The 72,089-nt window shown below is 35.5% G+C and overlaps 1 protein-coding gene and 1 pseudogene across 1 annotated transcript; both read right to left on the reverse strand.

Moving 5' to 3' along the window:
• Positions 1-19,842: 19,842 nt before the first annotated feature.
• LOC145013287 (limonoid 7-O-acetyltransferse-like) lies at positions 19,843-30,644 on the reverse strand (annotated as a pseudogene).
• Positions 30,645-35,587: 4,943 nt separating this feature from the next.
• On the reverse strand, positions 35,588-37,370 carry LOC145013297 (epi-neemfruitin B 7-O-acetyltransferse L7AT-like). The gene is made up of 2 exons (XM_078972102.1): positions 37,123-37,370; positions 35,588-36,953 (listed from the first exon to the last, which is right to left on the reverse strand). The coding sequence occupies exons 1-2, from the start codon at positions 37,368-37,370 to the stop codon at positions 35,588-35,590; spliced, it is 1,614 nt and encodes a 537-aa protein (XP_078828228.1).
• Between the last annotated feature and the right edge of the window lie 34,719 nt (positions 37,371-72,089).

Consider the following 72,089-nt stretch of genomic DNA (forward strand, 5'->3'; position numbering starts at 1 on the left):
CCTGGATATCAACATGCACGCCCCTATCATGGCCACCATCTCGATACGGAATGCAACCAATCTCTCATCCAAAAGCTCCAAAATCATAGGAGTCTAGTCTAAAATAGTGTGCGTAATCTCAGTTGAAATAAACTCTCTCATCTGCTCATCGAGCTGCCCGACTCCGGAACCCGAGCCTGATCAGTCATCGGCTCCTGAACCGCAAATTGGTCTAGCACGTAGCATCACCACACTACAGCATAACACAACAACCATCAGAATACTAATCACTATCCAAGAATCAAACACGCACTACAAGTTTAATGGTTTTATCTCAGCCTCCTTGACTCGAGTACAAATCCTCTACTTTCAGTAGTATGGGCTCATACTACCTTCCACATCTATCCATACTTTTCTCAAAAGTTTTCGTGACTCCACCAAGTCCCTTTTCCACTACTACTACTCCCAACACTAATCACATCCTAGGCTTTCCTTAGGGCTTAGGGTAATCTCTGCCCCACCCAGTCCTCAGTTGCTAAAGGTTTTCCCATCAATGTCAACTAGCTACCTCATGAATATAGCCACATGCATCTTAGATCAGATAATCCTTCGAGTAAAAGACTCAACCTAGAACGGTTGAACTCAGATGACAACTGCGTAATATTGTCAAATCCATCACTTTGAGATTATCTAGTCTGTGTCACATGTTGCTTAGCATATTCACTTAGTAGCCAACTCACATTGCTAAGAGTCCTAAAAAGGACAAAGAAAGTAGCATTCAGACAATGGAAAATCTAACCACATGCTCCAATCAAACCATTATATCGTCTAATAAGGAATCTATACTAGCATGCAATTCTAAAGCTCATACAATCAGGCAAAACCTAAACAAGCTATCCTGCCAGTCGCTGGTCAATTCTAGCATGCAAATCTACAAGCTCGTACACAAATAACATGCACATAAGGCATCCTTCCTAGATCATTATCCCTAATCTAGCATGAAGTTCTCATAAACATATCATAGCATAACTTGTATGGGTAATTTGGGAGTATTTACTTGATCTCAGTTGATTGCAAGCACCACACCCTTATCTCTTTTCAAAATTTTGCTCTCTCTTCAAACCACTTTTATAAAAATGATTTTCTTTTGAAAATTATCATACCAAGCCCTTCATTTGAGTTCAGACACACACAAGAGTCTACCTGAATTCTTCAAACCAAGGCTTTGATACCAAGTTGAAACATCCCAAAGATATGGTCCAAAAATTTCATATTTAATCATTAAACAAACCATAAATAATAACTATTCGTATAAAAATCATAAGTCACGTATCTCGAAATATCATAAACATCTGTCAAAACATATCAGAGTAAAAACATACCATGCTAAAACAATGTTATGTGCACTACAGTTATCCCGAGCGCCTCCCCTTGCTACCGAAAGTACCTTAAACCAAACTGAAAATTGTAAGCACGAATCTTAGTGAGTCTCCCCAAGCTACGATATACCATACACATACCACATACTAAAATAAACTGGGCCCTGCCCTTTCCTCGGTCCCCGCCCAACATCGGACAGCGTCCTTCATCACGCCCTGCCTGGCATCGAGCCTCGCTCGGTATACAAATCTGTTTCTACTAGGACCTGCCTTTCCTTGTGCCCGACCTAATAAACACATATAGAAAATAACATATAATCATACTAGCACATAAAGAATCAAACTCAATACTGTATAATCTCTTCTTAAGGCATCACCTATCATGGGCCCCGACCCTACTCTGCTGATAATGAAATATGGAAGCCCATCCACTCTCAGCTAATGGTGAGGTATGGGACCCCACCCACACTCACCTCCCTATCTGGAAGGTACAAGTATCACAAAGACAACAAGTATAACTAAACATGCATTCCTTTATCAGGTACCACCCATTATCGAACCATAGTTCGGAAACATACATATAACCTTCCTCAAACCCTACCTGGTGTCAGAATTTAGTCCGGAACATAGTGATACCATAATCTACCCATTCATAACATACTCAGATAATACTAAGATACGGAACCATCCTACACTTAACTACTAATCATAAACAAGTATAAGATACAGGTTCCATCCCACACTAAGCAACTCAACATGGGTCAGCATTGCTACCTTAAACCCGTTCCTACAGGAGAAAACTCACCTCACAAACTAATTGTATAATTCCGCGAATAAACCTCTTACTGCTAGCTAGCAGGTCTCCGAACTGCTAATCACTCAACTCCCCGAGCTATCATTACCAACATAATACTTAGTCACAATCCAATAATCCCCTAGATATCATTGTTTTCTCAAGACCCCTTCACATGTAAAACTTGGTTAAAGTCAAAGTCTAGGTCAAAGTTAACGCCTGGTAAAAGTCAAAGTCAACACTCCAAGTTGACTAAACTGTTCGAGTTATCCCCCTGACTCGCCGAGTTCCTTTGGTACTCATAGTCGTGACAAAACAAGTCAACTCATCGAGTCCCTCCTCGGACTCATCGAGTTCTAACTGGTAGAACTTCAGGACAAATCGACTCAACTCGTTGAGTTCCTCTATGGACTCGAGGATTTCCTTAGTCTGTTTGGACCATATTAATATATTAAGCCCCTACTCTTTAGATCTAATCTCAATACCTCTCGTATACACTGAGAATGTCCTTTTAAGGTAAAGTTTCCAACTTTACCCGTTAATAGCCTTATATAATGGGTTAAGGTCAAACCTTAGTTCCATAAGACCTAGATCTTGGTCCCAACACCATCTATACTCTAAACCAAGGCATATAAACTTAGCTCTGGACTCTAGATACTCCAAAACACTTAAATCTTCCACCTTGTCCCTTCATGCATGACCTTTTGGAGCTTAAAAGGCCAAAATAACAACCTAAAGCTTACATGCAGGCTTCAATGTCCATAAAGTTTGCACCTTTATGCCATGAGAACCCTTATAGGTTCTCGATCTGAGGGTATACTCATTTGGGACGTCCATTTCCCAAGAAACATGGTACTTGGACCAAAATCCCCATAAATATGAAAGAGAAGAGATCTAAGAGGTTATTAAGCAAGTTTAACACTTTCTTACCAGAAAATGAAGAGGATGGAATGAAGTTTTTTGATGTATAATTTTCTTCTTTAGTCCTTAAGCCTATTCTTCTTCAAAAAGAGTAAATACACAAGATTTCCCTCACAAATGGCTCACGAGCGTTAGGGTTTCAAGATCTAGTGTTTCGACAATAGAGGCTGGAAATGAGGCCAAACCCTAACTCATAAAGTGTTTAAATAGGGTGCAAAATCCCCGATCTAGTGTTTCCCAAACCCTGTTCAACTCGTTGAGTAGGTCCCCTCCAACCCGCCGAGTTGGTCTTCCAAATACGCGCGTGACAACGTTCCTACTTGTCGTGTTCTTATACTTGAACTCGACGAGTTGCCTTCCTACATGGAGATTTTCCTTCCGCATTTTCCCTTCTAGTTTCCGGGTGTTGCATCAAAGGTGAGTAAAAAGATACAAAAATTCAAGTTCAATCAAATTGGAAGCAATCTCAAAGACAAATTCACAAGTGAAGACCTGTAGGATATGCTATTTTTATTTTCTAGACAAATAGAAACTCTAGGGCTCTGACCTCTATGGGTGGGTTAACTGCTTTGGGGAAAGCTGATTTGGCCCTGTCGGGTTCTTAAGGATGCATCAAACCTAGTTCTTAACTATCTAGTCTTGTGGATATGAAATTCTAAAGTATGTTATTTTCGCTTGAAATGCTAATTAAAATATATAGTTTAAATAAAATCTATGATTGGATATTGGGTTTGATCGTCGAGAGTTTCCAGGCTTCGGGAGCCTGTGATACATGGAGGGCGTTAAAATAAGCGTCTAGATAGTGATTCCATTACATCTTCGTCGATGTAATGTTTGATCATGAAAAAAAGTGTAAAAGAAAAAAGAAGTGAAGTGGTTTTTATTAAATTTCATGTTTTTAGTTTCCTTGATATTTTTTAAATTTTATTTATTCTAAGTTCTCTTTAGGTCATCTATGTCTTTCCATTTTGTTTATAATGTTTAATAGTTTTATTATATGAGGGAAAGTAAGGTTCAAGCTTTGAGAGATTTTCCAGACGTTATTTTATGCATCCTTTAGGATAGTTTTTATTAGCCTTTTGCGTCATATTTTATGCTTTTTCAAGTGCATTCATCCAATTAATGTTCAACTCAAGTTTGTCGCCATAATGCCCGTACTATTCACTTTTGTTATGATTTTCATGGCAAATTGGAGCAAAAAGAGAATACGAAACCTTGAGTTTGTGTTCTAGGCAGCCTTTGAGCAAATTGGAGTTAGAGCCGGAGAAGGATGTTGAGGAATGACTGGAAGATGCTTGAATGGAAAATAATGACCAAACCGTGAAAAAAATGTAAAATGGGATCACATTTCTCCAAAAATGCAATCACATTTCTAAAAAATGTAATCACATTTCTCTAAAACTACAATCACATTTCTCTAAACATGTGATCATATAAATGTAGCGAAGATTATTATACTCTAAAATCAAAGTGAAGAAAACAAAATCCAAAAATATGATCGTGGATCCTTAAAAATGTGACCGCATTTTCTCTTTGATGTCCTAAAAAGTTGGAAAATACAATGTACTTCTTTAAACGGGGCTTTTGAAGAACTTGACAAAAAAAAAACATGATCGTATTTTTGTGAGAATATTGCAATTTTTAAGAGAAAATTATAATTTTTAGTTATATTTTTTGTTTTCCTTTTTGCGTTTTATTTTTACATTGCATTAGCATATAAAAATTTGGGAAAAATCCAAAAATATATTTTGTTTATGTTTTTATTTCTGCATTATATATAAAAATATCCAAAAAGATTTTATTTTTAGTTACTTTAATGTTTATTTTGTCATAAAAAAATGAAAAAAAAAATGATAATGTTTTAGAAAAAGTTACATGATATGAGGATATTCTTTGGATTTGGATCGCTCTACAAAAGTGAAAAATGAAAGTGTGAGATGACAAGATCAAATATTGGAAGTGTAGAAGTAGCTTTCACAAATAGGACACGCAAAACAAGATGATCTGACACGTCAAATAGGATACTTGTAACATTTGATATGATTTCATGTTCTTACCATAATGCCCGTACTTATAACATTTATTTTGCTCCAAAGAAGGATGCATTCTAGGAAGCATAAAAGCTTAACTGGAGTTGGAGCCAATGAAGGATGCTGAGACATGGCTGGAACCAGCTTGAATGGAAGAATAATGATCAAACCGTGAAAAAGGCAAAACATGAGCACAGTTCTAAAAAACTGTGATCAAATTTCTCCTAAAATGCGATCGCATTTCTCCAAAAGTGAGACCACATTTCTCTAAAATGTGATCGCATTAATGTATCGAAGATTGTTGGATTCAAAAAATCAAACTAAATAAAAATCCAAAAATGTGATCACGGAACCTTAAAATGCGATTGCATTTACTCTTAAATGTCCTAAAATGTTTTAAAATACAATGTACTTCATTAAACGAGGTTTCTGTGGAATTTGGCTAAAAACACTATTGCATTTTTGTGAGAACTTTACATTTTTTTTACGAAATTTTAAAATTTTATGTTATATTTTTCGTTTTCCTTTTGGCATTTTATTTTCTACATTGTATAATATTTTCTATTTATGTTTTTATTTTTCTACATTATATATAAAAACCCAAAAAATATTTTATTTTTACTTATTTTAGGGTTTCTTTTCTATATAAAATTTGTGAAAACAAAAAAAAAATGAAAAAGTTTTAGAAAAAGTTAAATGAGCTGAGTATATTCTTTTCAATCGATAGCTCTATGAATGTGGAATTTGAAATTTTCAAGTGCCAGGATTAATATTGGAAGTGTAGAAGCAACTCTCATTGTTAGGTGATGCAAAACACCAACATTGGAAAATAAAAAATAACTCAAGTTGAATCAAATCACAAGCCATGTCAAAGAAAAATTCTACAAGTGAAGACCTATATGGTATGATAGTTGTTGTTCTAAGAAAAAGTGAAAACATGTGGCTCTAACCCTGCAGGAGGATTGACTGCTTTGGAGAAGGTTGATTTGGCCGTGTTGGGTTCTTAAAGATGCATCGAGGCTAGTTCTTAACTATCTAGTCTTGAGGATATGAAATTCTAAGATATGTTATTTTCTCATGAAATGCTAATTAAGGTATGATGTTTATATAACAGTTATGATTGAATATTAGGTTACACCGTCACAAGTCTTTCAGAATTCGGGAGTTTGTGATACATGGAAGGTGTTGAAATGGATGTTTAAATAGTAATTCCAATGGAGTTTCTTCTATGTAAGGTCCTATCATGAAAGAAAGAGAAGAAAAGTAAAAGAAAAAAACAAGTGAAGTTCTTTTATTAAAGTTCAAGTTTTTAGTTTCCTTGTTTTTTATTTAGGTTTTTTATTCTGAGTTCACTTTGGTCATCTATGTCTTTTCATTTTGTTTATAATGTTTAATGTTTTTATTACTTGAGGGCAAATAAGTTCAAGCTTTGGGAGATCTGATAGATGCTATTTTATGCATCTTTTAGCAATATATTTATTAACCTTTTGCATTATAGTTTATGTTTTTCATATGCATTAGTCCAATTAATGTCAAGTTTTGTTTCCATAATGCCCATACTACTCCCTTTTGTTATGAATTTTAGGGAATACTAGAGTACAACGAGAGTACGATACCTTGAGGATGTGTTCTAGGAATTATTGGAGCTAAATTGGAGTTTGATCCGAAGAAGGATGCTAAGAAATCACTGGAAGCTGCTTGAATGGAAATGTAATGAACAAAACGCGACAAAGAGGAAAAATGTGATCTCATCTCCAAAAAGGTGATCGCATAAATGTGGATTCAAAAATCAAATTAAAGAAAAAATCAAAAAAACGATCATAGATCCTCAAAAATGAAATCTCATTTTCTCTTCGATGTCTAAAAATGTTTGAAAATAAAATATACTTCATTAAACAGGGTTTCTGAGGAATTTGACAAAAAACAGATCACATTTTTGTGAGAATTTGACATTTTTGTTAAAAATTTAAAAAATTTCAGTTTTTAAGTTAAATTTTTCGTTTTCTTTTTTGTATTTTTTTTCCGCATTACATTTGCATATACAAATTTGAGAAAAGTCCAAAAATATTTTTCGTTTATGTTTTTTTTTCTGCCTTATATATAAAAAACCCAAAAAGATTTTATTTTTATTAATTTTAATGTTTATTTTTCGTATAAAATTTGAAAAATGAAAAAGAAAATTTAGAAACAGTTATATGAGATGAGGATATTTTTTGCATTCGACAGTTCTACGAAACTGCAAAATGAATGTCCGAAATGACAGGATCGATATTGGAAGTGTAGAACCAACTTTTATAGCTAGGGTACGCAAAACCCCGTGATCTAAAACGTTGGCTGTAGAAAATACAAAGAATAACATACCAAAACATTGCATGGGCAGTAATAATAGTTTCAAAATTATTTGCTTTTGATTGTTTAAAAAGAAGCTTGATCGACAAGTCTAGACCCACAGAACATGTCCCTATTCATTGACATGCGTTACACTTACGGTAACAAATAACCTTACATTAGATTTACACAGCCAACAAAGAAATGAAGAAGCAAGCAAATCTATCATATCCAAGCTCGTCATAGGTACAAACTATCAAATCCGGCAACCAAGTAATTTTCTATTTCATAAAAATACAAAAACTCAATTTCAATCAAATCAGAAGCCATCTTAAAGACAAATCTAACAAGCAAAGACCTTTGTAATATGATATTTTTTGTTTTTTAGAAAAAAGTGAGGTGGTGGCTACCACCTTCTATCGTCCTTTTGCCGCCATTAGCCACCATCACTGGTGGTTGTGTGCATATGTGTTTGATTGAATTGAAGTTGGAATGCTTTTAATATTGTTTTGGGCCTAAAAATATAACCATCACTGTAAGGTTTCGGCTTTCGCTGTGGACCATCATTGAACACCACCGCCCGAAGTGGTAATGGGTGGTGTCTGGCTTATTATACACTAATTACCCTAAAAGCCTAACTTAGAACCTATTTGTCATGTATTTAGGTTGAAACCCTAATTAGGGTGTAGAAAACCCTAATGTCAAGAAACCCTAATTTTGGAGTTGATTGGACCCATGTTAAAGCGATTGATTAAATTGTAAATAATACTTAATAATATCCCTACAACTAACTTAATGCAATTTTGGGCTTAATGGATTAAGTCCTTAATGGGTTAAGTGTTCTTACTAAACCCTAATCGTCATTTTATGTGAAAACCCTAACCATGTTTGGGCTTCGAGTTGGGCCTTTCTTTTTGGCTTAGGTGTACGGGTTATTGCTTGGTCGTCTGAGAACAAGTGTATGGATTAGGAAATATTGGACGGCCTTTAGTATAAGGCACATGAAGGGGTTGGGCCCACTTTGGAAAATTAGGCCATAATTGGGCCATAGTTAATTATTTGTCTTTTGGGCCTCTAGAGTTTGAGTTTGGGCTTGGTCTTGGACCAAGCTAGGTTAGGGGTAAAATAGTATTTTTTTAACCCCAAGTATGGATTTATGGTTATGCATTGGTACCCAATTGTTAATTGGGTGTTGTATTGATGTTTGAAAGTTGGGGGACTTGTAAGGCAGCAGTCGGGGTTCTTCTGTGAGATTCGGTAGTGTGAGGTGAGTTTCCTCACTACATCCATGGGTTGAAGGCACCAATGCCGACCCATTACTTGTTATGTAGATTATTAGTTGTCTATGTGATACTTGCATGAAAAACCATGGGGGGGAGTCCATTGCATTTGGTTATAAGGTCATGGGCGGAGCCCATGGCAGTTGGATATAAGGCCATGTGGGAAGCCCATGACAGTTGGATATAAGACCATGTGGGGTGCCCCTCGCATTAGGATATAACACCATGAGGGAGCCCATGACATTCCTGGTAAACACCATGGGGGGAGCCCATGGCAACTAAATGTATGTTGCATTATATATTGTAAATGATATTTTGTGGATGATATTTTATGAAAGATATTTTATGCTTGTATGTTATGTGGTATTTTAGGGAAACTCACGAAGCTTTGTGCTTACGGTTTTCAGTTTATGTTCCAGGTACTCTGGTTTTCAAATGTAAGGGCTCGAGGTGATTGCAGAGCACACACCACATGTTTTTGTTTTATGTCAAGATTTATGGTGCGTTACATCGAGCCTGGTTCTTAACTATCTAGTCTCGAAGACATGAAATTCTTAAATATGTTATTTTTCTGGCAAGGTTAACTAAGGGGTCATGTTTAAATAAAAGCTATGATTAGATGTTGGGTTACATCACCGTGAGTCTTCCTGACTTCGGGAGTGGGAGTCTGTGCCACATGGAAGGCAGTGAAATGGTTGTCTAGGTAATGATTCCATTTGAGTTTCCTCAATGTATGGTCTGATCATTGAAAAAAGGAAGAAAAAAGCATAATAGAAAAAAAGTGAAGTGCTTTTATTAAAGTTCAAGTTCTTACTTTCCTTAATTTATTTAAGTTTTTTTTTTTCATTTTACGATCTTTTAGGTAATCTACATCTTTCCATTTTGTTTATAATATATAATATTTTTTTTACTTGAGGGCAAGTAAGCTTCAAGCTTGGGTAGATTTGATAGATGTCATTTTATGCATCATTTATGATAGTTTTTATTAGTATTTTACATCATATTTTACGCTTTTTCATATGCATTTGTTAAATTGATGTCCAACTCGAGTTTGTCGACAGAATGCCCGTACGACTCACTTTTGTTATGATTTTCAGGACAAATTGGAGCAAAATGAGAATGTCACCTTGAGGATGCGTTTTGGGAAGCATTGGAGTTGGATCAGAATGATGCTGAGGAATGACTAGAAGTTGCTTAAATTGAATAATAATGAAAAAATCGCGACAAAAAGAAAAAATGTGATCATATTTCTCCAAAAATGTGATCGCATAAATGTATCGAAGATTGCTTGACTCAAAAAATCAAATTGAAGAAAAACCCCAATATATACGATCGTGGATCCTCAAAAAATATGATCATATTTTCTGTTCAATGTCCTCAAAAGTTTGAAAATATCAACGCACTTCATTAAACAGGGTTTCTAAGGAATTACACCAAAAGTACAATCGCATTTTTGTAATATGCGATCAAATTATTGAAAAATGTGATTGTGTTTTATGTTTCTTGCTTTGAAAGTTGTTGGCTTGCATATAAATTTGACCTCGCTAATTAGTTTAAGCCCTAGACGTTCCAGGACGATGAAAATGACCTCTAAATGCATTATTCACTTTTTAATCACTTTCTAAAAGATCCGAAGGATGTAGATCATCTGATATATATAGTTTAGTAAGATTTAGCTATTTAGTGTTTCGTTTTACTGTTCTAGACTAGATTTTAGCCATGTCTCATTAAATCCTAGATTTTAGTTATGCGTAGATTAATATTTTTCACGTAATCAATCTTTAGACTTGATTTTCATAGTGTGATTCTATCTAGATATTCAGTTTTGTGCTTAATAAATGTTTGATTTTGAATTTCTTTAGCATGATCACCTAATTAGGGTTTAATCATTATATTTAATCAGTTGTTGAAATCCTTAATTGTTTTAATAAACTGGTAATAAGTAACAAATATCAGATTGGTTCCGTGCTGAGATTTAACTTAGATATAAATTGAAATTTCATATTTTTATGATTCGGAGCTTGTAAGAAGTATTGAATATTGCTCAGAATTTTACATAGATCTTAAATGATCCTTTTCTAGATTTAATTAAGACCTCGTTTAATTAGATCAGCAAAAATTTATGATTAATTAAAGAGCTTGTTTTTTTTACTTAATTATGTAAAAGAGATTGTAATAGAGCTTATTAGTTCTTCTCAATATTAGCTTAGATATAACACATGTAGAATAATCAAGTTTATGTTGATTGGATGATTACGAAAGTTGTAGTAGAACTGAATTTTCTTTTAACTTTTCATTTAGTTTATTTCATTTTTAGTTTTAATTTATAATCAAAATCCCCATTTCTATATTTATTCGCTTTGACTAATGTGTGCCTAACACAAAGAGGCATTAACCAATAGGTTATGTTCCTAAGGATTCGACCCTGCTTCCCTGTGCTATCCTTTTACTACATTTGAGCAGCGAAATTATTATTCCCTTAAGACGGCCGCGACAACATTTTAACAAGTTTCATGCAATCCTTGGGAAGAAGGAAAATGACATTTAGTCTTTAAAGAAGATTGTAAACATGGTTTCTATATCAAAAGATGTTATGTTTGAGAATCTCCTTCAGAACTATCGATACTAGGTTATAAGAGCAGATCACAATGTATGTGAGTTCACCATCGCAGACTTCCATTTGATGAATTTTAATGATCTTATCACTATATCATATGTTATTAAATCTCTTGATGATAAGCAAGAGACTGACAAAAGATCTAATGTTGTGGGATATGCTTATATAAAGAACTTAAGTGATTGATATCTTGCACACCTTGGGCTAAGTGACATAGAGATTTCTGAAACATTCAACAAGCCTTGGAAGAATCGAAAATCAACAATTAATGGTGTAGATCTGGAATAGTTTGATGATGACGAGATCATATTGAAACCCTTAGGAGTTGTTTTCCATTGGAAGAAAGTGAAGGGAAAGCAAAGGAAGCATTTCTTTTATGTTGATGTAAAAAATATGTATCCTATAGAAAACTTGACAAACATTCTTCTTAGAATAGCAAACTGCAATGAAAATTCGGATGTTGGTAGACAGAAAATAAGAAAGATTTTTGTGTTGTTATAGAGAGATATGGAAGACGTTGATGGAAGCAGTGAAGAAACCACCTTCTGTTTGAAGACTTGAATATTATTCATAAAGGGAGAGATTTTAAAGGACAATTTGTTGTGAAAATATTTCGTATCAAAGTGTTAAGGTTGAAGTGTCGAAATAGTGTCTGTTGTCTATATCGAAGGTTTCACACTTCGATATATTTATGTATTTTAGAGAGTAGAGGTATCGAAGGTTACACACTTCAGTTTGTCTGTTATTGAGAGTATTATATACAAAACTATAGTAGAGTTTATATGTAACGCTTTTCAGAATATTCTTTATACTTATGTAATCTTTTCTATTTCCAGACAATCAAAACTTAAACACATTTTATTTACATTATGTGTTTATTTACTTTCTGAAATCATTACTTGATTGAATTCTTGATTCATCAAATTGTGTTTTATTTATTATCGATTTTCATTTTCCAATTTTTTTGTTTGTATTAGTTATGTTAAATTAAATTTTTTTTTTATGTTTTTATGTTTTACCTGTTGGAATAGTGTCTAAGGCTGCAACTATATTTCACCCGATTGAGCATGGTCCTTTTGGGTTGCCTTCACCATAGCAACTTGATAGGATGATTTATAATGAGAGAAGAAATATTATTAATATATTATATGGATAATATAAGGAATAATAATATTGTTATTTGATTAATATAAGTCAGAAATTAATTAGGAATTAATTTGGTGACTTAAAGAGATTAATTGAATAAAGGGGCATAAACTGTCAATTGTATGATAGCTGTACTTTGGGCTATAATCTCTTATGGATAAGGGGTGGATGGATTTTAGGGTCTAAATGAGGCTAGAAATCATCCAAAGGCTTATCATTAAGGAGATTGGATTGCTTAGGACTAAGTTATCCAATTAGGGTTTAAGGGTGAAACCCTAGGAGGCTCATTAGTACAAATAGACCCATGGGGTCAAGGAAATCGTTACCTTCACCCTAGAGGTAACCCTAGCCAATTTCTTGCCCTTCCCCATCTCTCTCAAATCATCCTCTTGCTAAGTTGGTGTTTGTAAGCCATTAGAGGAGTGACATTTGTGACTCTAAGCTTCAAGGACAAGAAGATTCAAGCAAGCAATTCAAGGTAATCTTTTTGATCTGATTTCATGTGCTACTAGATGAATGTTTTCATTAGATCTATCAATCAAAGACTTGGATACATTGCATGTTCAGTTAGAGAAACCTAGATCCAAGCATTAGGGTTTGTATCTGTACATAGGAATGTTCTTATGCCTAAAACCCAACAGTGGTATCAGAGCTAGATTGGTTTCTATTGAATTGATGCTTTAGTTGCTTGATTGTTAATTGCAAAATTCGATTTTTGTCCATTTGCATGATGAACTCAGCGAGTTCCATAGTGGACTCGGCGAGTCCATTGTGGTACTCGGCGAGTTCGAGCGTCAGGAAGGGCTAATTTTTGGATTTCTTACTATTTATCTTATGGAAACTTGCCTTTATCTTAATGGGTCAATATAAATCCGATTTTAATATATATTTGAGTATATTCTTGACCTAATTAAAGATAATCACCAATTAATTGAATAATAATTTCCTTATGTGATAATTGAACAATTATTTTAATTAAATTGGTAAATTGTTTTGCAAGAAATATCATATATGGATAATTGTGAAATTAAATGGTTAATTTAAATTGTTTGTTGTTTGATCCCTTGTGTTTTGAAAAGTTAAAACTAATCCTCAAGTTTTGAAATTTAGTTTTGTGATTAAAAGTTTAATTTGGACAATTTAAATTTCAAACCCTAGAATTTTACAAGTTTAATATTCAACCCTATACTTTATATGATTATAAGTTTAATATATATACGTATAATTAAAATGCTAGTCTTACCGTTAGTAGGCCTCATTCACGAAGTCGGTCTATAAGGTGGGTATAAGGTTGCGGTCTATAAAATGGCGCTTAATGGGTGTACACTCACACCCACCGCTTGCTTGATCGGCGGAGGGTTGTTAGCCGAACGGGTAGGATAGGGCGACTCTATCTCATCGTTAAAAGTATAATATTAAATACAAAGTAACTACATGTTTTTCCAAAATTCCCAATCCTAGTTACTTTAGGAAAAGTGAATTGATGCAATCCCATGAAACTACACTTTGCACCATTGCTAAGAAGTTAGCGGAGCGTATGTGGTTTACCGGCACACTAATTGGTTCTAAGAAAAGGTAGCAAAGGGTGATTCATTGTTTATCATAGTTCGGTGGAGCGTGTGTGGTTTACCGGCACATCGAATAGGTGATTGTTACAATGAAGGCACCGTGTAGATTTCCATGGTTATTCACACCCACTTTGTGATCCTCGGTATCCCAGTTACAAACGAGAGGGGCATATAGAGATTTAAACATGCCATTGAAAAGTTCAATAAATATCATCGAAACCTAGGAGTTCTCAATGCGTTGAAAAGTCCCAAGATGGTTCCTCTTCTAGTGGGACCAAAGTTGATCCCGCTAAACCCAACTCTAATCCAAAGGAGGCAGAGTGTCACCATTGTCACAAAATAGGGCATTGGAAGAGAAGCTGCCCAGAATACCTGCAAGCTATCAAGGTAGGAAAGATCAAGCCATCTTTCGCAGGTATTTACACAATTAAATCTAATGATTCATCTCATGTTATTTATTGGGTCCTCGATACCGGGTGTGGTTATCACATTTGTTCTGAATTGCAGGGACTAACAAGAAATAGGGATGTAGAGCATGGAAGAATAAATCTAATCATGGGGAACAGAAGATCGTCGCCCTGTGACCAAGATTGGAGTGTATTCTTTAGTGCTTAGTAATGGATTATTTTTAGATTTGGATAATTGTCGCTACTCGCCAGAAATGGAAAGAAACATCATTTCGTTTCATGGTTTGTTTAGACAAGGATTTAGATTTTCTTTTCATAATGAGAATGGTTGTATTTATGCTTATCTAAATGGTGTCTTATATTTTGAAGCAATGCCATGTAATGGAATTTATGAAACTGTTATGCTTGTAGATAACCTAGGAAATGATGTTTTATGCATGGATTCTTCCAATAGTATGGATAGAGCATCCTTGTGGCATTATCGTCTTGGACATGCCAACAAGAAGCGCATAGCCCAACTCCAAAAGGATGGAGTGTTGGAGTCATTTGACCTTATGGAAGATGACACATGAGAATCTTCATTTACTTGGAAAGATGACCAAGTCACCCTTCACTAGTACATGTGAAAGGGGTGATGGTTTATTGGACCTCATACATACCGATGTGTGTGGACCCTTTAGATCAACCACAAAGGATGGGAACCGCTTCTATGTGACTTTTACCGATGACTATAGTAGATATGGGTATATTTACTTAATCAAACAAAATTCAGAAACGTTTGAAAAGTTTAAAGACTTCAAAAATGAAGTGGAGAATCAATTTGGTAGGAAAATCAAGATGCTTCGATCTGATCGAGGAGGAGAGTACCTAATTCTTGAATTCCACGACTATCTCAAAGAATGTGGAATACTTTCGCAATTGACGCCACCTAGGACACCGCAGTTGAATGGTGTGGCAGAAAGGCGTAATCGAACCTTGTTATACATGGTTCGTTCTATGATTAGTCGTGCTTCACTATCTATCTCATTCTGGGGGTATGCCTTAGAGACTGCCGCCCATATTCTTAACCGAGTCCCTACGAAGAAGGTTGCCAAAACACCTCACGAGATGTGGACAGGGAAAGCTCCCTCGTTAGCACATATCAAGGTTTGGGGTTGCGAGGCTTTCATAAGACGAGACACTCACGACAAGCTCGAACCTCGTAGTGAGCGATGTATTTTCATCGGCTACCCGTAGAAATCCTTTGGATATCTCTTCTATAGACCGACTGACAATCTTGTATTTGTTGTGAGGAGAGGGGTTTTCCAAGAGCGAGAACTCATAAGCCAAGGAGACAGTGGGAGGCAAATTGAGCTTGAAGAGATTCAAGAATCGATTGATGAAGGAACCTCTACCGCTGGCAATCAACCCGAGGAGGAAACTCCGGTTGAACCTATTAACCAGTCCTTACCTCTTAGACGTACCGAAAGAGTTAGAGTTCAATCCCAGTTTTACGGTTTTCATATTACTACCGAAGGGGACACGTATATTAGTGATGGTACAATAATACATCTAGATGAACCTAATAGATTTAAGGAAGCCATGGCAGGCCCGGAGTCTGCAAAATGGAAAGAGGCAATGGATAGTGAGATCCAATCCATGTATGACAACCAAGTTTAGAGTTTGGTTGATAATGTGCCTGGACGTAAGACAGTTGGGTGCAAATGGATCTTCAAGAAGAAGACCGACGTGGATGGAAACGTACACACATATAAGGTGCGATTGGTTGCGAAGGGCTTTACTCAAACTCCCAGAGTTGACTATGATGAGACCTTCTCACCAGTTGCGAAGAAAAAGTCTATTAGAGTGATGCTAGCTATTGCTGCATTTCATGATTATGAGATTTGGCAAATGGATGTCAAGACCGTTTTCCTTAATGGGAAGTTGTCTGAGGATGTTTACATGGCTCAGCCAGAGGGTTTTGTTGATCCGAAACATCCAAATAGAGTGTGTAAGCTTGAGAAGTCCATTTATGGACTTAAGCAAGCGTCTCGCAGATGGAATATTTGCTTCGATGAGAAATTCAAAGAGTTTGGATTTGTACGAAGCGACGATGAATCATGTGTATATGTCAAAGCTAGTAGGAGCATAGTTAGCTTTCTCGTTTTGTATGTCGATAACATACTACTCATAGGAAACGACATCCCGACACTGCAAGAGGTTAAATCTTGGCTCGGGAAGTGCTTCGCTATGATGGACCTCGGAGAGGCTTCCTATATTTTGGAAATAAGGATAGTGAGAGAAAGAAGTAAAATACTAATAGGACTTAGTCAGAACACTTACTTAGATAAAGTACTAAAACGTTTTAGTATGGAAAATTCGAAGAAGGGAGAATTACCGATTCAAAGTAACGCCAAGTTGAGTAAGACTCAAAGTCCGAGTACCGAAGCCGAGATAGCAGAGATGAGCCGAGTACGATACGCTTCCACAGTCGGCTCAATCATGTATGTTATGACTTATACTCGCCCTGATGTAGCCTTTACTTTGAGCATGGTTAGTAGATATCAAGGGAACCCTGGCAAAGCACATTGGATTGCGATCAAGAATATCCTTAAGTACCTTCGGAGGACCAAGGAATGGTCTTTAGTCCTCGGGGGGAGTGATGACTTAAAGGTGCGAGGGTATAGTGATGCAAGTTTTCAAACCGACAGGAACAACTACCGTTCGCAGTCGGGCTGGATCTTTACTCTTAATGGAGGAGCAGTAACTTGGAAGATTTCCAAGCAGGAAACCGTAGTTGATTCAACGTGCGAATCAGAGTACATTGCAGCGAGCAAAGCGTTGAAGGAGGCAATATGGTTAAAGAACTTCATTGGTCATTTTGGAGTTGTGCCTGCCATAAAAGAGCCTATGGAAATTTTCTGTGATAATGAATAAGCGGTTTCCTTGACCAAGGAATCGAGGGATCATGGTAGATCTCGTCATATCGACATAAAATATCCTTTCATTAGACATCGAGTAGAAGAAGGACACCTCGTGGTGAGGAGGATATCATTAGAAGATAACTCAGCAGATCCGCTTATGAAGGGACTGAGTAGGGTTAAACATTTGCAGCATGCTAGAAGCATTGGGCTGAGAGATGATATTAGATTAGATTAAATAGTTTTTGAAACTTATTATAGATAAATGTAATTCAACATTTGATGAATAAATAAAAGAGTATTATTTATAAGTAAGGTTACTGTCTTATGTTAAATGTTTAACTATTGTTTCACTTTGCATGTTTTGACTTCCTGAATAATTAAGTTTATTTGGAATAATCGAATTATTCAAACGATCCACAATCGTTCATATGTTGGATGTAGGTATGAATGAAGATTGTCATGAATTGGTGTGTAGATTGTCTAAATGGTATTAGACATAGCAAAAGTTTGCTACAACATTCATGAGTGCTTATGAACTAGTTTTGAGCATTGGAACAAACCCACACTTGCTGGAATCGCCTTATGGAATTTGACGAAAAGGTTGATCGCAAGACGATAATATCATATGGTCTTAAAACCTACATATATGGTTTGTTATTTGTTAGTTGGTTGTACGTTGATAATGCGAAACCGCATCAGTAAATTGATGTTATAAAACGTATTGTTGTGTATAATTGGTTAATGAATAAGTAAATGCATATAAGTCAAAGTTTATCTATTACTTTTATCCTAAGAGGACAAAAAGCAATATCTCGGCCGCTCGATGATTTGATTTGACTTATGTGCCGGGCCCGGTCAGAACTAAATTGATGTGTTTGATTAAGTTCTATGTCGAATAAATCTGATATCGAGAAACCAAATGCTGGATAATTGGTTCCATAGAATTGATAGCATGATATCTAAACAGAGGACTGTACGATCCCTTATCTAAAGGACAAAATTGATAAGATCAGAGTTTGACAGCGTCTTTGAGAGATACGATTGCTAATCGGTATATATAGTTACTAGACTTATCCAAGTGAGAGACTGTTGGAATAGTGTCTAAGGCTACAACTATATTTCACCCGATTGAGCATGGTCCTTTTGGGTTGCCTTCACCATAGCAACTTGATAGGATGATTTATAATGAGCGAAGAAATATTATTAACATATTATATGGATAATATAAGGAATAATAATATTGTTATTTGATTAATATAAGTCAGAAATTAATTAGGAATTAATTTGGTGACTTAAAGAGATTAATTGAACAAAGGGGCATAAACTGTCAATTGTATGATAGTTGTACTTTGGGCTATAATCTCTTATGGATAAGGGGTGGATGGATTTTAGGGTCTGGATGAGGCTAGAAATCGTCCAAAGGCTTGTCATTAAGAAATTGGATTTCTTAAGGACTAAGTTATCCAATTAGGGTTTACGGGTGAAACCCTATGAGGCTCATTAGTATAAATAGACCCATGGGGTCAAGGAAATCGTGACCTTCACCCTAGAGGTAACCCTTGCCGATTTCTAGCCCTTCCCCATCTCTCTCAAATCTTCCTCTTGCTAAGTTGGTGTTTGTAAACCATTAGAGGAGTGATATTTGTGACTCTAAGCTTCAAGGACAAGAAGATTCAAGCAAGCAATTCAAGGTAATCTTTTTGATCTGATTTCATGCGCTATTAGATGAATGTTTTCATTAGATCTATCAAACAAAGACTTGGATACATTGCATGTTCAATTAGAATAACCTAGATCTAAGAAATAGGGTTTGTATGTGCACATACGAATGTTCTTATGCCTAAAACCCAACATTACCTCTCTAATTTAATGATATAAAAAATGTGATATGACAAATGGTTTAATTGAGATAGGAAATATACTACTTTTATTGTGGGTTACAAAGTTGGAAAAGGGATATATATATATATATATATATATATATATATATATATATATATATATATATATATATATATAGAGAGAGAGAGAGAGAGAGAGAGAGAGAGAGAGAGAGATTGTACTTGTTTATGTTTTCTTGTTTGTCTTATTCATATTTTTGTCCGTGAACCGTTGATGTGTATATGGCATGCAGTGCAAGTTATAAGTACGATATAAGTCACCGAAAACTCTATGGTTAGATATAGCTAGCCATATGTGATATGTTATCTTTAATTGTGTTCACACACGTCAATACAGCTGTTCATATGAAAACCATTGGCAGTTAAACTTGGTCCAAGAAACAATCTGTGCATGTGTGGAAGATCAGATATGAGAATTTGTCTATGTGAAACACCACGTATATTTAAAGTTGATAAAATCTTCATTGAAAAATCTAGTTATGAGAGAGAGAGTGGGGCATCAAAGCGAAGAAAGTTTCATCGTCCGTTTATAAACACGCACTAAAAGTACACATATTATATAATATGAATCAAACATGACATATCTCTTGGAATTTTATTTCAATCATGCATGCACCTTAACAAGAAGTGGTAATTATTTCTCAATACAAACAAATGAATACATAAATCAACCTTTAAGCTATAGACAGAGGACTAGGATCCACCGAAGCAAACGCAAGAAGTTCGGAATTGAACCTAACGACATCCATTACTTGTTTCTCCAGAGTCACCCAGACTTCAATTCCGTCACCTGAGCACAAATCCACCATTATCATCATGTTCATAAAAATAGCAATATCTTCATTCAAGTTCCCTGTACATGCCCACACAGGCTTTCCGAATCCAAAACCGGCTTATTTAGTTCCTGAATTACACATACTCGTTGTCAAGTAATACTCGCTTTTGAAATCCGGAAATCTTTCCATGGACATTCTCAGGCTTTCTACGAACTTTATATGCGCGTTTTCTCCTTTTAGTTCATTAATCGCTTCACTATTTACATTTGCAACCGCAGCCTGTAGTTGAGCAGCCGTTGAAGGTACTTCAAGATCACTTGTATGTGGATCAAACTCCACACACGTACCCAAAAGACTATTGCCGACCGAATCTTCAGGCATTGGCGGGGAACTTCGTGGATGGATGCTCATCGGAAGATGTAAAACCGATGGCTTAGATGTTGTTTCAGTGGTGATGCATTTCCAAAGCAAAGCCAGTACAGCCACAACTCGACTGAATGGCTCTTGTTTCGATGCTCTGGCTTTGAACTCCCTCAAAGCCCGAGCATCAAAAACAAATCTTTTATTGCACATTGTCAATGCTTTAAATAAGCTGGAGAAATCCTTAAACACCATATTGGAACATATGGTGCATATAGCAACGGAGGATTTTGCGGGAACATCGACGAGGATACAAAACTAGGGTTTATAAGATTCAGATCTTTTCGAGCACTCGAAGCCCATGCTTTCAAGAATGTTATGTAGCTAGCTCCGTCTACAAGCTTATGGTTAATGTGAAACTTATGTAACAATGGATTGAATTGATTGAAAGATATCCACTAATACATTTGAAAGATGAAAAAATGGAAAATTGAAGTGAAACTTATTTGACAATGGATTGAATTTGTTGAGAGAGATCCACTAATACTCTATCTCTTTATATATATATATATATATATATATATATATATATATATATATATATATATATATATATATATATATATATATATACACACTAGTGGTGGACCCGCGCGATGCGGAGGCAACGAATAATTTTTTTCAAAAAATGATTTTCAATCGACAGTTTTGGTTTATGAGTTCTTTTGGTTTCTATCACGTTCGGGTCGGTTCTTCTTTTGGTACCGAATACATGTAATAGATAGTGTATGTTATAGTTGAATCGAACCGGAAGCGATTAATTGTATTTGGTCTAGCTCTCGGTTCACCGTTCATTCTTTTATCTTTTATCGGTTTTCAGTTATATCTGTTTTGATATTTTTTAACCGGTTAAATTACAAAGAACATGTAATGTATTGAAAGAAAAGTTTTTTGTAGTTTTGTGTTAAAAATATACGTACATTGTAGTTTTTTGTTAAAAACAAAAATATTTTTCTATTTTGAATTAAAAAATTAACAATAAAAATGTTATTTTGTTGCTTTAAATACATTAGTACATGTTTTTTTCTAAATAAATGTATGTATTTTTTACTTTGTTTAAAAATATAATTATGCTTATGATTTATGCTTACAGTTAACGTTTTTTTTTGTTGCACTTGTAGGAGTTGAGGTTTATGAAATGGTATACATGTCAACTAATACTCGGGCGACTACTTGTTTCACAAGTAGAACAGACTCATCGTGGATGAATCTATGTAGTCACAAAGGGGTTTTTGATCCTCCCGAGATACAAACACAAGATCTCCAGGAATTTCATCATATTTGAGGAGGTCTTCTAACAAACTCGACACCACCTTTGTTAAAACTTTTGCAAGTTATTTTTATAAATAAACTATTACAAAGAAAGATATCTAATTGTAGTTGATGTGATGTTAGAGATCTCTGTAAGATTTTTTTGGTTCACAATTTAGTTTAGAAAATATTGAAATATTTTTAAAAAAATGAATAAAAAAGAAAATCATCATGTATTTTATTAACAGATGATATAATGAAGTTCAATTCTTGTAATTTATTACTGTTTTGTTTCTAGTTCTCTCCGTTAAAATGTAAATACACATTTCATTTATCAGCTTGTCCGTTAAAATCTTTTTTCTACAACTTACTAAAATATTTAAACTATTTTATTAATAATTTAGCATTCATAACAAATCGTTTTAAAAAATTTACATAAAAATGAGCTAGACATCATAATATATTATTATGTACACAAAACAACAAACCTAAATAAATATTACAAATTTTAGTAGTAAAAAATGCAAACGTTTATTTTTATTCTATAACAGTAACTCATAAATTGAAAGATATACTTTGTTGCTTTGATGAAACTATGTTCCTATCTATGATTCAAGAGACTCTTGAACAATAAAACTAATGGCCAATGATCTAACATTTCTAGTAGGAAGGAGTAACAGATTCCAAGATATAAGTTACTCTTATAGAATAAGAAATAATACCAAATTGATCTAATAGGTTTATGGGTTTAAAGAAGGTTTTAATTATAAAAAATCACAATTAACATGTGATTAATGATTAACATTGTCTTTATCACATTTAGCTATTCAATAATAATGTACACAATCCAGAAGCCAATAATGCTAATTCCATTTCAAGCACTTAACATAGATGTCATAATGCCCTATATTTTCTATAAACTACAATGTTATTTCTATAAACCAACAATGACATAATGTATCTAATTCAATATACACGTGTTTATAATCCTTCAGTTACATGGTAACCTGCCATTTCGAAAAGACAAAAAAAGTTTTTAAACTAAAACTTTCATTCACATAACTATTCATACACACATAAAAATATGATAATTGCACTTACAATCATTGAGCTATTTTGAAATAAACGAACGTCTATACCTTTTGATACAAAATAAGTATTACAACAACAATAAACATATGTTATCTATAGTGAATGAGATCTACAAAATTCGAAATCATACAAAGGTGATAATATAGTGACTTGATTGGGATGAGATGAGAAGATTTGTAAGTTTAAAGCCACACAAATCTGACATGAGATTTTGTGTGATGGAAACAAACTCCAACTTTATTTGATATATGGTTATACTTTCACCTTGAAAAGTAATAAAATAACATATATATATATATATATATATATATATATATATATATATATATATATATATATATGTATGTATTGTCATTTATTCACTCAGGATCTGCCATAAAAGGTTATAAACAAATCTCTGGTAGCACGAAAGACATACTTGATGTTTATGTCAAGAGAACATGGCCATATTTCATACATCTGGTTCAAACCATCAATTTTAAGATATTGATGGGTTTTGAGCAAAACATCATTCCTATGGTGTACATGCAAACCCTAATAGCTTTTGGATCTAGTTTGTCTAATGAACATGCAATTGAATATCCAAAGCAATAAACCCTAGATCTAGCATACAATTAATCATACTAACATAAGATAGGGGTTTAGATCTTACCTTTATTGTTATGTAGCAATAACAATCTCAAATCCTCCTTTGTAATGCCTTTAGAAAGCTTAGAGTCACAAGTGTCACTCCTCTAATGGCTCACAAACACCAAGAGCAAGAGGATGAAGAATGATAAGAGAGGCGGCGCTTAAAACGTGTAGAACCCCAAAGGAATTAGTTGGCCACGTTTTTGGTGCCCTAGGTGTCCTTAAATAGTGAGGCTATTAGGGTTATCTAACAAGGAAACCCTAATTTGACTGCTTAGGCCCTAAGCAACCCATGGACTCCCTCCTTAGAGGCCTTGGACGATTTCTAATGGGTTTCCCCATAGAATTCGTCCACTCCATCCTCTATGGAGTCCATTAGCCCAATATTTAACTTATCACACAATTGACAGTTCTAGTCCCCTTTATTTAATTAATGTCTTTTAGCCACAAAATTAATTCTTATTAATTCTTGACTAATATTAATTAAACAATATGATTTCCCCTTTAATATATTATTCTCATAATATATTAATAAATCATAATTAATCATCTATATATATATATATATATATATATATATATATATATATATATATATATATATATATATATATATATATAAAATTCATCCAATCAAGTTGCTTTGGTGAAGGCAACCCAAAAGGACCATGCACCATCGGGTCAAATACATACCAAAATAGTTATGGACTTAGACACTAATACAACAGTCTCCCACTTGGATAAATCTAATAACTATTATGCGTATGATTTTAGATCCTAACCTGCAATCGTAGCATTCAAAAGTCGTTGTCAACTCTGATCTTATTAGAAGAGTCCTTTAGATAAGGGATCATATATTCCTCCATTGTAGATATCGTATAGACTGAGACATGGATTTAAATCATTCTCTCTGTCTATGTGTTGTTTCCCGATTTCCGATTTATGACGACTGACGACATACTACAATTGAACACATCAAATTAGTCCCGGCTTGGCCAAGCGCTTATGTGTCATCACTAAATCATCGAGGGTCCCACAGATATCGCTTTCATCCCACTTTGGATAAAAGAAACGGATAAACTTTGATTCAATGCTTGCTTGCACTCACTTACCGAATCACACACAACAATATGTTTTATGACACCAAGTTACTGGTGCGTTTACATATTATCAATGTGTAACCGACTCGCAAGATACAACTCACACATCTCAGTTTCAAGAATATAAGATATTATCGTCTCACCAATCACTCGTGATAAAATCCATGAAGTGATCCAAGTGAGCGTGGGTTTAATCTAATTCTCAAATCATATTCATAAGCACTCATGAACGTTGCAGAAAACATTTGCTTATGTCTAATACACTTTAGACAGTCCACACACCAATTCACGAAAGTCTTCATTCATACCTACTTCCAACATATGAACGACTGTGGTCCATTCGAATAATTTTGATTGTTTAGAACCAATTTAATTATTCAGGAAGTCAAAACATGCAAAGTGAAACACAAGAATAATACTAATCCCATATGTCCCCAAACTCTGGGTATAAATAAAACATTTTTTTAATCACCATATTGATTACTCATTATTTGTTGTTTTCGGTAATCAACTTCTTACTTGTATTGTTACTACACTTGTCGCATGCTCTCAGCATGCACACAATGTTTGCCTATGGTCCTTACTTTGTGAAATAGATAAAATGAACACATTCCAATCATACTCATTTCACAACCCCCAATCCTTATCATAAGTATAAGAATATCAAATTCTTGTTACTTATGCTAGATTCTAACATTTTATGCAATGATTCTTTCGTAATGTTATAGCTCAAAATCATCAAGACTTGGCCAATCTCTATCTGAAACAATTCTATAGATATGATGTCTCTCACTCAAAGTACATTCCTTTGAACATCCTTCTTGCATTAAAGTTTCTAATCTAGATATAGATTTTTAATATCCAACTCCCAATATGGAAACATTTCCATATTTGTCAATTCATTCTTAATAGAATATTATCTATTCATAATAATGCCATCCAATACCATACTCCCAACTACTCACAAGCGACCAATCCTCAGCGAGCTTTGGATCGTCCTTTGATAGTTGTTTAATTATTTTAGTCAAAACCGATTCTAGTCCTTTTTCCATCTAAATGCGCTAGATATTTGGAAAATTTTAGAATGGTCAAATATAATAGCACTGGCGATCAATCCTATACCCAAAGAATATAGGACACGATGCATAATGTCTTACTATATGATACTTTATCAATCTTCTACCATAATATTTTATGTGTCTCGTTCTTACAATTCGAACTATGAAGATGGATACCGTAATCATAATTGAAATTTAGGAACACACTATGTATCCTTTGACTAAATTTATTAAAATTTCTCAATCTAAGCTTTAGCTTTTGAAACAAAGTACAATATTCTCTCCCTTAATTATAGAAAAACAACTTTTCAACCCTTACGAACTTGCAAAGTACAACTCTTGTTTTCTATAATTAATATTGCGAACTTGCAATAATTGCCTTAATAATCATACAAGCACAACATTTATGCTCCCACTATCATGAGGATTACTATCATATAAGCATAACATTTATGCTCCCACTAGCTTTGACATGTTTTAGAAAACAACTGAACTTCCAGAAAACAATACTTATTGAATTTTTGAAGTTCATATTTCTAATACCTAATGCTTTGATAATCCTTTATCTAAGATTCTTAAACTTATACACCTTTGCCTTAGATAGCTCATATGTGTGTCTAAACAATTCAAACTAATTGCCAAATCTCACAATTCGAATTATGGAAAAGGATACCATTACCATAATCGAATTCGAGAATACAATTTCCACAATCACTATCTTCTTAAAATCTCTCTTAGTGAAAGCATTTCCTCACAGTCATTTTCATGAAGGAGGGAATCTTATTTAGATTTTATGGTGTATGTGTTCCTATCCATGTGAATTTGTCAAAACCAAAGTTTACGACAAATCCAAACTCATATGGACTGAAATGTCTCAATCTTGATTTCTTGCCTTATGGTAACACGAGTGGCCACCATGTCTTCCAAGTAGTTAAGTAGCTCACCCTTTCATATCAATGTACTTTTCATTGATCAAGGCGCTTGCCTTTTATGCGTTCAAATAAGAACTCATAGAACTCACATGCATAATTAACTCAATTGGAATGGCACAAAAACAAAATAATGTCAACACGATAGGTCATAAACCTCAAGTCGTGTGCTAGTAATGATTGATAAGGTTTATTCTTGAGTTGTTCTTGAAACCTTTCAAGACCATTGAGACTCCCACTGACTCCTTGACATATAAGATTCTCTTCTCAATAAACATTTCTAGACAAACAAATATTCAAGAGTTAGTGTAGCTTTTATCAAGACAAAACACTTCACAAAATTGGGCCTAGTTGGTCTTTGTCTTATCCAAGACATCACAACTTTCCAATTTCAAATGTGCAAGAATAAGAAAACATTTTCCAAATTCCACATTTGATGAATATTATAAACCTTCTTGAGACTTGTCACTCAATTCACAATCTTAACTCCGAGACTTGTTTTTAGAATGAAGTATGATTAACTTTTTGATTTAACCATTTCTTCAATTTTTTTTTTTATTTCTCTTCTTAGACATACATTTGTACTAAGACTCACTTAGAGGATCAATTGAGATGTGGTTCTTGATCATTAAGACCTATCATAAAACATAATAAAAGGTATTATCCCTTCTTCATAGAATAGAAAAACTTTTATCTTTCTACCTACTTGATTCTTCTTTATTCGTTCTGCTATTTATTGAAACTCTTTCAATCAACTGAGAATTACACTTAATCTCATAAGTATAATCATATTTACTTAACTTTAGTAAATCATGAAGAATATCTCTGTTACTCTTGTGGTGGACTTGATCAACACACAACCTTGTGTACTGGATCTCCTAGTCCTTCACTTGACACTTTGTCAACAAATTAGTCTAATTTCCAAATATGAAATTTCTCATTCATCATGCGACCAAGTTGTATGATTCCCATATTTGGTAAATTCTTGACCTTTCCACAAATAACATAATTAAGAATCAAATCCATTATTGCTAATAATATGTGACAACCAGATATTTCAACTCTTTGTAGTGACCTAAAAAGTCAAGTATTGTAACCACTTTTGAGTTAATAAAATTAACTTGGACAATAAAATGTCAAAAAAGTTTTTATTTAAATTCTTCTATGTTTAAATGTCATCAAACCATGATCGTACGTAAAAAGAACGCCCAAATCCGACTTCGTATATTAAAGTTATGATTTTTCCAAGTTCAGCTTAGCAACAGACAACTAAAAACTAGAATCGGAGATCGAGCGACATTTGGCCGGAATGACCTAAATGAGAATCGAAGGTCTCGACAATGGTATTTCAACGGTAAAAAGTCTGGCAAAAAAAAAAACCGATGTCAGATAAAGAAGTTATGAATTTTTAAAGAAATTCCTTAATCACGTCATTTTAATAAATAAATAATAAAAATAATTTCTGAATTTGCCAACGGAATCCAAACGAAAGTTGTAGATCGTAGTCTCACCTTAGTGGGGGTATAAAGAACGTCGAAAATGGAGTTCTTCTGAAGGAGATATGAATTATTCAAGTTTGATAAATAATTTATATATAATTTTTATTAAAAATTTGGTATTATCCGAAGGGGAGTCAGCCTAGGGCCGTAGTACGCGCCGCGTACCCTCGTACGCCCCGCGTACTCGAGGCCACGGCCTCGGATCGTCCACGTCGCCTTATGCGAAGCTACCCCACTGTCCCATCTGAAACACGCTGCAGCCGAGGATGCGGTCAGTAGTGACGTCCCGTACACGCCACGTACGGGAGTACGCCCCGCGTACATATGCCTCTCAGCCCCCTATAAAAGGGATGCGAGCCTTTCCGAAAAATTTGTTCATTTTCTCTCTTTCTCTCACGATCTTGCCTCGATTTCCGTGCCCGTTCAAACTCGAAGCTTTGTTCTTTTTGCTCAAGTCCCGAGAGTCGATTTTACTCCCGAGATTCCCGAGAATCCTGAGAAAAGATCCGTTTCCCGAGACGAAACTCTGCCCGGTTTTCGATCTCGCCATCTTCAAGCTTCCAAGTGAGTTCATACCCCTTTATTCAACCTTTGAAATGCTTTTAAATGTTTTAAATAATTTATGGGGGGGGGGGGGGAATACAAGTTAAACACTTACAGTTATTACATCAATCACATGTGATTGATTTAATCACATGTGATTAATAACTAGGAAACTAATGATTATATCACTGTTCAAACTGTTTTACTTCAAAATATTTTACAAACTCTTTGACTTATCAAATGCTTTTATTGAAACTTTGTTTTACTACTTATAAATTTCATGCCCATATATGTATAGATATATAAGTAATGTTTAAAGGGCTTAGGAAGGCCATCCGCCCTATTTCCTTTTCGCGCACTAAGATGTGGTCTGGTGGGATTTCGGGTGACCATCCGAGGGTTGTTTCAATATTAGTTTTATATCATATATACATGTATAGACATAAAAGTACTTCCATATTCATACTTATCAATACATCAATAGCTAGTTACCATCGGGATAACATAGAACATATACAACTATACTAGAAACAGTACATATACAACTATACTAGAAACAGAACATATAAAACTATACTAGAAACAGAACATATAAAACTATACTAGAAACAGAACATATACAACTATACTAGAACGAGAAACATTACATATACATGAACACGTGAACAATTGTGATCCACTGTATCGGAGCATGCCTTAAATGTCATGGCCCAAGTTGTAGCTAGAATTCTCTTGGAGGAAGAGCGTTGAGTTTGCGTATAGATTTATACTGGATTGACAATCCTACACCTTGCTGCTAGCTACAGCCGGACCTGCAGGTCTGCAGGTGCCAAACGTCATTCCGTTATTACGACCGTTCTTTATGTCGTTGTTATCAGTCGATAGTATGGTGCAATTATCACATTATACCTTAATATAAATCCGGTTTAAGGTAGTTAGTACAGTAGTAGTTCCTATAAAACAAAACTACAGTACTACAATGATTTATCCATTACATTTTAGTGATAACCTCACTTAAACTTAAATGTACAAACTATATTTTGTTAAATAATAGTTACACTTGGGAAATTACACACTTTTACAACAAACGAGCATACAAAACAGTTAAGCCCTAGTAGAAGGCTACTTTAATAGAAAATATAGGTTTTTCTGAGAGATTCAAACTTTTACAAACAGTTACATACAGTTTACAACTTATACTTACCACAGGTTCAAACGTTTTGAAAACGAACATCGACACTAAAATACTTATGAACTCGCCAGCTTAATGCTGACAAACTCTTTCAAAATAACTTGTATTCTCAGGTCATCAGTAGACAGATACCGATGCCAACTTTTGAGAAGATGGAGCGCATTTCAAGACTCATCATATTATTTTGATTCGCATTATATTATTGGTGTCTAAAACTGTAAAGCACACGCTTGTATTAAAATTATATATTTAATGCAATGGATGATGTTGTTTGCTTATTTACATTTACTGTGTTGTGATACTTTACATGACGTCCTCTGCCCCAGAATGTTTCCGCTGTTCTTGGTTTTGGGGTGTGACATAATAGAAACTTACAAACATCAATTTTTCATACACGCCATTGCAAGGATAAATAAATAATATAAAATCAAAATTTATTTTATTGCGGAAAAATTTGTCCTTACAATAAAATTCAATTGAAAAACTATGCTGTTACATATTCCTAAGCAATCTATTCTAACTCCAAGTAGTAGCTTAAGAATCTAATCTTCAAGCAATGTGATCGAAATCCATTTCTTCATGATTAGATTCAGCTCACTTCTTCCCTTAAGCTTCCTTTCTTTTCTTCGATCCTACAAAACATCAAAATGTAATCTTATCACATCATGTATCAAGAATCTAGAATAGGAACTTAAAAGAGTTAGATAATGTATTTTACCTAAGGTAGAGCCATACGTTTTGACTCTCCCATCTCTTAGATCTCTTAGGTAAATAGGGCAGCTTCGTCTCCAATGCCCCTTCTCTTGGTAATAGAAGCAAGTGGAATCTTTTGGAATGGCACAAGGAACTATATTAGAATTTACCTTTTCTGGATCTCCAGTGTTACCGTTTTCAATATCCATTGAAGTTTGGGAGTTTGATTTACTAGACAAATTTGCTCGACCAACTCGCCAAATCATTGTTGATTCAGCAGCTATAAGCATATAGGTCAAATCAATAAGGGTCACGTCATGGTCCATAATACAGTACTCTTTAACGAACTCACTATTCAGGAAGCGACTGAAGAACCCAGTCAACAGCCAACTAACCTGAAATCTCGACACCTAACATCCTTAACCTATCAATGTGTGACTTTATCTCTAAGACGTGTACACACACTGATTTTCCATGTTTACTTACGAAAAGGGCTTGAGTGAGCTTGAACTTTTCAAGCCTTCGAACTTGTGGGTTAGGGAGAATAATTGGAGGAGGTGGAGGAAGTGAAGCATGATATCTTGTTCCTCGATCATATCGTGGAACATCATCTTCATTTGGAAAGCTTGTTCCATGGGATTTGGGAAGACCATAGTTGTCATACTTTGACATCTACAAAATGGGAGAAAATTCAAGTTAAATTGATTATAATCCTCGATGTGACACCCAAATGAAAAATCGAGGCTAGGATCCAACACAATAAGAGGGATGTCGTAATCCAGTTGCAGAATATTTGAAGGTAGGTAAATGATGATTTACCAATTTCCACCATGAAAAACGAAAAAGAAATTTAAGTTTTAAATCTATTGAAAATTCCTAGATCTTTTGAGATTCATTGAAATTTTCAATGGCATGTTTAAATCTCGACATGCCTCTCGATTTGTGACTGGGATGCCGAGGATCACAAAATAGGGTATGAATAACCATGCAAACTTACATGGTGCCACCAATATTACAATCACCTATTCGATGTGCCGGTTAACCACACACGCTCCACTGAACTATGACAAACAATGAGTCACCCTTTGCTACCTTTGCTTAGAAACATTTAGTGTGCCGGTTAACCACACACGCCCCACTAACGTCTTTGCAAGGGCACAATGTGTAATTTCATGGAATTGCATCAATTTACTTCTGCCTAAAGTAACTAAGATTGGGAATTTTGTAAAAGCCTTTAGTTATTTTTGTACTTCATTATACTTATAATGGAAGGTTTCTGTCCTATCCTACCCGTTCGGCTAACGACCTTCCACTAGTCAAGAGTGCGGTGGGTAAGAGTGCATACCCATTCAATCAACCATTTTATAGGCAATTTCCTTAAACACCTTTATAGACTAGCTTCGTGAATGATGCCTACTAACGGTAAGACTGACTGTTTACTCATACATATATAATACTAGACTTTTAATGTTATATATAGTATAGGGTGTATTTTACACATTTAAAATACTATGTGGTCTAATTTAATAAATTATACTTTTAATTTTACTAAATTTAAACCAAAACTTTATGGATTTATTAAATCTCTTTTAATTATACACTTTAAATAATTAATAAAACCATAAGAGTGTGATTTGAACTGTTCAGAACAATGCTAGGGTTTTAGAATTTAACATTTCTAAATTAAACTTTTAATCAACTTTTAAATTCCAAAACTTGAGGGCAAGTTTTTGAAACATTTCAAAACATTAGGGTTTAACTTATTTAAATTTCAAAAACAAAACTTTTAAGTTCAAATTTAAACTATAAGACCTAAAGGGATTAATTTGAAACTTTTCCAAACTTTGTCAAGAATATTCTAGATCACAAAATTCAAATAAGGCAATTAACATTTAATTGGTGGTTATCTAATTTGACCTAGTCCAAATTCTTGCAAGATAATTCACCAAATAATTGAAATAACTAAATCTAATCATATAAGGAAATAATTACCTAACTAATATGAATTTATCTTTAATTTTGGCAAAGATAATCACCCAATATCATAAAAATCTGATTTATATCCATAAGAAACGTTTTGGTAACAATCCCAGAGCGAAAAGAGCACAAAATCCTGATTTTCCCTCTTTCTGACCAGCTAACTCGTTGAGTCAGGCATGGACTCGGCGAGTTCACCATGGACTCGGCGAGTTCATCTATGGACTCCGCGAGTTCAGCCCCAAGAAACCCTAAATTGCGATCTTTAAGCAAGGATAATCCATAATAGTATCAAATACATCAAAAAACAGCCATGGCTCTGATACCACTGATGGGCTTTGAGCAAAACATCATTCCTATGGTGTACATGCAAACCCTAATAGCTTTTGGATCTAGTTTGTCTAATGAACATGCAATTGAATATCCAAAGCTATAAACCCTAGATCTAGCATACAATTAATCATACTAACATAAGATAGGGGTTTAGATCTTACCTTGATTGTTATGTAGCAATAACAATCTCAAATCCTCCTTTGTAATGGCTTTAGAAAGCTTAAAGTCACTAGTATCACTCCTCTAATGGCTCACAAACACCAAGAGCAAAATGATGAAGAATGATAAGAGAGGAGGCACCCAAAACGTGTAGAAACCCTAAGGAATTAGTTGGCCACGTTTTTGGTGCCCTAACGATCCTTAAATAGTGAGGGTATTAAGGTTATCTAACAAGGAAACCCTAATTTGATTGCTTAGGCCCTAAGCAACCCATGGACTCCCTCCTTAGAGGCCTTGGACGATTTCTAATGGGTTTCCCCATAGAATTCATCCACTCCATCCTCTATGGAGTCCATTAGCCCAATATTTAACGTATCATACAATTGACAGTTCTAGTCCCCTTTATTTAATTAATGTCTTTTAGCCACAAAATTAATTCTTGACTAATATTAATTAAACAATATGATTTCCCCTTTAATATATTATTCTCATAATATATTAATAAATCATAATTAATCCTCTCTCTCTCTCTCTCTCCATAATTCATCCTATCAATTTGCTTTGGTGAAGGCAACCCAAAAGGACCATACATCATCGGGTCAAGTACATACTAAAATAATTATGGACTTAGACACTAATCCAAAACATATATGGTTCAAGAATTGTAGCTAGCAATCTGCATCATCAATTACAAAAGTTAAGAAAATTATCATTTACATCACAAGTAAATAAATATTAAATGCAATCACTTAAGGAAAGAGAATTAGTTCTGTAAAACTCCATTGTCAGTCGGGGCTTCTAGATATGGGGTCAATGGAGCGGATATGGTATATTAACGGTGGAAGGATGGTGGTTCAAAGAGATCGTGGGAGGTTAAAGACCGAAAGAGGGTGATGGCGTGGTTTGGTTGGTGGTAGGTGGAGGCAGTTGGTGGTGATAGTGAGAGCAACGAAAAATCTAGAGAAAAAAATCAGTGTACAGTGGTTTAGATCTAGGGTTATTGAAGGTAACAATGGTCTTAATGGCGTAGCTGGTATAGGAGGCGTTAACTGGTAGTGAAGGCAGAGATGTCAACCGGTATAACTGCAGGCTGTAGCAACAATAATATATATGTAAACCTTCAACACTCACAATTCTCCTTACCAATAATACCAAAAATTAAGCAAGATAGTTAGATCCAAGCACCAAACCAAACAGATTATGTGATTCTTGTGAAAAATCCAAAACAAAATCTGATTCTTAAGAATAATCTAACCTAAAAGGTAGAGAGGGGATGAAGAAATTAGGGAAATGAAAAAACAACTACCTTTTTAGAAAAGAACCAAGGCAATAAAGCAGGGATTTGACAGTGGTGAACGCAGGTGAGGTTAAAGCTGAAAATATTCCAAAAAAAAAACATATCATGTAGTTATAAACGTAAACAAAAATAGAAAAACATGAAACCCTATATTATTCATATCAAATCTTGGATGAAATCCAAATCATTACCCTAAAATTTCAACCAATTTGACTGGTAATCAGATGGTATTGTTGTCTTGGCGGGCAGGAGAAGGTGGTGGTTATAGCTTGATGGGAGGTCAAGAAGACAATTTTGTGGATTTGTCTGGGAAGGTGGCTGATGGGGAAGAAATATGAGGAGGGTGTGATAGAATGGGGTGGAGAATCAAGAGACACATTGGGTAGTGGTGCTGTCAGATACACATCAAATCTTATTTTCAAAATATTTGAATTACCCATCCAGAGTTGGATGTAGCTTCATCTCATATCCAATTAGAAAGTACATAGTAATATATAGAATTTATAAAATACTTGATTTTGATTGGTTTAAATCTATTGATATGGATCACTATCCTAATCATTCAAATGAAATCCAAATGCCAAAATTTCATCTCCTTGTTTTAAGACTTTGATCTTAAAATATATATTATGTATGTATTATAATGTAATATATATATATATATATATATATATATATATATATATATATATATATATATATATATATATATATATATATATATATATATATTGTTTATGTCTTCTTGTTTTGTCTTATTCATATTTTTGTCAATGTGACTTTTTTGTACTTAGATTTTGTCCATGTGACTTTTTTGTACTTGTTTATCTTTTCTTTTTTGTAAAATTCTTATTTTTGGTCAATGTTTGACTTTTTTTGATAACGTGTGTATCATTAATTCAGTATACGACATGCAGTTCATGTTATAAGTAGTATTCACGGAAAACGCTATGGCTAGATCTAGCTAGCCGTATGTTATCTTTAATTTTGTTCACATACGTCAATACCGCTGTTCATGTGAAAACAATTGGCGCTCAAACTTGCTCTAAGAAACAATCGGTGCATGACCAGATATATGGTAATTTATCTGAGTTAAAACACCAGGTATATTTAAAGCCGATATTTTCCTAAGTTGGTATTATATATCGTTATTGAAAAATCAAGTTGTTATAGAGCATGGATGAAAGAGAGACCGGGGATAAGGTAGGCCACATCAAAGCAAATTAAGTTTCATCGTCCTTTTATTACCACGTTCTAAATGTACACATATATAGTATGAATCAAACATGACATATCTCTTGGATATTTATTCCAATCATGCACCTTAACAAGAACAGGTAAATATTTCACAATCCAAACAAATGAATACAATACACAAATCAATATTTAAGCTATAGATAGAGGACTAGGATCCACAGAAGCAAACGATAGAAGTTCAGAATTGGACCTAAGGGCATCCATTACCTGTTTCTCCAGCGTCACCCAAACTTCAATTCCATCACCAGAACACGAATCCACCATTATCATCCTGTTCATAAAAATAGGAATATCTTCATTCACGTTCCCTGTACATGCCCAAACAGGCTTTCCGAATCCAAAATCGGCTTCTTTAGTTCCTGAATTACACATACTCGTAGTCAAATAGTACTCGCTTTTGAAATCCGAAAATCTTTCCATGGACATTCTCAGGCTTTCTACGAACTTAACATGCCCGTTTTCTCCTTTTAGTTCTTCAATCGCTTCACCGTTCACATTTGCAACCGCAGCCTGTAGTTGAGAAGCCATTGAAGGTAGTTCAAGATCACTTGTATGTGGATCGAACTCCGCACATGTACCCAAAAGACTATTTCCCACCGAATTTTCAGGCATTGGCGGGGAACTTCGTGGACGGATGTTCACCGGAAGATGTAAAACCGATGGCTTAGATTTTGTTTCGGTGGTGATGCATTTCCAAAGCAAAGCCAGTACAGCCACGACTCGGCTGACTGGCTCATGTTTCGATGCTCTGGCTTTGAGCTCCCTCAAAGCCCGAGCATCGAAAACAAATCTTTTAGTTGCGCATTGTCCATGCTTTAAATAAGCAGGAGAAATCGTTAAACACCATATGGGAACATATGGTGCATATGGCAACTGAGGATTTTGCGGGAACATCGACGAGGAAACAAAACTAGGGTTTACAAGATTCGGATCTTTTCGAGCACTCGAAGCCCATGCTTTCAAGAATGTCATGTAGCTAGCTCCGTCTACAAGCTTATGGTTATGTTGCACTGTAATAGCAACTCCACCACAGCTAAAGAAGTTAACTTGTACCATTGAAACATAAGATCCCAACGATTGTTGATTCGCTACAGAATTAGCCACGGGTATCAACCGTTGCAAGAATTTATTGTCGGGTTTCTTAAGCACATTCTCGAGCCTATCATCAACCCTAGTCTCGATGAAATATACACCGTCGTCGTTACAATCAATGTGAAGTTCGCTGGCAACCTTGCCTGCAAACGGGTAGAATCGTGTTAGGGTTTCTGAGAGTGATTGTTTCAGATGATTTGATCGTTGGTTTATGATCTCCTCCACGTTCTTGTTGTTGTTATTTTTATTATTTGGATAGAAAAATGTAAATGGATAGTATATGGATATCTGGATCTGATCAAACATGGAAAGCTTGAAATATCTAAGGTTTTGAGGTGTTGGAGACGAGGGTTTTATGTGTTCTTCGGAAATAACTTTGATTCTAATGGGGTCCCGCTCTTCGCTTTCACTTTCGGATTCATCGTAACTACAAAAATTGGAGAAAAAAAATGATGTTTAGTGTATCATGAGTCGTGACCAGTATATACGAAGCTTACATTTCATAGTTTTTTGACAATTTACTAAAGAATATGAAGCATAATAAACCAAGAGTGAAAGTGAAGATGCTATACCTGCTGATAGTATTCCGAGGACTTTCCCTACTTGACATGAAACAACGGATTTTCTGCATGTGGAATAGCCATCTAAGTGTACTCCCATTACCTTGCGATTGTGCACCTCTATCGGATGTAGTGATTGGGTTGCGTCGGAAGACATAACTAAAATCACGGTACTGATGGTGGTGGTGGTGGTGGTTTAACGAAGAAGGTGCTGGACGTGAGGCAGAAGTACATAACCTGGAGACAATGAAACGCCTCATGATGTACGTGTTTGAGTATGCAAAGAAAGTGCCCCTCCTCCTTATTTATGACGGCTTTCGCGTCCAAATTACGAGTTGGTAAATATATCATTTGAGTAAATAATAAAAATAAATTGTTAAAGTAGAGAAAAATACATTCATAAATACTAATCTTTTGATTAATGATTAACGCTACGTTTGTGAAACTTTATTTATACGTATTTGTCGAAGATTTTGTGTACGGATATTTAATGATAGTGACCGACTGTATAAAAGATTGATTTTGAAAATTGTTCAACCACATAAATATATATGATTTAATTTAAAATCAGAAATTTATTTATATTCTAAAAATATAAAAGTTATATGCAAATTAAAGTATTGGATTATCTAAAAAAAAGGAAATTAACGTATCAGGTTTTTTCTTCTTCAAAATATCCTAAGCCTTTTTTATTGACCCGATAAAAATATTTTTAGAACAATTTTGTTCCAAATAGAATCGTATTGTTAATCTCACTACCTTGGAATGTGTTTATCTTGTTGTAATAACCATCAAGTGTCTTAATTAATTGGTATAATTTTGAAAATAATACGAAAATCATTTAAGTTCGTCTTCAAAATGTAAAAATAACGACCAAAAGATTTGAAAGACCGAAATAAATACTTTATTAATATATTACATATTAATAAAAAAATTAGAAATTAGATGAAATTAATTGGGTTAATTATATATAGAGATTAATTTCAAACATTCTTATGGAACATTTCTTTGATATGATTGGCTCATTTTTTTTTCCTTTCTGATAATTATATATTTTTATGTGTATATTATATTGGATAGTAGATTACACGTGTAACTTGCATCTTTCTCTACTAACTACGTGGTGTCTCTCCATTTCATATGTGTGTCTATTCAACACCACTGCTCTCCACCGCCTTCTCTCTCTCTCTCTCTCTCTCTCTCTCTCTCTCTCTCTCTCTCTCTCCTTTATCACTTTCTTTCTGGATGGTTCCCACCACTGTAACACCGCCTAAACACAATTGTAGGCAAGGCAATAAAAGATATGTTGCTATAGCGAGTGCTACTGACGGAGGGAAAGTGTCGTTCAAGATTATTCTCACTTATGATCAGAAGCTTCCTTTCACAGTGTATGTAACCTTGCCTTCTTCTTCTCTCATAGCCATAGGGTTCTGATTTTCGTTTAATCCGTTAGTTCTTTTGCTATATGTGTCCTCGATCTGTTTCTAGGTTTAGCCTTCCAGATCGTATACGTGTTTCCCTTTCAATTGGGGTTCGCACATCTATAATCCTTCCACAGCCCGCCGTATCAATCATCTATTTTGCACCACCATTATCTTTCTCCCAAAATTAAATTCATTTGTAACGTAGTGTCTCGATTCATGAGCGAACCCTAATTCTTCCATCAAAGACATCTATTTTTATCTCTTTTTTCATCGTTATACTTCTCCACCACACAGTCTCCCATCAAAAACCCTATCGCCATTATTATCAATTGAAGGCGTTCTCACTCTTGCTCTTAATCACTTGCTCCACAATTGTATGCATCGCCATCTCTATCTTCTGTTGTCACCAGAAAAGAGAACGATGGAACCGATATATTATGCTTCACCACTCATTTATTTGATAACATCAATTTTCTTTGTTGTAGTCGAACCCTAATTATGTAGGTAATTGAGTTGGTTTTAAGACAAACCAAACGTTAAATTTCGTTGTGTTCAAATGCATCTTTATTCTTGGATGAATACATAAAGTAAAAGGTCTATTTGCAAGATGTAGCAACATACTTTCACTTCCAATCATGTTGCTTTCTTTGGCGTTTCCAACCCCGCAAAGTGGAGATTCTTCTCTACTTAAAATCAAGAATTATTTAAAGGTACAATGGTCGAATGTTAATTATTCATTAATCGAGCAAGAGGGACATCTTGCAAACACTAAGAGGGTGGACGATTTTGGAGAGCGTTTAGGATCCATATCTAGATATCAATCCGGGTAACTCCAGGTAATAGATAATGAAAGGATTGAAATTAGGATTAAATTTAATTCTTTAATTAATTTAATTTAGCTTTCTCTACATGTTACCTCAACTTATATAAAGATCCCTTTGACCTTCACAAAATCTGATCCTACACTTTGCAAGGTTGATAATTCGATTCTTATAAGCCTCTCTCCTAGGTTTCTAGAGCTTTAGTCTTTTGGGTTTGAGCCTTTAGAGGCATATATATATATATATATATATATATATATATATATATATATATATATATATATATATATATCCCTACTTAGATTTCTAAATCCTTACAAGAGCCACCAAGAGAGCTTTAAAGAAGTCACAATTATACACGATTATACTTGAAAGGCTAGTAATTTCTACTCTCTTGTTAGCTTATATAGATATCAGGAACTAATCAAACATGGAAAGTTTTAAATATCTAAGAATTTGAGATTTTGGAGACGAAGGTTTTGTGTGTTCTTCGAAAAAAACTTTGATTCTAATGGGGTCCTGCTCTTCGCTTTAACTTTCTGATTCATCATAACTATACAAATTTGGGGGGAAAAAGATGTTTGGTGTATCATGAGTCATGACAAGTACGAAGTTGTCACACCCCAAAACCGAGAACGACGAAATACGTTCTGGGGGTGGAGGACATCATGTACAGTATCATAACAATGCATAATTGTAAAAACAAGAAACAACAACCATTGCATTAATATAGTAATTGTAATACAAGCGTGTTCTGTACAGTTTAATAGACACCAAAAGTATAAACAAAAATAAAAGATGGGTCTTGTATGTGCTCCATCTTCTCAAAAGTTGCATCAGTACCTGTCTATTGCTGACTTGAGAATACAAGTTATTTGAAAACGAGTATCAGCATAAAGCTGGTGAGTTCATGAGTATTTAGTGTTGTTGCTTGTATAAATGTGTGTACAATCATGTAATATAATAGTTGTGTCCAGTGTTTGAAAAAGAGTATAATCCTTAGAAAATCCTATATTTTGCAGTAAAAGTAGTCCTCTACCAAGACTAGGTTATTTGAAAGTTTGATCCTCTGAAAGTGTAAAAGTTTTCCCAGTGAGTTAACAGTTATGAAAAATTATAGTTTTAGACTTCATTTATGTCAAATAAATGGGAAAAATAATGTTTTACCCCAGTAGTGTCATTGTTGGCTGAATGTAATGAAATGTAGACTCCAAGTAGTATCAAAATGTACAATACTCCTTGGGGAGTTTATTTTGCATTTAATTCTTACTGTATCGATTACAGGTTTGAATGTGAACTTGTATGTAACCATGCTGATTGACGATTGAATAATTGATGACCCTCTAGGTCACACGGAGTGTGGTGACATTTTGTCACCCTTGGGCCTAGAGGGCTTGGACTGTAGCTAGCAGTCGGGATGTGGGAGTGTCTGTCTCGTATAGATCTATACACATAATGCCCTCTCTCCCTCCAGGAGACTCTGGTTACACGGTGATGGCACAGTGAAGTGTCGTATCGAAGAATAGTGTGTCACATTCTATTTTATTATATTCTTTAGTATTATAGTATAATGTACTTCTTGGTATAAGGTATTGAGGGTTCTCTTATATAGTATATGGTATTCTCTTTGTATAGTATTTAACATGTATTAACTCATAATAGTAGTAATTACAATGAGCATCATAGCGATAGGAGTAATGAGCAGTAATCTTAACTATACCTATTATAGTTAAATAGAATGTGGGATTGCATGCCTTTAAATAAACAAAGGTATTGAACTAAGTGAAGAATTTCATATCTAACACAAATATATATGATATATAACAAAGAATTCAACGACAGTCGGACAGATAATAGTATACCCTCAGTCCACAATCAAACAAGAACAGGAAGTAAGGCAAGCTATCAGTCCTAAGTCCTTCAAGTCTTACTTATATAAATATATTGGTGTAAAGATAGTTTAAAATAAAAGTGGTTTAAAAATAGTTTGAAATGATTTTAATAACAATTTGACATGGAAAATGCGTTTGATAATTATCTAGAACAGTATTGTTAACAACATAGGTAAAAGTATAGAAAATCCTTTTTGGTTGCAAGTTCTAAATCACATGTGATTGATACTATAACTTGATGTATTCAAATTGTATTCCCCCCCCCCCCCCCATAAAATACATTTAAAAACATTTGAAAGGTTAATTAAAGGGTATGAACTCACCTGCAGTGAGTGGATCGGATGGAAGTGTCAGTTGAGTGCTTGGTGTCAAGTGAAGGCGTGAACACACTTAATGACCCTAGGAGCATATGAAGACATATGTTTACATATAATTAGTGATTAAAACACTAATTGAACACGTATAAAAATCCTAATGCGAAGAAAAACACTTTGGTCAAGTGCTAGGAGGCTATTGGGTTGCAATAAAGGAGTGTAAGGCCTCACTATGGAGTTTACTCCTCAAATACCCACCCTATGTGAGTTTACAGTTGAGGGACCAATTCCCCCATGAGTTTACAGTCATAAACTCATGAGAGGGGTGTATTTGTGTGTTTAATGGTCCCTTGCATCACTAGGAAGGGTTCTAAAATCAAATCCAAGGCTTAAGAAGTAATTAGGGTTCAAAAGGGTTACTCCCTTGGAGTTTGCGGCCTTGGACCACTCCTTGGGAGTTCACGGTCGTAAACACTAGGTTTACAGCCGTGAACCCTTGGGCACAACATTTCCTTCGTTTTTGTGGTCCTAAGCTCATTCATACAAGTTTCTAGGTTAAGTTCCAAGGCTAAATAAGCGGTTTAGGACTCATTTTGCTTCATTTGAGGGATTTTACGGCCTAATAAGGCTCTTGGGTCGTAAACTCTCATTCAACCCTCCAAACTTGATGTTTGAGGTCCATAACATTTCAAGGGTATGATCTAAGCTAGTCTCTAAGCATAAGGGAGGAGTTAGGGGGCATTTTGGCACCCTTTTAAGGGTTTACGGCCTAAGAAGGTTATTGGGTTGTAAACACCTTATTCTTGTGGTTCTTGAGTGATTTTAATGCTATATGGACATGAAATGAGCTTTAATACAATCTAGGGTAAGAGAACTTACAATTTGGGGATGAAAACTTGAAGATTCTTGGAACAAATCGGGTCTTGAAGAGAAAGGGTAGAGAGAGAGAGAGAGAGAGATTAAAGAGTGGGAAAAGTTCAAATTAGTGACCACTCAACCCTTATATAGGGTTTGAGTTTGTGGCCAGGTGGGAATCTACCGAATACTGACGTTAAATGAAGTTTATGGTCGTACCCGATTAAATGGTCGTAATTCGACTTGATCGCAACCAAAAAACTTTTCAAGGGAATATTGAGGGTGTTACACGTGTTTCTAATTCGTTCTGACACTTATGGAGTCATAATAAATGTCTCAATTTAGTTTGCCTGATCCCAAATGTTAACGGAAAAGTTTAATAAAAACGGGTTTTATTAATGGAAATGGGTTACAGTGACGGAATAAATTTCAGGTTGTCACAGAAGCTTACATTTCTAACTTTTTGGACAATTTACTAAAGACTATGAAGCATAATAAACCAAGAGTAAAATTGGAGAAGCTTATACTTGCTGATAGTATTCCAAGGACTTTCCTGACTTGACATGAAACAATAGATTTTCTGATTGTGCAATAACCATGTAAGTATACTTTGTTACCTTTTGATTGTGAACCAAGTATCATGTAAGTAAATTGTAAAGCTCTTAGTAAAATTATTATTGAACTAAAATCACAAAACTATGTTTTTTCAAAAATTTATGAATAAAAATTGGTTAAATTGCAAGTTTTCATTCCATTCTAGAATGAAATGAAGAATTAACAAAATGGAAGGAGTCACATTACAAATTAATGGAATGAGTGATTTAATTTTGATTATGATTCCATGAAATCAAGAGGTAAATTTATAGAATCAAAAGTTAAAAGTTAACTCTCCAAATGCAATGCAGGTGTATGACTAATTTGTGATTGTTCTTTTTTCGGTGGGAATGTTCTATCAACTCTACAATCAGGTACTAAAAAAATATTGTAGGTTTTAAAAAAAACTTTTGGGTGATTCAAAAGTTATTATGTGGTATCAAAGATTTAGAACAAATAGTTGTTCTAAATCTAGTAACGGGAAATTGTGCTCGGATTTGAATTCGATTGTTGTTCTCTCAGTTTACTGTTCGTTATTGGTTTGTAAATGTTTAGAATTTTATTTCAGCTGAAAGTTAAAAGACATGGGTGATAGTCAGGGAACCAAGCCTGCTAATGCCAACAAATGGAATGCAGCTATGAATCTTAGACGTGAGTGTTTTAACCAAATCATGTATTTTACCTAGAGATGGTGTAATACATATGAACTTAGTCACTAGCTTTAGTTGGTAAAAGAAAAGAGATGTTTTCGTGAAAAAATCTAATTATTCCATTGAAAACTTGATTTATGAGTTAAACCTTACAGTTTATTATGAATTACAAATGGATGTAAAATCAAATGATTTTTGATTTTTAACTTCAAAAATCATATCGAGTCATTAAAATGTAGCCTTGAACACTAGCTGATGGATTCTAGCATGATCGATCATATTTTATTGCAATATTGTACCCTTTTCTTTTTGTTTTAAGTCTTTTACTCAATCAAATATTATTAATGTACAGATTCTTTGAACATAAAACAATTAATATGACTTTCACAATAGAATAAGTTGTCTCATGAAACAAAGTATTTGCTATCATCCTTCTCTATGGAATATCCCTTCTCCATTATACTCCTTTTGTATTTCTTCTTTCGTTCTCTTTTGTGTTCAATAGTTTCAGATTTTGTGGATAATACTGATTGTGTAATATTTGACATCAACTTTTGATCACGAGCTCCCTCCCCCCCCCCCCCCCCCCCCACACCCCCAACCAGCTATTTCTGCAATCCGACGCTCAGGGCTTGACATCAACGCTTGATAATCAAAATTCAGAGTTGTCATCGGGTTACATTTTTTTTCTAAATGTTCTATTATTTCATTCCTATCAGATGTTTGAAAATTTTGCTTATGTAGTAGAAGGAACTTATGTTGGACTATGTACATGTAACGTTTCTTTTCAACACCAAGTCTATTTGTTGTGTTTCATGACTTTTGTCATTTTTTAAACCTTTTTGTTTGGGTATTTTTTTATACAAAGGAAGAATCAATCTAATTATGGAATAATTATTTCATATGCTTGTGTTTCTTAGTTTTATGGTGCTTAAATGATACTTTTTTATTTCATATGCTTGTGTTTCTTAGTTTTATGGTGTATTTGTGTGTTTAATGGTCCCATCATGTTATTTTCTTTGGCGTTTCCAACCCCGCAAAGTGATGATTCTTCTCTAGTTAAAATTAGTCAAGAATTATTTAAATGTACAATCATTGAATATTAATTATTCATTAATCGAGCACGAGGGACATTTCCGAAACACTAAGAGGGTGGACGATTTTGGAGAGCGTCTAGGATCCATCTAATCCAACACTTTGCAAGCTTGAGAATTCGATTCTTATAAGCCTCTCTCTTTAGGTTTCTAGAGTTGTTTTGGGTTTGAGCCTTCAGAGGAATTTATATTCCTACTTAGATTTCTAAATCCTTACAAGAGCCACCAAGAGAGCTTTAAAGAAATCCCAATTATACACGATTATACTTGAAAGTCTAGTAATTTCTACTTTCTTGTTAGCTTATATAGATATCAGGAACTGATCAAGCATGGAAAGCTTTAAATATCTACAGTTTTGAGATGTTGGAGATGAAGGTTTTGTGTGTTCTTCAAAAATAACTATGATTCTAATGGGGTCCTGCTCTTTACTTTATCTTTCTGAGTCATAATAACTATAAAAATTTGGGGGAAAAAAGATGTTTTGTGTATCATGAGTCATGACAAGTACGAAGCTTACATTTCAAACTTTTTGGACAATTTACTAAAGACTATGAAGCATAATAAACCAAGAGTAAAAGTGGAGAAGCTTATACTTGCTGATAGTATTCCATGGACTTTCCCGACTTGACATGAAACAATAGATTTCCTACTTGTGCAATAACCATGTAAGTGTACTCCATTACCTTGTGATTATGCACCTCTATCGGATGTTGTGATTAGGTTGCGGCAGAAGACATAACTAACATCACGATATTGATGATGATGATGATGATGGTGGTGGTGGTGGTGGTGGTTCAAAGAAGAATGTGTTGGCTTTGAGGCAGAAGCACATAACCTGGAGACTATGAAATGGCTCATGATCTTAGTTTTTGAGTAAGCAACGAAACTACCCCTCCTCCATACTTATCACAGCTTTCGCATCAAAGTTACGAGTTGACAAATATATCATTAGAATATATAAAAAATTTGTTAAAGCGGAATATATATATATATATATATATATATATATATATATATTTCTAAATATATAAATATATGAACATGAACAAACATGAACGCGAAGACATTGACATTGAAAATTGTTAAACGACACATACACACATATGTGTTTGTGTTTATATATATATATATATATATATATATATATATATATATATATATATATATATTATGTTTCAACTCGTACAAATCATAGTTGAGAAAGAAAAAACATTATATATAATTCGTAATGACTAATTATATACTTTCCAAAAATTTATTGACAAAATTCACCGATTAAAATTTTATATTATAAACCTGCACAAATGCCAAATCATAAATGTTCAATATGTAACAATCATATAAAATTGAGTATAAAACCATATATAAAATCGAGTAAAAGAGAAATTATATTCCTTTTTCTTGTATTTAGCTCAATATGGGCCTAAATGAAAGGACATATTGGAATGTTAACTATTGAGCTTCAAGATTGTGGTTAATCATTGATGTTAAAAAAAAAAAAAAAAACTATTACTAAAAAACGAAGTGGGAATTTATTTTGCAAAAGAAAAAAAAAAGAAAAGAAAAGAAAAAAAGCATGTCTTTTATTGAATTAGGAAAAAAGTCATAAGTTAGACTTTTAATTTTGAAGGTCAAATGTATCTTTGCTTCTTTAAAATGAAATATGTTTTATTAGTTGACAATTAAAAAAGTACTATTATTTTATACTAAAAGGATTTTGGTAGTCGGAGAAGGAATAAAATGATTTATTTTTATGGTCGTTAACTCTTTTTGTTTGATGGAATAGAATAGGCCTCTCATGAACCTTTTCATTTTGTTAATTTTCATTTGTTATGAAGTGTTTTTTTTCTTTCTTTTTTTTTTTTTTTTTTTTTTTTTTTTTTTTTTTTTTCAATGTGGATGGAATGAAAATTTGTGGTCTAACTCATTTTTATTTATAAAATATTTATTATATTAAATCTTTAGTTTTGTACATAATAAATTCAGTATTTATAAAAAAAATAATATAGAGAATTATAGAAAATCCATAAAATTTTAGGCAAGTTTTTAGTTTAATTGGTTATACTTTATTATTTTTAATCAAATCACAAAATCTTCGAATCGATTTCCAATTTAACCAATTTTACCTAACATAACATTTCAAAATGTCTAAACCTTTTATGATTTCATTAAAAAAATAAAGCATGATGATTAAACCACAAAAGTACCCAAATTATAATAATTTTTATTTTTCATTTTGTAATTTTTCCTAAATAGTGTTTTAAATAGTGTTAAATTATATACTAATGACTCATTCCATTACATTAGTTATTCCATTCAATCCAGCAAAACAAGCCAAAGCTTACTTCATTTACTAAAAAAATTAATATTATTTTCATTTTAGTGGTATAAAATTATAAATAATTTCTAACCTGAATAGAGGAGCAACAAGTATATCCGTAAGTCCTCCAACCAAAATTCGTCCATCTGGGTTTGCCAAAGAAACACTCATCCCACCTGACCGACCTTTTGTTCCCCATTCTCATTCGACATAAAGCTCTAGATAAACATGAAAAATATTATATGTTCAAGAGTAATATTAAAATGATACTAATGATCTTAATGTTCATACTAACAACAACTTCATACAAACGACTGTTTGTTAGAAAATGATTTTAATAAATATTCAATAAAATTTTATAACTAATTAGAGATTATTTATTTCATTAAAATAATAATTTTTATTAGCATGTAACGTAATATATATATATATATATATATATATATATATATAAAATATGATTTATTAAGTCATGTAAACCATTTTGGACTACAAAAATTAACAAACTTTCTATTTCTTTTATTAATTAAAACCACTATTGTAAAAATCCCGACTAGATCCCGATTAATCCGTAGGCGCTACTCGACCGATTAGAAGGCGCCTAGCGATTAATCTCTGCATACATAATGACTTAAACATTATAAAACGATTAAATTTTAACATTTTGAAAAAGTTTTATCTCAATGGAAACTATTTGAGGCATGATTAGTGTTGTATTAAGCATATTAACCTATTTTGTTATCATATTAGTGTTTTTTATGGACTTCGATATGATATTAGTCATATTGTTTTTTAAAAAAAATTCAACAAATTAACAAATAATGGTACCCGATTAATCTCCGCCTGGCCGATTAATCCCTTGACCCCAGTCCACCGACTAGCTAACGTCGAACGATTTTTGCAACCTTGATCAAAACCATCACTTCCTATATGCTAGACAAGTTATGGGCTTTTGATAAAACAAATGGAAAGTAAGATATGTCTTAAAGCTTGGGGGAACATTTAGACTTTAGGGGGCATGATATGCGTAAAGTTTTAATGACCTAAGGAAAAAGAATTGACGGTATGAAGTGAGAAAGGTTTTCATTTTGATATGCAAAATCCAAAGTCTAAAATCCTCTATATCTCTCTTATTCTCTCTTGATTTTGAAGATTAAGAGTTCAAGTTACTTGCATTTTTAGTCTCTTGATGTTCCTACTTTGGTTATGAACTTTAAGCTTAAGAGTTTTACAAGTTTTCTATCCACCTAGGAGCCACAAAATGTACTGAGACCTGAGATTGAGCTATTGGTGGCCCTGCATGAAGCGGGAAGTTATGTGATTTATTGAATGATGTTTAAACTGCAGGGAGATCAAAGTCGAGCATTAGAGACCTCACGGCAAGGTTCGGCCGCTAGCCATCCCCATGTGGAAATGGGAGGAGATCACCATGGATTTCTTCATGAAGTTACCAAGGACTGTGCGTGGAGTGGATTCGATATGGATCATTGTGGATCAGTTGACCAAGAGCGCCCAGTTCATACAGATTCGGGAGAATATCTATGAGGAGAAGTTGGTCGATATTTACATTCGGGAGGTTGTGGCATGACATGGAGTGCCAGTTTCGGTAGTTTTTGATATAGACATTCGGTTCACTTCTAGATTCTGGAAGTGGTTTCATGAGGATTTGGGTACTCGTCAACACTTCAGCACGACTTTCCACCTGCAGACTAATGGACAAAGTGAGCGGACTATCCAAACATTGGAGGATATGCTTCGTTTATGTGTCTTAGATTTTGGTGGGAGTTAGGATACATATCTCAATTTGTTGGAGTTTTTGTATAACAACAGCTATCACGCCAGTATTAGTCGATCTCCTTTTGAGATGCTCTACGGGAGGAAATGTCGTACCCCGATCTATTTGGATGAGGTTGGTTAGTATGTCATGGGGAGTACCGAGGTGGTAATCAAGATGACCGAGTTGATTCAATAGGTTCGCGACAGGCTTCCGACAACGCAGAGCAGAAAGAAGAGCTATGTGGATAGACGAAAGTTGGACTTGGAGTTTCGGATCGGGGACATGGTCCTTCTAAAGGTGTCACCTTGGAAAGGTGTTATCTAATTCAGGAAGCGAGGAAAGTTGGTCCCCATATATCCTTTCCGCATTATCTCCCGGGTTGGCAAGGTTGCGTATCAGTTCGATCTGCATGTGGAGCTTGGTTAGCTTCACAATACATTCCATGTTTCATAGTTGTGGAAGTGTGTGGCTGACGAGTCTTTGGTGGTATCACTAGATGAGGTGGATGAGCATCTAAATTAGGTGGAGCGACCGGTTATGATTTTGGTTAGGAAAACAAAAGCCTTAAGGAAAAAGGTGGTTGAGTTGGTCAAAGTTTAGTGGCAGCATCAGAAGGCTTTGGAGTGGATGCGGGAGCCTAAGGCTGATATGGAAATGCATTACCTTGAGTTGTTTGCTACGGGAGACACGAAGTCTAATTATAGTGGGGGCGGATTGTAACGCTCGAACCAGGTATTATTCATTTTTGGTCCCTTACATATTAGGTTATTGCTTTTTAGCCTTGTTTTGAAAGTTTGAGGGGGGGGGGACCATTTCTACAAAGTTTGGACTTTTGGAGGAGGAGCTCAAACGCAAGGCGTTCCCTTAGGGAACGCAGGGGGTTTACATGGAGCTCAAACCCTAATTCTAGGGTTTGAAACTTATTTAAACACCTTAAGTCCTAGGTGTTGGGCTTATTTCCGGCCTCCATAACTCCCAAACCCTAATCTCAAAACCTTAGAGCCTCCAAGAGTGTTGTGAGCACATTGTGTGTGTTTGAAGCCCATTCAAGGAAGGGAAGCTTGGTGCAAGGTGGTGGTTCAAGTAGGAGCTTATATTTCCTGGTTCTTTACTCCATTTCCAGTTCATTTAAGGAATAAAGCTCTAACCTTGCTCATTAAAAGCTTAAATCTAAGCCTTTATGGATTTTAGACACTTTTCGGTCCCATAGTTGAGATCTAGTAGTTTGTGATCGCTCTAGAAGCTTTGAGTTTCTCCTCTTGGTGTTTATAAGGTTCTAGATTCATAAATCTTGCATCTTTGGAGTTACATAGGCCCCATGCATGAGATTAAGCCCTTTCTATGGAAGTTGAATGATATATCTTGATGTTGGGACCTTTTAGGGCATGTAAAGTCACCAAGTCAGTGAGTTTATGGTTGTAGATATTCTTTAGGACATGGACCTATGTTTTGGTCATGTGGCTTTAAGCCTTAAGTGCTTAATAATCATTTTTGGGAGTCAGCGTGTGAACACCCAACATTGGGTCGAGGAACGCCCAATGTTCTAGCTAAGGTTTGTGATCTGTTGGCTGTTGACGAACACCCAGTGTTCTATAAGGGAACACACAGTGTTCGATCCATCAGTGAGCTTTTTCCATGGGATATTTTTGGACTTTAATCTTGGGCCCATTAATGTTAGTTAGATATTTGGGCTTTGAGGGTGGGCCTTAGATTAAGATGTTGAGCCTTTGTCTAAGTTGTGAATCAATTCTAATTAGGGTGTTTTGTATTTATGTTCAATGTGATATTTTGGGTTTGTAGTCAAGTAACTTTTATGTTCAATAGACTGAGGTGAGTCTTCTGACTATACCCATGGTCGATGGCACCAATGTCGCCACATTACTATATGTAAAATCTCTATTAATGATTATGTAATACTCTATTATTTTATTTTGTGCGTATTCATTTACGTGAAGACCATGGGGGAGCCCATGGCACCTGGTAAGGCCATGAGGGGGAGCCCATGACACTTAGGTATAGGACCATGGGTGTAGACCATGGCATCCTGGTTGAAGATCATTGAGGGAGTCCGTTGTGACATCCCCATTATCTCGGCCAGAAAATACCGATTTTGTTTATGCTTTATAAAAATCAGAGTTCTTCTTTTAATAAAAATGTTGCGGAATTCGTTCCTAGAAAAACACGATAAATACGTTACTAAAACATCGAAGAAACATATTTTATTCATTTTAAAACGTTTGGGATGTCATCGTGAATACAGGAACATAAGCATAAACAAAACTTACATTTATTTACACTATTGATCTACATCTCTTTAATCTCTCAGTGTAATGTGACTTCATATCAACACCTGTGATATAAATAAACTGAGTGGGTCAGGTTGGGAAACCTGGTGAGTACAAAGGGTTTTCAACCCACAATAATATAATTATTATGTTTAAACAATCAAGCAATCAACCTAATTACCCATCCCCATTATCTTCTTTACTCTTATGGATTTATCCTAAGATTCATCTATTCTGCATTCGTTAATTCCGACGTCCCTTACTTCCAGGGTTATAGGACTGGCACTAAATCCATAGCTGCCAATGTTCGTTCATAAAGCACTAATTCCATAACTGCTATAGTCTATTCATCGGGTACTAAATCCATAGCTAACAGTGTTTATCTAATAGGTACTAAGTCCATAGCTACCAATTCCTTAACAGGTACTAAATCCATAGCTACTGGTGTTTATCCAATAAACACTAAGTCCATAGCTGCTGATGTTTATTAGTTAGACACTAGGTCTATAGCTGCCAATGTTTACTCACATCATCTTTTATCTCTCATCATTCATCTACCCGTATCATACCCAACATATTCGTGTAGATAAAATACGTATAAAATTTAAATCATCTAAAACATGTATAAAAACATTCATCCAACATAGACAACAAGTATACAGATAATATGCACACATAACACGTAGTTTATATAAAATACTTCATATATGAGTAAGATGAAAGTAACTATGCACTCACTTGAAAAGGTGGTGATTCCGAACTCAGACAACGCTTCACTTCTTGAAAAAAAATAATTTCCTTCGACGAAACCTAGTATTATTACCACTAGAGTTTAGTCTATTATTCACCGAAACTAATTAATAGTATAGCTATTATTACTATTATATAACCGTTACATAATACTTATATAACCCATAACAATAGCCCAATTACTTATTATATGTTCTTAATAACGTTCATATAATTAAATAAAAACTATATTAAAAATAGCGTAGGCGTAGCTCACTTACAACGGGTTTTATAGAAAACCAAGCTTTGCTTGGAGCAGCATTCCAATGCGGAAAATCTCTTTTTATCGGAGCCGTCGAGCACTCAGGGGCTTCTGCCTCGTGCTAGGGAGGTTCCCTAGGCTTTTCGGGGGGTTTCGGGGCTAGAGAGAGGTTCTAGAGAGAGAGAGAGAGAGAGTAAAGAGAAGAAAGAATGAGAAAGGTGTGAAGAAAATGAGGGTGGGAGAGGTTCTATTTATAGGGTGAAAATGGCTGAACTTGGAGCCACATGTCACGATCTAGTGGCAAGACTTAGGGAGAAAGCAATGGCCAAGATTGTGCCACATCACCCATTTTGGTACAATACACTTTCGACTTCAAAAATCCGTAACTTTCATATAGAACCTCCGTTTCTGATGTTCTTTATATCCACGCGTAGGTAAAAATAATATCTACAACTTTCATTTTGACTCTGTCGGCTAATTCTCGACCAATCTTAAATTTAACAGTACGAGGTGTTTAAACTGTTAAATGACCGCGAAGAATTCGTAACTCCTTCATAATGTCACAACTAGAAAATTTTGTGCCTTGTAACTACAACACTTAAGTCAAATTGTGAATCAAAGACATAATAGCATGTATGATGCATACTCTATGACAACAAAATTTCAAACAAACACCCCATGCAAGCATTTTAAGTAGTCAACAAGCAATTGGAAACCCTAGGAGTTCTTGTTGAAGTCCATTTTGGACTAGGACTTCCTTATTGGGCCCAATGGACCAATAATCTTCCAATTTGACTATCTTGGGTTTAGAACTCGTAAGTGGGCTCTAATTGGACCCACTTCCATGTATTTCAATATTTTGGGCCATATTGGGCCTAGAATGAAATAAATTAATTATATGAACCATTTTGGGCCATGATTAACCTAATTTAGCCCTAATAGGTCATAAGACTCACATTTATGATTATTTGGACCAAACGTCACTTAACATAACTATAATATAGGCTTAGGGGCAAAAAGCCCAAAAATCTTCTCTTTCCATATCCATTCTCGGCTCAAGCCCACAAAGAGGAAGAGTTAACTTTGTGTGTGTGCCACCTCACAATTGCCTAAAGGATTTCCATGCATTTCCCATACTTCCATGCAAACACTCTCTTCTTGTCCCTCTCTCTCTTGCTCTCGGCCGAATCCAAGCACACACACATACACACACATTTCACTCACAATTCTCTTAAGAAACTCTCTTATTTCTCCTTCATAATTTCGAGATCTAAGAAGTGTTCAAGGGAATTCTTCCATAAAAATCATCATATAAGGTAAGATATTGCTTAGATCCATAAGCTAGCTACTTCATTTCATTCAAAAATCACCTCTTAATTCATTCAAACTTATGATCTAGCACCTAAGAAGCATCCAAGTTCGAGATCTTCCAAGAACGGTTGCTAGGATTGAATTCTTCTCATCTTTTCCTTCCAAACACCGAAACCACACCCAAGGTGAGCTTCATACCCCATTTTTTTTTTCGGTTTTATGAGTTTTTATGGGGGAGAATACAAGAAAATGTGTAGATCTATGAGTAAATGTATGCCTTGTGTGATTTTTATGCTTGTATGTATGATTTTATGTGTTTTGTGATGAATATGTTAGCCAAAAAGTACCTAAAAATCGAGATCTACAACATGAGGAATGAAATAAACATAACTTATACCATTTTTCACGAATCAAGTCAAGAAAAATAATTTATTTCGTTAGGATGAACATTTTTGGACATAAAACCCATTTTTGTGCAAAAATTGTCAAAAATACAAAAACTAAGGGCCCAAAATGACAAATGAAAATTTATGGAGGTTGAAAATGGTCCAAACAGTTTCTAATATAATTTTTCTGAATATCAACACTTTTGAGGGGCTTAAAATGTAAATTTTGAACATAATGGGCTAAAAATGGGCTTTTCGGCCCAATAAGCGCCAAATTGCAAGATTTTTGAAATAGAGGGGCTGAAAATGCAAGTTTCTGTAAAACAGGGGATTACAAGTGTATTAAAACTATTTTAAAGGTCAAAAATGCTTTTCAAATTCAAAAGGGATCAAAAATGCAAAAAATTTCCATTTTGGGCCAAAACTGTAAAGATTGCGAAAAATGGGGGTTCCAACCGAGAAAACTTCATTTTTGAAGGACTTAAGCTGTTTATTAAGTAATATGGACTGAAAATGTCTTTTCAATAAGTTTTGATACTAAAGTGTCAAGAAAAATGGTTTAAGGACTAAAGTGAAAATTCTTTTATATAAAGGATTAAAAGTGTAAATTTTATCCAAGAAGGGTCATAAAAAGGTAACCTCTTACTTATAAACAAATAAATCCCATAAGATAAAATACGAGTACTACGACTACCGGCGGAACGTAATAACAAATACACCTTCAACACCAATATCGTTACCAAACGATTTGATTCGGTCTCGGATCAATTACAAAACAAAAATCAATAAACGTTAGTACTTCAACAACCACGCGAGATTTACGAGAAGTTAATATTCAATCTTTGGGCTTGAAAGTTTCAAATGGTGCTTGTAGGGCCTGGTTAGCCCAATAACATGATCTTTAGGCCCGAAGGGAACGTGCTTACATGTTAGTGGGCCTTCTATGACTTAATTGTTGGATTACGAGCATTCTAACACTCCTATGGTGTACATGCAACCCTATAAACCTTGAATCTATGTTTTTCTCTATTATACATGCAAATAATAACTTTCCAAGGATTTAATCCTAACTAGCATATTATGAAGATCTCATACTACAAAGTACTAGTTAGATGACATACCTTTTGATGTAGCTTGATGTCTTCAAGCTTTAAGAGCTTAGCCCCAATAATGTGGAAGCCTCAAGTGGAATCACAAATCACCAAAACACCTTGGAAGACTTTAGAGAATATGGACACTTGGTTCTCTCTAGTGAAATCAGCTAGCCCTTTTTAGTGTACCACACTATTGCCAATTTCACCAACCAAGGACATCTTTATATAGTGTGGAGGATTAGGGTTAAACCCTAATACCCATGACCTTTCATTTCCTAGGATCCATGGGTTAAACACTCCATGGACTATCCATGAAAGCTTAGCCCAACCTAAATGAACTTGGCCCATTCCATATATATAAGAGTCAATATTTAATTAGTTCCTTTTGATCACTTAATTAATTATAAATTAATTCTTGATCAATACTAATTAAATAATATGATTCCATAATAATATATTAGAACTTATAATATATTAATATGTAATCATAAACATACTATTCTCAAAAGATTATCCATATAAATTGTGTTGGTGAAGTGCAACCCAAATGGACCATGCCGGGTCGGGTCAAGTACATACCAAATATAGTTATGGACTTAGACATTAATCCAATAGTCTCCCACTTGGATAAGTCTAAAACTATTATTGCGTATGAGTTCAGGAACCGACTGGCAATCGTAGCTCTCAAAAGCTTCTGTCGAACTCTGACCTTGTTGATGAACTCTGACCTTTGTCAATGACTTGTCCATTAGATAAGGGATCATATATTTCTCCATTCTAGATATCATATGGACTGAGACATGGATTACAATCATTCTCTCTGTCCATTTGTTGTTTCTCGATTTCCGATTTATGACGACTGACTAATTGAACAAATCAAATTAGTCCTGGCCCGGCCGAGCACTTCCGTTTGTCATCATGAAATCATCGAGGGGCCCACAGATATCGCTATTATCCCGAAGGTAAAAGGAATGGATAAACTTCGACTCATATGTCTTGTTCTACTACTTGTTGAATCATACACAAAGGCACATTTTATAGCACCGAGTTACCAAATGCGTTTTCGTGCAATCAATGTACAACCAACTCATAGTAACAACTCATATCTCTAGGTTTGAAGAATATAAGATATTATCGTCTCATGATCACTCGTGATAAAATCCATGAAGTGATTCCAATGAGCGCGGGTTGAATCCAATTCTCAGAACTTATGAGCACTCATGAGTGTTGTAGCCCTTTGTCCAACACCATAGACCTCTACAAGCCAACCCATGACAGTCTTAATTCATATCTACTTCCAACATATGACTGACTGTGGATGGTTTGAATAACTTAGTCATTCTGGAAGAATAACCCAGTTTATTCGGGAAGTCAAAACATGCAAAGTGAAACACAATAATAATTGAATCCAATATGGTATCAAAACCTATGAACATAAATAAAACACCTTTTATTTATCACCATATGATTACACATTATTCATTGTATACTGTTTTAGATATCAACTTTATTCTTGAATTTAAAACAATAGTTGTCCCATGCTCCAAGCATGTACACTATGTTTTCTAAAAACTAGTCATACCATACACCAAGTATGCATACTATGTTTGTCTATGATCTTTACTTTGTGAAGTAGATCAATTAAACATAACTTCAATGATCCTCTTTTCACACTCCTAAATCCTTACTGCAAATGCAAGAATTCCAAATTAATGCCATTTGCTGAAATCTGTTAGATTCTAAACTTATATGCATTGTTCCTATTGTAATGATTATGCACAAAGTCAGAAAGACTTGACAACAATCATTACAAAGTATTCCAAAGGAGATCAGCTCCTTGGAAACAACCTTCTTGCATTAAGTTTCCTAATCTTAAACAGATTGAAAATTCTAACTTTGAAACATTTCCAGATTCCATTTTGATTATCACTTCTGAACAAGAGTTGCCTCCTTCCAGATTATGTCAATATGGTCCTTCCAGAATTATCACTATACTTCCAACTGTCCTTGAGAAACCAATCTTTGGTAAACCTTAGATTGTCCTCGACAATTGTTTAATCCTTTTAGTCATATCCAGTTCTAAACCTTTTCCTTTCTTAATGCCCCAAGCATTTGGAAAATTTTAGAAAGGATGAATATAGCACATGTAATCGATCCTATATCCGAAGCATATGGGACACGATTCATGATGTCTCACATAAAGACTAAACCAGTCTTTTGCCATAATATTTCCATTTCAATTTGCCAAGTTCTCATAATTCAGATTATGAAAAGGGATACCGTAATCATAATCGAATTTTAGAACGCAAATAATGGACCCATATACCGAATTTCCTTATGTTGAGCCATTCCAACATCAAATTCATATATATATATATATATATATATATATATATATATATATATATATATATATATATATATATATATATATCCTTGACTAAATGATTAAAACCTCACGATCTAAGATTATAGATTTGAGATGAAGTATAATTTCCTCTCCCTTAATTATAACAAAACAACTTTTCCCAATTGAAACCTTTTGTTTTCTATAATTAACATTGCTAGCTTGCAATACTTATCATAATTATCATGCTCCCACTAACATGATGATTATTAGCATAACACTTATGCTCCCACTAGCTTTGACATGTACTCAGAAATCAGCTGACTTTCTTACCAAAGTTCAGATTTCTGATACTAGATTGTTTTGATAAAACTTTATCAAAATCATACACATCCCCTTAGATAGCACACTTGCGTATCTAAACAATTATGAAGAGGGATGCCGTAATCATAATGGTTAGACCTTTTTGCCACTTCTCACAAGTCCAGGTTAGTGTGCCGGTTAACCACACACGCTCCACTAACGACTTTGAGAATGCAAATATCACAATTGCTATCTAGCTAAAATCTACTTAGTGAAAGTGTTTCCTCACCATCATTTTCATGAATCGGAGAGAAACCTTATGACACTTAGATTAAATGGTGTATGTGTTCTTATCCATGTGAATTGTCAAAACCATAGTCACAAGACAAGGATAATGACAAATCCAAACTCATATGGACTGAACTCAATCTTAATTTCTTGCCACCTGGTAGCTCAAGGGCCTGCCATTGCTTCCAAGTTGTTGTGCAACAAATTGAGAATTCTAAGAACTCATATGCAAAGCCAACTTTAACTGGAATGGGCACAGAATATGTCAACACGATAGGTTATAAACCTCAAGTCGTGTGCTAGTGAGGAACTTCAGGTTTTATTCTTGATTAGTTCTTGAGACTTTCAAGACCTTTAAGACTCCCACTGTCCTCCTGACATATAAGACTCCCTTGTCAAACATCCAAGAGATAGTGTGGATTCTAATCAAGACAAACACTTCACATAAGTGGCCTTAGTTGGTCTTTGTTTTATCCAAAACATCACAACTTACCAATTTCAAATGTACAAGAGTAGAAAACTTTTACTCTTACATTTGACAAGTGTTTTAAACCTTCTTGGAGACATGTCACTCAAGTTAAAATCTTAGAGTATAACACTAACAATTGTTTTGGAACGAAGTATGACTCATCTTCTTGATTTAACCACTTCAATAATTCAAGTTTCTCTTCTTAGTCATAAGAATGCACTAAGATTTTCCTTAGAGAACTAATTGTGCTATGGTTTCTTAATCATTAAGATGATAACAAAACTGATACTAAAGTACTCTCCCGTCTTTTCAGATTTGAGAAACTTCTATCCTTCTGCCTAATTTGATTCTTGTTATTCTCTCTGTCATACATTGGAACCTTTTTCCAATGTCTCAGAATTACACTTAAGCTTGTAAGTATAATCATATTTACTGAGCTTTAGTAAACTATGACGAATAGTTTTATCAATCTTTTGTGGTGGACTTAATCAGTGCACAATGATGTGCACTTGATCCCTTAGTCCTTTACTTGACTCACACATCCATGTGAGCAAGTAATTAGTCTTAATTTTCCAATACTTGAAGGTTCTCACTCATCATACTATACAACTTGGGTGATGAGAATCTTTCCTTATTTGGTAAATCTAGACATTACCACAAATGAAAGAATCAATTTCGTATTTCCACTCTTGCTCTTAATGGAATCATATAAGCAACAATTTTTCCTCAAATGCCATTGTAAGGATATTTTAAAATAAATAAAATCAAAGATTTCCTTTTACTTTAAAACTTGCGGAAAAACTTATCCTTACAATCCATATGAAATCTTGTTGTTATCTATTCCTAAGCAATATCTCATAACTCCTAAGAAGTAGCTCAAGAATCCGATCTTCAAACTACGCGATAGAAATCCATCTACTCGATCAGATTCAACATATTCTTTTTTTAAGTTTCTTCACTTTTCTTTAATTCTTAAAACATCACCATGTGACCCAATCACATCATGTATCAAGAATCTCAGAATAGAAACTTAACAGAGTTAGATAGTGGACTTTACCTGAAGTAGAGTCAAACTTATTGACTTTAACATCCTTAGGTAAATTTGGCAACTTCGCAACCAATGTCCCTTTCTTTGGCAATATAAACATATGGACCCTTTTGATAATGGTACACGATACTATCACAGACTTACCTTTTCTCTTTACCATTTGGTCAATCGAGTTGAATATGGCCGATCCCTTTCCACTGGGAAGAGAGAGCCTTACTAGATATCCAATGTCATCATTGTCAATGTCCATAAAGTTTTAGGAAGTTGATCTTAGCAAATAGATAAGATCATTAAGGGTCTTGTCATAGTCTGTTTCATATGTGTTCCAAAAGAACTCACTATGTGACTTAGAAAGTAGTTAAACCTACAACTTTCTCAAGACTTTGACACCCAACTCTCCCGAATTGTCAATATGTGACTACATCTCCAAGATGTGATCACACCTAGACCATGCCTTTCCAATAGGGCTTGAGTGACCTTAAACTTTTCAAGAACTTGTGCGTTAGGGAGAATAATCGGAGGAGGTGAAAGAAGTATGATTTCCAAGGGACATCATCTTCATTTAGGAAAGCTTGTTTCAAGAGATTTGGGAAGATCATAAATGTCTAAACCAGACATGTTATGGGAGATATTCAAGATAGTTGATTTATAGTCCTTAATATGACACCCAATATGAAATATTAAGGCTAGGACCCAACAAACTATTTTATAACTTAGAAGAGGTATGCTGTAATCCAAGCTATAAAATATTTGAAGGTAGATGAATGACGATTCACCAATTTCCACCAAGATAAACGAAATGTATTATTAGGTTTTAATTGAACTGTTCACTGGCATGTTTCAATCTCGAGTGTGCCCTTCAGGTTTTGTGACTGGGATGCCGAGGATCACAAAACAAGGTGTGAAGTAACCATGCAAATTAATTGGTACCCTTAAGTGTTTACCCCTTAATCGATGTGCCGGTTAACCACACACGCTCCATCGATACTATGATAAATATTAAGTCACCCTTTACCTACCTTGTTAAGTCCAAGTTAGTGTGCTGGTTAACCACACACGCTCCACTAACGACTTAGACAATGTGTAAAGTGTAATTTCATGGATTAGCACCTTATTCACATTTTCCTAAGTAACTAAGATTGGGAATTATTAAGAGTTCAGTTACTTAGTATTTATCATTAATACTTTTAATGAAGGGAGAATTATAGTCCTGTCAAACCCGTTTGGCTAACGACCCTCCACCAGTCAAGCAAGCGGTGGGTGAGAGTGGACACCCATTAAGTTGCCATTTTATAGGCGACAACCTTATACCCACCTTATAGACTGGCTTCGTGAATGAGGCGTACTAGCGGTAAGACTGACTTTACTCTTATACATATATATATTATTAACTTATAGTATTATAAAGTATAAGGGTTGAATTTTAACTCTTAAAATTCTAAGGGCTAACTTGGAATTAAAGTATTCATAAGAGAAAACTTTACAAATTCCAAAACTTGAGGGCAAGTTTTGAAACTATTCAAAACTAATTAATTCCATAACTTATGTGTTTAAAGTAGTTTTAATCCAAAAACTCTTCAAGTTCCATAACTTGAGGACAAGTTATGAAAGACTTTAAACTAATAAAAGAATTAACTTTTCTTTATTTTATAGCTTATGGAATTAATTAAGGTTACACTTTTTTTATTTATTTATTATTTAATGAAGAGACTCTTGGTCCTCCATAACTTGAGGACAAATTGTGGAGTCATAACTCCAATTAGTTAGAACTACACTCTTCATTTTGTAACCTTTGCCAACTTTTATGAGTTTTATGAAACTTAAATTTGACTTTTCATATAACTTGAGGACAAGTTACAAAAAATACATTTTAGAATCAACTCTTAGATTAATTTGGATTGAAAACAACTATTTCACTCAATTTTTCTATTAATCTAAGTAACTCATAAGAACAAGATAATTCAAATCAAACTTTTTCATGTAATTAGTCTAACCCTTAAACTAATACAAAACATGAATCTATTGACAATTATCTTTGAAATTGGATTAGCATGAACATTACCACACCAAAAACAAGTCGAATTTATGTTGTCTGGGGGTCCAACTCGTCGAGTGCACTAACCAACTCGGCGGGTTGGATTCTTTTTGCCTTGGACTCGTCGAGTCCCTTCATGGACTCGGCGAGTCTGTTGGGCAGACAACATCAAAACTCGATTTTTCAGCTCCATTTGCATGTATAACAAGAAACAAACCTGGCTCTGATACCACTGGTGGGTTATGAGCATTCTAACACTCCTATGGCGTACATGCAACCCTATAAACCTTGGATCTGTGTTTTTCTCTATTATACATGCAAATAATAACTTTCCAAGGCTTTAATCCTAACTAGCATATTATGAAGATCTCATACTACAAAGTACTAGTTAGATGACATACCTTTTGATGTAGCTTGATGTCTTCAAGATTTAAGAGCTTAGCCCCAATAATGTGGAAGCCTCAAGTGGAATCAGAAATCACCAAAACACCTTGGAAGACTTTTGAGAATATGGATACTTGGTTCTCTCTAGTGAAATCGGCTAGCCCTTTTTAGTGTACCACACTAGTGCCAATTTCACCAACCAAGGACATCTTTATATAGTGTGGAGGATTAGGGTTAAACCCTAATACCCATGACCTTTCATTTCGTAGGATCCATGGGTTAAACACTCCATGGACTATCCATGAAAGCTTAGCCCAACCTAAATGAACTTGGCCCATTCCATATATATAAGAGTCCATATTTAATTAGTTCCTTTTGATCACTTAATTAATTATAAATAAATTCTTGATCAATACTAATTAAATAATATGATTCCATAATAATATATTAGAACTTATAATATATTAATATGTAATCATAAACATACTATTCTCAAAAGATTATCCATATAAATTGTGTCGGTGAAGTGCAACCCAAATGGACCATGCCGGGTCGGGTCAAGTACATACCAAATATAGTTATGGACTTAGTCATTAATCCAACACTAATTCCATGTAAAAGGACTTTCAATAGCTTTATTGTGCTATTGGGCCCAAGGGTCCATTGGTACTGCTAGCAGAGTCGAGAAGTCAAATGCGAGTCGGGCCAAGTGCCTTTCGCATTCACGATAACCTTGAATGACTTATGGAAATAACGGGGGCTTCGTACCCTCCTTTCTCCTCAGTTGTGGGGCTATGAGAAGTCAGGGTGGTTGGATTAAGTGAGTAGTACGGACGACGCCCAAGGGATCGTCTGTATTTGGTAGTTAGAAGCTAGTTATTTTCATTAATGCGTGATTATAACGACACACAACCCATAATTAATCCAATGTCACCTGGGTAATCATAAACAATCGTCGTATCGGTATAACAATAAATAAGACATGTAATTCTATGTATTTGGAAAACATCGGGTTTTCCCGAGAAGTCAACACTCTTACCTATGAAATGTATACAAGGTTTAACAATTATACACGATTACAAAAAAAAAAAGTCGACAAGCATACTACGGATCTCCACACTTTTTCTTACATACAATACTTGTTTCAGAAAATATCAGATTTTCTGGGTTTTCAAACTTCAAAAAAATCATTATTTTTCAAACATGACTTATGAGCTCACGAAAATTTCATATGTTGACGTTTTCCAAAATACTTGTATTCTCAGGTAACAAGTAAATCGAAGAATAGGTATCCAGTGATGTCATGGTGTTTTGTTTAAATTAGTATCGAACGGTTTAAGTTATGGAAATGTAATGTTCAAAACAATCTACTGAATGTAAACAATATCTGTTGTAATATTTCAATGCATGGTGATGAATGATGTTATGATTCATGTATAATCATTGTGATGGTATTCAGTTGAGTAACAATAGCCCTCGGGCGTTTCCGCCGTCTGGTTCGAGGGTGTGACAGGTTAGTATTAGAGCTCTGTTTATAGTGAACTAGCATATCTAACCACACATTGATATGCAACTATAAACCAAAAAGAGGGACTAACACAACTCTAAACAAAACAAGTAAAACAAAAGAATAAAAACATACTTGCTTGTGTTAGGAAAAAGAACCTAATACCAAACCAAAGAAGATAATGCTAGTATCTCGGTTGAGCCAGAACTGTTCTAGTCATATCAAGGGGTGGATGTAGCCTGATCAACTACATTCCCTCCAAGGTATAACTATCACACGTTCTAGGGAGATCGTGATAGCTAGGGAACCTACGAACATACCTCTTTATCACCAAAAAGAGAACATTTGTTTAGTTTGTACAATAGTTGTAGCATCCTAGGGATAATGATAGCATATTTACACACTCTCGCAGACAGCATTACTGGTTTCCATCACCCCAGAGATCCTTACTTCACTAACCAAGGAAATAACTGATGGTTAGACGATGAGCCTGAGGAAGATCCCGAGGAGGAATCCGATGAGGAACCGGAGGTAGGAGTCGAGGGCGAGCCTGCCGAACCAGAAGAAGAATAGGAGGAGGAAGAAGATGAAGGAAGCTTTGAGGAGGAACCCGACGACAATGAAGGGGGTGATTCGGATGCGGAGTCCGAAGTCATCAACCCCCCTTACCCGATTAGGGTGCTCGCTTACCTGGTGGGCCCCACTGGTCCTACACCCCCTGGGGTATTGATCTTTGGAGGTGGAGCAGACAACAGGGACAGCGACCCCTGTATGGCATGTCACGCGAGTTCTTTCACCTAAGGGATGGAGGTCCGGCTGATCGAGCCCTTCCCGTTATGGTGAGACGGTTATGGAACACTAGCGACCTCGCTCAGAGCACCACCGAACAGGTACGCCAGCTGTGGACTACGGTCAAGCGTGTAGAGTAGGAGACACGAGATGTTCTTCGAGAGTTCCATATGAGGTAGGTGAGGTGGGAGTCATGACTCCATGACGCAAAACGACAGGTGGGTCGTCTTCAGGGAGCATCCACTTCCTCAGCACCACCCCCGGGCACATCTCACCGTGACTAGAGATATACTTATCTTACTAGGTCATTAGGATATACTACTCATAGAGCCGTTATGCTGTCGAACTAGTACCGCTTATGTATCCTTTTTGGAGCAAAATCTTCATGTATCAAAGTCTGGATAATAGTAATGAAAGATTTTATATGTTTTATTATGACGTTATAATCTGCTATGTGTTATGTATCTATGATTGTATGCTAAATTGTAGAAGTACTTAAGTTGTGCCACACACCTAGTCTATAGGATCACAACCTCACAAAAACCACATACACTCAACATCTCTCCGTTCTATGATAGAAAGATGCCTCCACGACCCACTCGCAGAAACCCGGGACCAACCCCACCCGAAGTTGAGTCAGCTGCATTCCAGGCAGCTGTATCTACTGCGGTCACCACAACAATCGCACAAATTCACCAAGGGAACAATGGAGGAGTCAACAGACAAGGGGTCGGGAGTTCGAACAACGGGATGAATCAAGGACCCATCAAAACATTTTCTTACAAAGACTTCACCAACGCCAAACCACGAACCTTTAACGACACTGGAGGAGTAATCACCCTGAAACGATGGATCGAGAAGGTGGAATCGGAGTTCGAGATATGCGACTGCCATGAAGAGATGAAGGTGAAGTTTGCTGCATGCACTTTTGTTGACCAAGCGCTCACTTGGTGGAATGGACACGTGGAAGCCATGACAGTCCCCGTAGCCAATTCCATGCCATGGGCAGAAATGAAAGAAATGCTGATGGCCGAATACTGTCCTCGTGGTGAAATTCAGAAAATGGAACAAGAGTTGTGGAATCTCACTGTCCGGAACGCCGACATAGATGCCTACATATCAAGATTTAGCGAACTGTCTCTGTTATGCCTGGCATGATCACCTCAGAAGGAAAGAAAATCGAACGATTCATTTGGGGACTAACCTCCCCGATCCAAGGAAACGTGATAGCTGCAAATCCTGAAACTTTCAATAGTACCAAGAGATTGGCCAAGAAGCTATATGACCACAACAACAAGAAGGGTGAGAAGCCAGTGGAGACTGAATTTAAGAAGGAAAATGATAGCAAGAAGGGGAAGAACAACAAGAGAAAGGGGCGTCAAGGCTCCAAATCGTCCAAGAAGCAGCAAACAATGGCAATTAATGCTGCGACCACTCAAGTTCCATCCACACCACATGCTCCAGCCTCAGGTGCTCTAAGTGCTCCTAGAACTTATTCCGGTAATCTTCCTAAGTGCAACAAGTGCAGTTTCCATCAAAATGGAGAATGCAAGGAAATGCAGTGCACCAGTTGCAATCGGAAGGGGTACATGGCAAGGTACTGTAGGACTTACCCTCCTCAGAATCAACAACAGGGAAGCAACAACAACAACAACCGCAACAACAACAACACCAACACCGGCGGCAACAATGCAGGACCTAGCCTCACCTGCTATGGATGTGGAAGGACTGGGCATTTCCGTCGAAACTGCCCAAACAACAACAATCCCGGAAATGGAGGAACCGGAAGAGTGCTGACCATGGGTCAGGGGGAGGCTATTCAGGATCCCGCTGTTGTTACCGGTACGTTTCCCCTAAACTACACTAATGCATGCATCCTATTTGACACCGGAGCGGAGCTAAGTTTTGTGAGCAATAAGTTTAAACATTTGTGGAAAAAACAACTCAAGAAGCTCAATGAAACCTTTACGGTGGAAATGGCCAATGGGAAAACCGAATCCACTGGGGAAATCTACATCGGATGTACCCTAACTCTAAATCAACACGTCTTTCGAATAGACTTGACGCCTGTTTCCATTAGGAGTTTCAATGTGATTATTGGCATCGACTGGTTAAGCCCCCACCATGTTGCAATTATGTGTCACGAGAAGGCCGTTCGCCTTTACCTTCCCAATCACGAAACCCTAGTTATTTACGGAGACAAACCCGACACGAACCTTCGCCTCATCTCGTGCGTCTAGGAACGGAAGCACCTACGAAAGAAAAACTTGACGTTCTTGGCTCACATAGTGGATAAAACCAAGGGAGAGGTTAACATTCAAGACATTCCAGTAGCACGTGAATTCCCAAATGTATTTCCAGAGGATTTCCCTGGAGTACCCCCAGAGAGAGAAGTTGAGTACCGAATTGACATTGTTCCAGGAGCAACCCCTCTCGCTAAATCGCCTTACCGGCTAGCTCCTGTTGAAATGAAGGAATTGTCCAGCCAACTCAGCGAACTCCTGGGCAAGGGATTCATTCGACCCAGCTACTCACCATGGGGAGCTCCGATCCTCTTTGTCAAAAAGAAGGACGGATCTTTTAGAATGTGCATCGATTACAGAGAGTTAAACAAACTCACTGTCAAGAATCGCTATCCACTCTTACGAATCGACGATCTGTTTGATCAGCTCCAAGGGGCTAGTTACTTCTCTAAGATAGATCTACGGTCCGGGTACCATCAGCTCAAGGTCCGGGAAGAGGATATTCCCAAAACTGCTTTCCAAACTCGTTACGGACATTATGAATTTTTCGTAATGCCCTTCGGTCTAACAAATGCCCTTGCCGCATTTATGGACCTGATGAACCGAATTTGTCGACCATTCCTCGACAACTTTGTTATCATCTTCATTGACGACATTCTTGTCTATTCCCAAAGCGAAGAAGAGCATGAACAACATCTCCGAAAAATCTTGGAAACCCTGCGAACGTAAAAGCTATACGCAAAACTCTCCAAGTGTGAGTTCTGGTTCCGTAGCATGAACTTTCTAGGTCATGTTGTTAGTCGGGAAGGAATTCATGTGGATCCTTCTAAGGTCAAAGCCGTCGAAGGATGGGTAGTCCCGACGACACCCACATAAATTCGCCAATTCTTAGGCCTAGCAGGCTACTATAAGAGATTCATCAAAACTTCTCTAAGATCGCCAAGCCACTTACATCGCTTACAAAAAAGGGCGTACCATTCAAATGGACGGACAAACAAGAAATTGTATTCCGAACCCTGATGCAAGCCTTCTGCACTGCCCCGGTACTATCTCTACCAGAGGGAACGGAAGATTTCGTGGTCTACTGTGACGCATCAAATCAGGGTTTAGGTTGCGTTCTCATGCAGCGTGAAAGAGTGATAGCTTACACATCCCGCCAACTAAAGACACACGAAGTGAATTATACAACCGACGATCTGGAATTGGGAGCAGTGGTCTTTGCTCTGAAGATTTGGAGGCATTACCTTTATGGTACGAAGTGCACCATCTTCACGGACCACAAAAGTCTCCAGCACATCTTGAATCAGAAAGAGCTGAATATGAGGCAACGAAAATGGGTTGAACTATTAAACGATTACGAGTGTGAAATCAAATACCACCCAGGCAAAGCCAACGTGGTAGTTGATGCCTTGAGCTGGAAGGAGTACTCTAATCGTTGTGTGAAAACTCTCTCAATAACCATCAAATCTCACCTAACCACTCAGATCGGGGTAGTCCAATCAGATGCCATGAAAACGGAAAACAGAGCAAGCGAAGCATTACGCAGAATGGAGAAGAATCTAGAGGTAAAGGAGAACGGAGTATACTATTTCATGAACAATATTTGGGTCCCTAAACTCGGAGGATTTAGGGAGGTAGTCATGAATGAAGCTCACAAGATGCGATACTCCATCCATCCAGGTTCGGACAAGATGTACTTGGATATTAAACAACATTATTGGTGGCCTAACATGAAGGCAGAAATTGCCACCTATGTCAGCAAATCTCTCACTTGCGCCAAAGTAAAGGTAGAGTACCAGAAGCCCTCGGGGTTATTACAACAACCGGTGATCCCCGAGTGGAAATGGGAAGGGATTTCCGTGGACTTTGTGACCAAGCTACCCAAGATGTCGGGCGGATTAGACACTATATGGGTAATAGTTGACCGACTGACGAAATCCGCCCATTTCCTGCGAATAAAAGAATTCTACAGGATGGATAGACTGACACGATTATACATTCAAGAAATTGTGAGACTTCACAGTGTATCAGTGTCTATCATCTCAGATAGAGACAGTAGATTCACTTCACGTTTTTGGCAATCACTTCAGAAAGCACTTGGAACCCATCTCGACATGAGCATCGCTTATCACCCACAAACAGATGTATGATAGACTTTGGGAAGTCTTGGGATACCCACTTACCCTTAGTTGAATTCTCGTATAACAATAGTTATCATTCGAGCATCAAAGTCGCTACTTTCGAAGCACTATATGGACGTAAGTGTAGATCACCATTGTGTTAGGCTAAGGTAGGCAACACCCAGCTAGCAAAAAAACTGGCATCGGACAAGGCATTAACGGGCCCAGAGATCATTCGTGAAACCAAGGAAAAGATAGTTCAAATCAGAGGTCGACTACAAGCATCGTGCGGCCGAGAAAAGAGCTACGCTGATAAACGGCGAAAGCCCTTAGAGTTTCAGGTTGGGGATCGAGTACTGTTAAAAGTTTCACCCTGGAAAGGGGTCATTCGTTTCGGAAAATAGGGAAAACTGAACCCACGATACATTGGACCTTTCAAGATCGTTGCCCGAATAGGTCCAGTGGTGTATAAACTGCAGCTACCTGCTGAGCTTAGCAGTGTACACCCCGTGTTCCATGTTTCCGATCTAAAGAAGTGCCTGTCGGATGAAACTCTCGTCCTTCCCCTTGACGAGATTGAAATAAACAAGAATCTCTTGTTCGTTGAGGAACAAGTCGATATCATGGATAGGGAGGTGAAACGTACTAAACAAAGTCGCATCCCGATCGTGAGAGTACGGTGGAACGTGAAGCGTGGGACGGAATTCACATGGGATCGCGAAGACCAAATGAAGCAAAAGTACCCTCACCTGTTCTAGCATTCTCAAATCTAGCTTTCAAAAGAATACCGGGATGAAATTCCCTCTAACGGGGGGATGATGTCACAACTAGAAATTTTTGTGCCTTGTAACTACAACACTTAAGTCAAATTGTGAATCAAAGACACAAGAGCATGTATCATGCATACTCTATGACAACAAAATTTCAAACAAACACACCATGCAAGCGTTTCAAGTAGTCAACAAGCAATTGGAAACCCTAGGAGTTCTTGTTTAAGTCCATTTTGGACTAGGACTTCCTTATTGGGCCCAATGGACGAATAATCTTCCAATTTGACTATCTTGGGTTTAGAACTCTTAAATGGGCTCTAATTGGACCCACTTCCATGTATTTTAATATTTTGGGCCATATTGGGCCTAGAATGAAATAAATTAATTATATGAACCATTTTAGGCCATGATTAACCTAATTTTGCCCTAATAAGTCATAAGACTCACATTTATGATTATTTGGACCAAACATCACTTAACATAACTATAATATAGGCTTAGGGGAAAAACGCCCAAAAAATCTTCTCTTTCCCTCTCCATTCTCGACTCAAGCCCACAATGAGGAAGAGTTGACTTTGTGTGTGTGCCACCTCACAATTGCCTAAAGGATTTCCATGCATTTCCCATACTTCCATGCAAGCACTCTCTTCTTCTCCCTCTTTCTCTTGCTCTCGGCTGAATCCAAGCACATACAAACACACACACATTTCACTCACAATTCTCTGAAGAAACTCTCTCATTTATCCTCCATATTTTTGAGATCTAAGAAGTGTCCAAGGGAATTCTTCCATAAAAATCATCATCTAAGGTAAGATATTGCTTAGATCCGTAAGCTAGCTACTTCATTTCATTCAAAAATCACCTCTTAATTCATTCAAACTTATGATCTAGCACCTAAGAAGCATCCAAGTTCGAGATCTTCCAAGAAAGGTTGCTAGGATCGAATTCTTCTCATCTTTTCCTTCCAAAAACGGAAACCACACCCAAGGTGAGCTTCATACACCCTCTTTTTTGGTTTTTACGAGTTTTTATGGGGGAGAATACAAGAAAATGTGTAGATCTATGAGTAAATGTATGCCTTGTGTGATTTTTATGCTTGTATGTATGATTTTATGTGTTTTGTGATGTATATGTTAGCCAAAAAGTACCTAAAAACCGAGATCTACAACATGAGGAATGAAATAAACATAACTCGTACCATTTTTCACTAATCAAGTCAAGAAAAATAATTTATTTGGTTAGGATGAACATTTTTGGACATAAAACCCATTTTTGGGCTAAAATTGTAAAAAATACAAAAACTAAGGGCCCAAAACAACAAATGAAAATTTTTGGAGGTTGAAAATGGTCCAACCAATTTCTAATATAATTTTTCTGAATATCAACACTTTTGAGGGGCTTAAAATGTAAATTTTGAACACAATGGACTAAAAATGGGCTTTTCGGCCCAGTAAGCCCCAAATTGCGAGATTTTTGAAATAGAGGGGCTGAAAATGCAAGTTTCTGTAAAATAGGGGATTACAAGTGTATTAAAACTATTTTAAAGGTCAAAAATGCTTTTCAAATTCAAAAGGGATCAAAAATGCAAAAAATTTCTATTTTGGGCCAAAACTGTAAAGATTGCGAAAAATAGGGGTTCCAACCAATTAAACTTCATTTTTGAAGGACTTATGCTGTTTATCAAGTAAATCTGGACTGGAAATGTCTTTTCAATAAGTTTTGATACTAAAGTGTCAAGAAAAATGGTTTAAGGACTAAAGTGGAAATTCTTTTATATAAAGGATTAAAAGTGTAAATTTTATCCAAGAAGGGTCATAAAAAGGTAACCTCTTACTTATAAACAAATAAATCCCATAAGATAAAATATGAGCACTACAACTACCGGCGAAATGTAATAACAAATACACCTTCAGCACCAATATCGCTACCAAACGATTTGATTCCTTCTCGGATCAATTACAAAACAAAAATCAATAAACGTTAGTACCTCAACAAACACGCGAGATTTACGAGAAGTTAATATTCAATCTTTGGGCTTGAAAGTTTCAAATGGTGCTTGTAGGGCCTAGCTGTCCCAATAACACGATCTTTAGGCCCGAAGGGAACGCGCTTACATGTTATTGGGCCTTCTATGATCTAATTCCACGTAAAAGGACTTTCAATAGGTTTATTGTGCTATTGGGCCCAAGGGTCCATTGGTACTGCTAGCAAAGTCGAGAAGTCAAATGTGAGTCGGGCCAAGTGCCTTTCGCATTCACGATAGCCTTGAACGACTTATGGAAATAACGGGGGCTTCGTACCATCCTTTCTCCTCGGTTGTGGGGCTATGAGAAGTCAGGGTGGTTGGATTAAGTGAGTAGTATGGACAACGCCCAGGGGATCGTCTGTATTTGGTAGTAATAAACTATTCATTTTCATTAATGCGTGATTATAACGACTCACAACCCATAATTAATCCAATGTCACCTGGGTAATCATAAACAATCGTCGTATCGGTATAACAATAAATAAGACATGTAATTCTATGTATTGGGAAAACATCGGGTTTTCCCAGGAAGTCAACACTCTTACCTATGAAATGTATACAAGGTTTAACAATTATACACGATTACAAAAAAAATAAAATCGACAAGCATACTACGGATCTCCACACTTTTTCTTATATAAAATACTTGTTTAAGAAAATATCGGATTTTATGGGTTCTCAAACTTCACAAAAATCATTATTTTTCAAACATGACTTATGAACTCAGATTTGGAAGTTCTTTTTATGGATTTTCTCGGTTTAACATATTCTAAGGCTTTCGTTTAGATCACTAAGGCTAAAAAGTCCTCCATCGTAAAATCACTATTTACGCTTCCTGGTGC

This window comes from Lactuca saligna, chromosome 1, assembly GCF_052625555.1.
Source record: "Lactuca saligna cultivar CGN05327 chromosome 1, ASM5262555v1, whole genome shotgun sequence".
In the NCBI taxonomy this organism is placed as follows: Eukaryota; Viridiplantae; Streptophyta; class Magnoliopsida; order Asterales; family Asteraceae; genus Lactuca; species Lactuca saligna.

What these genes read in the sequence shown, in the direction of transcription:
- LOC145013297 (XM_078972102.1), bottom strand. Translation starts at nt 37,370, where the DNA reads ATGAGGCGTTTCATTGTCTCCAGGTTATGTACTTCTGCCTCACGTCCA. An exon ending in CCTCGGAATACTATCAGCAG is followed by an intron (nt 36,954 to 37,122) that starts GTATAGCATCTT and finishes CGAAAGTGAAAG; the next exon opens with CGAAGAGCGGGACCCCATTA.